The sequence below is a fragment of the Heterocephalus glaber genome, unplaced genomic scaffold (assembly GCF_053883595.1).
Source record: "Heterocephalus glaber isolate CG9 unplaced genomic scaffold, H.glaber_assembly_v1.0 deba00000331, whole genome shotgun sequence".
NCBI lineage: Eukaryota > Metazoa > Chordata > Mammalia > Rodentia > Bathyergidae > Heterocephalus > Heterocephalus glaber.
The window spans coordinates 54,284,313-54,356,401 of NW_028258142.1; the positions used below are offsets into that span (position 1 = coordinate 54,284,313).

General features: G+C 38.1%; 2 long non-coding RNA genes across 3 annotated transcripts; both read left to right on the plus strand.

Annotated features, from left to right (window-relative positions):
* Positions 1 to 3,253: 3,253 nt before the first annotated feature.
* LOC101705417 (uncharacterized) lies at positions 3,254 to 35,044 on the plus strand. Of its 2 annotated transcripts, XR_205611.3 has the most exons (9): positions 3,254 to 3,456; positions 5,744 to 5,814; positions 14,564 to 14,766; positions 21,142 to 21,217; positions 23,611 to 23,847; positions 31,128 to 31,270; positions 31,372 to 31,450; positions 33,239 to 33,367; positions 34,429 to 35,044. It is a non-coding gene; the product is annotated as an uncharacterized LOC101705417 (long non-coding RNA). The 2 variants fall into 2 exon arrangements; XR_001184008.3 differs by lacking the exon at positions 23,611 to 23,847 and having other exon boundaries at positions 3,255 to 3,456.
* Positions 35,045 to 42,789: 7,745 nt separating this feature from the next.
* On the plus strand, positions 42,790 to 55,595 carry LOC147830138 (uncharacterized). The gene is made up of 3 exons (XR_015444255.1): positions 42,790 to 43,241; positions 49,705 to 49,816; positions 51,136 to 55,595. It is a non-coding gene; the product is annotated as an uncharacterized LOC147830138 (long non-coding RNA).
* The last annotated feature ends 16,494 nt before the right edge of the window (positions 55,596 to 72,089 follow it).

The following is a 72,089-nucleotide window of genomic DNA, read 5'->3' on the forward strand; positions in this document are numbered from 1 at the left end:
AGGCCAAGGAAGAAGAGCTGGTGGCTGCCCAGAGTGGATGAACAGCACATTTCAGCGGAAGGATATCGGCATCTGTTCAGCCATTGTGTCTCGTGGGTCAGGTGACTGCGCCACTCCACATACTTCATCCTAACTGGGAGAAGGAAGTTCTGAGGCAACAGGTTGTTGATCCAGGAAGCACATCTCACATTTTGTCATTAGAGGCAGTCGGCCCTTTAGCACCTTTCCTGTCAGCATACGGTCACTGTGTTTAGTTTTTATGACACATTTCCTTCCCTATATACCTTGAGTCCACTGGTAGAGACAGGTAAATGGTCTTAGCTGGCCACATAACTTTTCCTTCTTCTGTTTTTTTTTCAGTATTGTTTCTATTTCTGACAGTTCTGACAGCCCTTCACATAAATCAGTGGTAAAAATCTCCCATGTTAGTGGGCAGAGAAAGGTTTAAATCATATTTGCTGAAGTCAGTTATGTTTCTCTGTCTCTGATGTTTTATCACTTTTTTTTAGCTCTTTCTATGGCAAGGCAATGATATCTATATTAGGCAAATGAAAAATGAACTGTACCCTAATCCTCTTGTTAATACAGCTGGTACTCTTCCAAAAATCATACACTACTGCTGACAAATCACTGTAATAATCACAAGCCTAAGCTTTAATTTCTTGGATGATATTTACAAAGCATTCATTTTTCAACTATGAAAATGGACAAAATTGAATATTTTGAAAAAATGTTTAGAGCTCGTAATGTTTCCTTACTTGGGGTCTGAAATCCAATTAGGAGCCTCAGATCTATTGCTTCCACTAATGCATAACCCTAAAGAAAAGTCTCTCTCTGGCCTTCTGCCTCAGTTTCCTCATCTGTGATGTTCCTCATCCTCAGGTTCGAGGACTGAGACTATGTGACAAAGATCTACAGCCAGTCTCTTAAAGGAGGAACTTTATTTTGCAGTATTTTTGACACTCAGATATTTACTTTTAAATGGAGGACTTATACTCTTTCTCTTCAGAAGACATTTCTGAGAATTTGAGAATTCAGAAATTGTATCTCAAAATAAAACAGAGAGTATTTCCCTGGAGGATCTCCCTGCAAGAACCACTTTGGCTCCACCATGAACTGAGTACTTCTAGAAGCATGTATCTAAGCAGGAGAATGAACTAGAAAAACTAGAAGAAGAAACAGGTCTCAGATGGGTGAGGTGGGCCCAAGATCCCTTCTTCTATGTCCCAAAGAAATCACTTAGTTATTGTCATCCAGCTGAATCTGAGGGAGAGACCAGAGTTGTTTTTGGAGATGCCCTATGTTCCTTTCTTCCTCTTTCTGTAAGCTTGTCCTCTTGGACTCTCCACCACTGGGCAGCTGATGTCCCCCTGTGGCTCCCAGCTTTGCCTGGGTATCCTTCCCAACACCTCTTAACGCCACGGAGGGCCTGGAGCTCTGGCTTCTGTCTAACCATCTTTCCCACTAAAATTAACCCTCTCCTTTTTGGACTGTCCTTTATAACCTTTTCAAATACAAGTAGCTGTGCTAGTAATAGCAGAAAGTGTTTCTCTTTGATGAGATTAATGTCTTAATTGATTGGAGGAAGGATTGCAGGGCATAATCAATGCTGTGGCAGGGAGCTCTTTGGGACCAGATCACTTTAGGTCCAATTCCCTGTTGTTATTCCCAACAGACAGGAAGGCCCACTCATGGAAAGCCAACTGCTAGGTCCTGGGAGGACATGAGACTCTTAATTCATCCCAATATCTCAAAAAGAAGAAAGCAACCAGAGCCTGTGGAACTGATCTGCAGTATCTGTTCTTCTCTTTCCCATGTCTCTGAAGAAAGAAGATGGGTCAAGGGTGTTCAAGCCCAGCTCACCATGACTTTTCAGGAAATGAGTGACCCAGAAGCCACAAATGCTTTCAGAAGCTTTGGAATTAGAGATGGTAATGAACTCATAAATGGTGAGGGGAAGGATTAGTCTGTGAGCTGCCCATTTCCATGGATACAGGCTCCTTTCATTTATTTTTACTGGGCTTTTACGGGGACTTAGAGCTCCAAATCTGATAGGACATCTGTGCTTCATTAGCTGTGTTTCATTAGGTTTATAATGTGATTTAAACAGACCCCTCTAAACTGCAGCGAGGGAGGCTCCAGAGAGTCCCAAGTTCCTGGCCTTCCCTTGCAGGGGCCACAGAATGGCTATGGGGTGGAGATGAGTGTTTGGAGGTCATGGGACCCCTGGAAGATGGATTTCAGGCTGGGATGAAGCCAGACACATCTTTCTGCAGTTAAGACCTTAAAAAGAGGACCTGTAAATCTGAGAGCATCTCTACAGGGAAAAAGAAGAACCTAGCTGTGGGGCCTGGGAGGTTCTGCTTTTCTAGTGGTTTGAGTATGCTCACTCACCCTGCAGCCTTCCTTCTCCTCTGCTTTGGAAGTCAGCACAATTAACATGTTTTTGAGGTCGAGGGAGGAAATGTAAAACATGAGGGCAGTTTGGTGGACTGCAACAGGAAGCAGGAAGCAGCCACTTTTTGAGTGCTCCCTCCAGCAATGATTAAAGTAAAAGCAGGTAGTCAGTCATGTGACAGGGCTGAAATGTATAAACTGAGTATCACACTGCTCTGAGAATAGTTGCTATGGTAACCCAGACAGAGATGGAACAGCAGTAAAGGAGAGCTGCCCTGAAAGCAAATGTTATTGATTAAATGAGAGTTTTTGAGGGTGGGGGGGTTGGTGGCAGTAGTGAGAATGGGAGTAGGAGGCAGGTGAACTCTCTGTAATGACCACACAGAGAGTGTGGTTTGGTTGTGTATTGACAAATCTTGTCAGGAGTGCTCATAGAAACAGGAAGTGAAATGATTATCTGCACAAGCTACTGTTCCCATGGCTGAACTTTTTGTTTGCAACATTACATAGTAAGTGCATTGTTTCTTAAGAAAATCTAAGGTGCTGGAGACAGGTATTACTGGCCTTGAGTTCAAATACTAGATCACCCGAACCAGGATCATTTTTCTGCAGGGTTGACAACTGTATCCACTCAGCAACCTGATTATTTTTAACTCGGCCCCGCATTCTGCCATCAGTTGTTCACATGACCATTGCAGAGGTCACTACTTGCTTGAGGAGCTAGGCTGGTCCTCTCAAAGTGTCTTTATTCCAATTTTGAAATGCACACTCCCTGTGAACTTTGCACATTGCAACCTATCTGTACTTCTCTTCCCTTAGTTATAACATGGAGAAAAGAACCCTGCCCTACTTTTCAGGATGATTGTGAGAATTTCCTTGTTAATGATTACAAAGCAGCTGGAAAATTCAGGCTCTTCACAAAGGAAAGTCAATAAAAAATGCATATGGGCACCAATAACAACAATCACATAAGGTCACTGAGAAGCAGCCAGTGTGTGGTCCAAGGTCTGAAGGAAGCATAATGACCAAGAATGGGAAATCTTCCCTGATGTGAACCAGGTAAGACAGAAGACGGCCAGTTAATAGGGACTTTCTGAACTGTGCCTGTGTGTGTAGCTCATTTTCATCATTGGGGATGAGTTGCAGGTTAGGCAAATGCTTCTCGTTTTTTAAAAAAGCTATTGTTAGTCTAATATTCATTATCTTCTTCAAGCCCTGGCTTTTACCACGAGCTGGTGGATTGACTTTCTGAAACAACCAATACTCTCACTCTGGAGGCTGATGACCTTCCTTTTGTACCATAGCCTTCCCTTTTTGCCGCAAAGCTGTACAATACAATACAGCCCTCTGCCAGCAGATCTGTTACTAAAGGAATTCATGCATCTTGCATCTTGAAGATGCATTATTAATGCCTGGACAAATCGCATCAGGTGAAACCCAGCAAGTCCCTGGCACTGAAAAAAAGGAACAAAGGCTAGTTCTACAAGAGAGCGATGGATGAGACAAATTATAACAGCTGGGAGTTTCTTGTAAGTAAGATGGCACAAAACCCAGAAATGCTAAAATTGTGTGCATGGACAGCAACTTTGTATTTCCGTGGTAAAATAGATTACACACAGTGCTGGAAGAAAGCCACTCTAATTGTGGCTCTGTTAAAGACATGGTGATGCAACTCTTTGAATTTCCCAACAAAAGGGGCCAGCTTGCTGGTGACTGAATTATTTCCAAGCACAATTTCAGGCTTTTTACATGATTTCCGAGATGGGCTAGGAAGGATGGGTTTTTCTAATAGGACCAGTAGTCAACTGGCTGCAGAGGGGGAACAATAAAGTGTGCTTGGGGAGGTTGAGCAGGGAATTGGGGAACAGAGGCTTGCTTCAGAGCCCCTTTTTTCATCTTTCCTGGCCGAGGCCAGGGATGCCTGGGTAGCTTGGCATGAGACAGCGGTTTTTGGTGTGATTCATCCTCCTGTGTGAGAGCGTACAGACTGGGTGATTGGAGACAGATAAATATCAGGTTTATTTCAAATGGATTAGAAAAGGCCACGAGTGCACGATCATTTAGCTGTGCAGATCCATGGCTGTGCCGACTCCCAGGGGTTGCTAATGACACACAACCGGCTCATGTGCCTGTGAGCCTCTCTGCTCCTTTCTGCTGGGCCCTCGACAGGGAAGATGTGTTAGAAACTGCAGGCAACAGCTGAAGTTTATGGTGACATTGAAGGGGGGCGATTTTCAAACCTACTTGTAAATAATCAGTTTATTAAATAAGATTTCTCTTGACATCTTGAGAAAAATGGTGTTTTTAAAAATGTGGGAGCTGCTGGTGTGCTGAAGAAAATGGCCAGTGGTTTGTGTGTGTGTGTGTGTCTGTGTGTGCACACTTGCATCTCATGTGCGCAGTTCTCTTGTGGTTTCCATGTAATATTACCCCCATTTTCTATCTGGAGAATCATTTTCCCTTACATATACTCAACAACAAACATGAAACCACCTAATTACGCTTTCATAATCGTGATTAAAAACCATCTAAATTATCCTACTAGATGTGCTCAAAGAGTTTGTTGATTGCTTTTTGATGTGTATTAGAGATTTATGCAGAGCCACATCAAATGATTTGCTTCACAATGAAATAAAGAGAAAAAAATCCTTTAATATGCGTACATACTTACTTAAAACATACATATATAATTCATATTTAGCTAATTAACCAGCATCAACCGGGAAATCAATGACCATGAAACAGTTGTGAAAAGACTGATTACTTTCAAATAGTACATTAATTTCCACTTCACACACACACACACAATTTATTTTTTCCCCAATATTGAATCTACCTTTTGTACAAACTTTGGTAGTTTGAAATTTCAGTGTCTCAAAGAGTCTTTTCATATCCTGGGAATGAACTTTTTGAGATTAGGATTTAAATTTTAGAATTAAATTTTGAGACAAGAACTGCACATAGATGATCCTCTTCTCTCCCAGTGGAGGGTTTTGGGCCAGTTCACGTGACAGAAGAGGAATAAACTGCAGCCCAGAGTGGTGTCGCCCTGCTGCTTCCCTTTGAAATGAACAGACATCCAGTCCCTTCCCTCCCTCCCACAAATGACCGTGCATGGAGTCTTCATGGTTTTCCTGTTTACACACATTGGCTTATTTTCAGACTCGAAGACTTTACCTCCAGGTCCTTTTCTAAAAGCATTGTTTTTGTATGTTTGTGGAATCATTGTAAAACACGCTTTCCAATTAATAACCTTCATTTTCACACATAAATTTCATCAGATGTATGAAACATGCATAGGTTATTTCTAACAAAGATGTCTGTAACTGTTTACCTACCATTCTAGGTTCTCACAGGAGTGGAAGCCTGTCTGTTGCTTTGGAGACCATTATCTGGAAAAAAACAGGATGTTGACAGGTGAGGCAGGGCCTACAAGAGGTGTAAAATCAAAGGGGAGTGATGAAATATGTTTTCAATGTTCAGACATAAGGTGATGATAGGCCTAAAAGAAAGGCCAAATTAACAAGGGTTTTCAATTTTAGTATGAGGAAGTGGTGGTTTATTCATTCAGTAACCTCCAGAACATGTTTTTTTTTCTTTTTGTTTTGTCAGGCATTGAATAATTGTGAAAGGTAATAGTAAATCAAAGAATATTGAGATATATTTACTCTCCTGGGTGAGGAAGTTACATAGAGAGGCAATAGAATGTGCAAATTGGTATAGTGGAGATCTGTGCTATGGATTATGGGAAGATGGAGGAATAACTTTGTTGATGTGTGATAAAAGGCTTAACCAAAGATTGGCTCAAAGGGTGAGTTGGATCTCTGTCCAGGAACAGGTATTCCAGGCAAAAGCAAGGCTAGGTACAAAGATGTCAGGGGCCAGGGCGTGTTAGGACATGCTGGGTAATGATTTTACTCCATTGAAGTTGTGAGAAGATGAAGTTAGAAAGGCAAGGCACGAGAATGTAAAATGTTTATGCATTGCACTAAGAAATCTGGATTTTGTCTCACAGGCAAACATGAAATTGGAGAAGGATATAAGCAGGTCTGTGTTTTGGAAAGCTAAATCCCTTGAAATGTGGAGGATGAACAGAAAAGAATGGCAGGAAAGAATGGCAGAAGGGGGACAGAAAGTTATTGTACTATTGGGGAGTTAATGAGAGCCCAGCGGAGGCAGGGACCACAATGATGGGGAGGGGGGAGACACCCTTGTCTTCTGCCCCAGTCTATCAAAAAGAGCAGAGGGCCGGGGATTTAGCTCAGTGGTTTCGCCGCCTGCTGCACAAGTGCAAGGACATGCGTTCAATAGCTGGTACCAAAAAAAAAAAAAAAAAAAAAAAAAAAAGAGCAGAGTGGGGAAAGCCCCCTCTTCACATGGACTGCAAACTACAGGCCACCAGGCTGTAAGCCCTTCTACCTGGCTGCGCCCTGTACCTGCTGCTCCCCTCGTCTGAATGCCACTCACCCTAACCAGTTGGCTGCCTTCATTTTTACCTAAAGGACTCATGTCCAGCGCCCTCTCATCTCACTGGGACTCCTGTAGGACCACACGTACTTCTAATGGAGTAAGTAGCAGAGTATTTGGTACTTGGCTATGGCCTCCTTGTGGACAGAGGATATGCACTGCAGTGCATATGTCATCAAAGTGGCCACTGTGCAATGGGCACCCTCTGAGTAATACAGCATGTTAATTGCCATTTCATCAAATAGGTCAACAAAATGAAGAGCCTGTTATCCTAGAATCACTGCTGGGAAAAAATTTTCTGTTGATTCTAGATCTATGAATTATTGCTGTAGAATGTAGTCTCATGATGTTTGGTGATTTCAAGGTGATTTAGATTAATATAGGCCACCAATATAAATAAGATAGGCCCCTGAAATGTCATTTTGGATTTATTTTACACACACACACACACACACGTGTGCTCTATCATCTATTTCTCTCTCTCCATCATCATCATCATCATCATCATCATCATCATCATCATCATCATCATCATCTATTTTCTCTCCTCCCTCTCTGTCTCTCTTCCTCACCCTTCTCTCTCTATCTCTAAAATAAATGCAGAAAACTAGGCCCCCAAACTTCCATTACTAACATCTACATTTGTATCCTACTTTACTAAGGCAACCAAGTGACAGCAACCTGTCCACTTTCCCTTACGTTGTAGAGTCACAGAGTAAATTTTAATGAGTTAGCTCAGTCCTTTAAGCAGAATTAGGGCTATATCCTTGGATTACATGCTGCCACAGAGCCTTAAAATATGATGTTATTATAATTTTGTCTTTGTATAGTTTTCTTTAGGAAACGCAATGAGTGATGTACAGTGAGTAGGATGAAAACAACTTCCCTTTCCTCTGGCTCTGTGTCCAGTCTCTTCTGGTTCTGCCTGACATCCCTCTCGGATTTACCACAGTGACGACTCTTTGGTTTTTGACTGTAAAGATGCTTACAGTGTTCCTAAATGTTCTAGCTGTCCTGAGACTTAGGATTTCTTGTCATCAGATGTTTCTGTGGAGTCCTCAAGGCAACTGAGAATGACAGAAATGGCTTTAAACTGAATAAAGTCTTGGCTCTGTCCCTAAATATTTTGGTATCTTTTGAGAAATCATCTTAACCTTTGGGACTGTGTTTCTTCCTGTGAAACAAGAGAGTTGAACTAAATATCCTAGGTTTTTTTTTTAAATTTCAGAAACAGTCTATATTTATTGTAGCCATTTATTTATCAACATTTATTAATTATCAGCTTGGGAAAGCCCTCTTTTGGGCAAGACAGGGCACACACATGCCCCCCCCCCCGCCCCGAAGCACATGCACAAGAGTAAAGTTAGCCTTTATAGATCATTGTTTAACATAACTATTTTGCATTTGGAATTTTGAGGCCTTGGTTCTTGGTTTTTCCTGAGGACTGACCCTATCTGACAACAAACGGTGGTACGGATTTGTGGTTAGAGTTAGGAGGGAGTCTAGAGGTCATCTACTTGACTTTCTCCCCTACTGTACAAAACACTATGTGGATGGTCATGTTTTTTTTGTATACTTCTAAAATGAGGAATTTATGATTTTTGAAGGAATTTTAAAAATTCCTAATTCTAAAAATGTTCTCCTGTATACTGAGGTGAAAAACTACATTTCAATGACAATTTTTAAAATTTTATATTTAATCATTCATCCCACTGGCAAATACTAATAGAGCACCCTCCATATATATGGGGTGTGATATTAGACCCTTAACTTGGTTCTGGTCCTGTGATCTTACAGTCCATTGTGGAGTTGGATATTAAATGAGCAATTGTAATGCATTCTGACACACACCACAATAGTGGAAGGGTGGATGCTATATCAACATCAAGTCTGCATTTAAGAGATCAGAGAGAGCTCTTCAAGGTCCTCTGAGCTGAGATTTGGAGAGTGCATAAATGCTCAATGGTTTTAACCTCTTACAATTGTCTTGGAAACACTTGAAGATAGTATTTCCCCCAAGCCTTTTTTTAGACTAAATATAAAATAATTCTTTTAATCTTTATTGCCAGATCTTATAAGTATGCCTCCAGAACTTTCTAATTAACCATGAAGTCACTTTGTTAGGAAATAAATGAGATTTATTTGGCCTAATGTTTTCTTAGTGATCCCATTTTGGCTCCTAGTGATAAATGTTTTTCTCTCAAAGTGCCTACTGACCATCTATTTAATAACCGTTAGAAAATTTAGTTGCTATCAGTGTTAAGATATACCTCGAAGTTTTTGCTATTTAACAAGTAAAATTTTGCCTATTTGTAGCTTTATGATTTCTCTGGTTCTATGGGATTTTTCAAAAATTATTGACAGTGGTTTTCCAGTTGTATTTGCAAATTCTCCTGAGTGTAATTATTGAGCCAAGATACAATTTACCTATAATCACCACAATTGTACTCTTTGGTTGTCCCTTAATTATGTTTGTTCTTCCTCTTCCTGTTTGATGATTAGCTCTTTGGTGAAAATAATTTCAAAATAAAGGCAATTTGTTTTATGTCACCAGAAGAAATTGTACCATCTTCCCCAAACCCAGACATTATCCCTTTTATTTTCATCTCTCTTTTTTTTTTTTTTTGTCTCTGTAGTTTTCCTCAGGTTCAGTTCACTTCTGTCCTGTGCAAGACCTTTCTGGTTCTTTTTGCATGGTTTTATTGTCCCTCTTCCATTTTTCTCTTCCTCTCCTGAGTCTTCAGAAAGGTAGCCATCCTATATTTTTCATTGACATGCTGCAAAAAAATGAGCTTATGGAAGACATTCTAAGCAGTTACTGTGATTTCTTGGAGCATTTCCTCTTTGTTAATAATATTCATAATTATATAACCACTTTTATTTTTAGGCCCACTAGTATTTCATGAGTCCCATTTCCTTTTAGTGCTGTATTTCCTCTGATCAAAAAAACCCCCAGAAAACAAAAACCTCTTTTAAAATCTAATATACACTAATCTAAAGGTTTATCAATTTTATTTAATCTTTCAAAGAACCAACGCTCTGATTCATTGCTTCTTTGTATTGTTTTCTTAGTCTCAATTGCGTTAATTTCTACTCTGATCTTTATAATTTCCTCCCTTGTACAAGTGTTGGGCTTGAGTTGTTCTTCTTTTTCTAGACGTTTGAGGTTCAACATTAGGTTGCTTATTTGAGCTCATTCTTTTTTCCTGATATGAGGATTTACTGCTATAAATTTTCCTCTTAGGACTGCTTTCATTGCGTCACATAGGTTTCATATGTTGTATCAGCATTATCATTTAATTGCATATACTGCTTATTTTCTTCTTTAATTTTATCTGTGAACGATTGGTTGTTCAGGAGGGTGTTATTTAATTTTCATGTGTTTCTACAGTTTTTGTGGTTTTGTTTGCCATTGATTTCCAATTTCATTCCACTATGGTCAGATAATATGCATGGGATGATTTCAATTCCTTTGCATTTACTTAAGTATGTTCTATGGGCTAGTATATGGTCTATTTTGGAGAACATCTATGTGCAGCTGAGAAGAATGTGTATTTTGATGTTGTGGGATGGAGCACTCTGTAGACAACCACTAGGTCCATTTGTTTACAGGTTTGCCTCGGTTCTGATACTTCTTTGTTGATTTTTTTATCTAGTTGATCTGTCTCTTTGTGACAGTGGGGTATTGGAGTTTCTCATTACAATTGTATTAGTTCTTATTTGATTTTCAAGTCTGTTAATATTTGTTTTACGTAGTTAGGTACACTGCTATTTGGTGCATATATATTTATGATTGTTATCTCTTCCCCTTGGATTGTTCTCTTTACAAGGATGTAGTGACCATCTGTGTCTGTCTTCATCAGTCTTGGTTTGAAATCTACTTTGTCTGCAAATACTAAAGCTACCCCTGCTTTTTCCAGCTTGCTGTCACATGGAATATTGTTTTTCCATCCTTTGACTTCCAGTCTATGAATTTCTTTTTGAGTTAAATGTATTTCCTGTATACAGCAAATTATTGGATCTTGTTTCTTGATCCATTCTGCCAGTCTGTTTCTTTTGATTGGTGAGTTGATCCCATTTATGTTGATGGTTGTAACTGAAATGCATTGGCTTCTCCTTGTCATGTTATTTTCCTGGTGTTGGTTCCCTGTCTTTGCCCTCTGTTTAATTGCTTGCCCTCCCTGGTGGCTTCTTTCTATTGGTGTTTTTGGAGTTGTGGTCTTCATTATCTCTTTCTAAAGTATCCTTCAGGACATTTTGTAGAGCTAGTTTAGTGTCACGAATTTCTTCAGTTGTTCTTTGTCATGGAAGCATCTTATTTCTCCATTGAATTTGAAAGATAATTTTGCAGGGTTCATCAATCTGGGTTGGACCTTGTTTTCTTTCAGAACCCGGAATACTTCACTCCAAGCTCTCCTTGACTTAAGGGTTTGCATTGAGAAGTCTCCTGTGATTCTGATGGGCTTTCCTTTGTGGGTGATTTGTTTCTTTTCTCTAATAGCTTTTAATATTCTGCTGTTGTGCTGAATTTCTGGGATTTTGATAATTATATGCATTGGTGTAGATTTATTTTGGTCATGGATCATTGGAGTTTTATGTGTCTCACTTATTTGCATGTCAAATTCTTTTTCCATGTTTGGGAAGTTTTCTGGCAATACTTCTTTGAACAGGCTTTGAATGGCATTTGCACTGTCTCCAACTCTCTCATTGACCTGAATCAGTCTATTATTATTCTTTGCATCATCTTGCAATTGTTAGATTGATTTTTCATGGTCCCTTGGCACTTTTAAGATATCTTTCTTTTCATGGTCATTAACTGCATTCCTGTCTTCTAGTTCAGAAATTCTGTCACTACATTCAGTTAATCTATTGTATATACTTTCAATGGAATTTTTAATCTCCTGGAAATCTGTTTGAATCTGTTTCATGAATCCCATTTCTTTCCTATGTTGGGCATTCATGGTTTCCATAATTTTCCTAAGCTCTCCTATTTTTTAAACCTGTATTTACTCTAGATTCATTGAGCATATCTTTCATTTTGATCATCATTTCTTTTTTTACCTGAGAGATTATTTTCTCTATAACCTCATGTATCTATTTTCTTACTTCTGCTTCTAACATCTCAGAAAAATCAGGTGGGTGACTTCTAATTTCCTCTATCTCATTGTCTTCTGGAGTTGTCCTAGGTGGGCTGGAGGTCTGGGATTGCATTTTGCTTCTGTGTCTTGTCATTTTCTATTTTTTAAATTTTATTTTGTTTTCTGTGTTGATGCTTGTAAATTTCTTATGGTAGAAAGCTTTATCACTAGTAACAAAGCTTCTCTCAGAAATGTCTATTTCTCAGGGATGTCTTCTGGGCATATGTGATTCTTGGTCTTTTTGTTTGTCCCAAGCCCCTACCTTCCCAATTTATTAAGGATCAGAAGTTGCTATTTATTTGACTCAGCACCCAGTCCTTTGATACTTGACTATATTGGTGGTTATAGGCACAGTCAATCTCAGTGTTGTCATATAGAGGAGAACAATTAATTACAACAGGTAGGGCATCCTGGCTAGGTACAATTAGCAATATCAATAGCCTCAAGTACAGTCTAGAAACTGGCAAATTGTGGTAACTGTTAACCACAGAAGCAAGATCTACAGTTATATAACACAACCCAACATAAACCAGGAGCTTTTATGCAATGAGTTTCCCCTTAGTGTGGTTATCTTACCCTTGGGGAAGGGGAAATTTAAGAAAGATAGTGGGCAACCTTATCAAAAAAAGGAAAGAAGAGACTCAAAAAAACTAGGAATGAAAAGGGGAAAATCACAATGGATCCTGTAGAAATCCAGAAAATCATCATTATTTACTTTGAGAAACTGTACTCTAATAAGATGGACAACACAGGAGAAATGGACAGATTTCTAGACACATATGAGTGACTAAACCTGAATCGTGACAGTATAAAAATTCTAAATACCCAATATCAGTCAATGAAATTGAAAATGTAATTAAAACCTACTAACAAAGAAAAGCCCAGGCCCTGACAGTTTCACTGCTGAATTCTACAAGAAATTTAGAGAAGGGCTGGGTATTTAGCTCAGTGGTTTCAGTGCCTGCCTTGCAAGCACAAGGTCCTGAGTTCGATCCCTGGTACCAAAAAAAAAAAAAAAAAGAAAAGAAAGAAATTTAGAGAAGATCTAATGCCACTACTCTTCAAACTCTTCCATGATTGAAAGGCAAGCAATACTCCCAAAATCATTCCTGGAAGCACATATTACCTGGACACCAAAACCAGCGAAAGACCCAACCAAAAAAAAGAACTATAGGCCAATTTCCCTAGTGAACATAGATGCAAAAATCCTCAACAAGATACTGGAAAACAGAATGCAGCAAATCATCAAAAAGATTATACACCATGACCAAGTAGGAGTCATCCCAGGGATGAAGGGATAGTTCAACATATGGAAATCAATAAATGTAATACACTGTATCAACAGAGCCAAAGACAAAAATCACATCATCTCAATAGATGCAGAAAAAGCATTTGACAAAGTCTAACACCAAATCATGATAAAATACACTAATCTTTTGGCATAAAGAGAAGAAAATTAATATTAATTGAGTGCCTACTGTCTGGCCAGTGTTATGATATTGTTCTTTCTCTTGGCATAGTTCAGGGTTGGGTTGATTGTCTCAGTGGTTCAAATGAGTCATTGAGGCTCAGTATGTTGTCTCAGCTATGGAAGAGCAAAGGTGGAACTTGAGCCTGGATCTCACTCCAAGGGTCCTTCTAAGCCCTCACAGGCTAATTACTTGCATTCACTGGCCCATATCAATTATCTTTCATGTTCCACAGAATATTGATTGCTACTAAATTTGATTCTTAGAATTTCCTTTAGATCTGTTTTTTAGTACATGTACTTGGTGAGTATGCAGTGTAAAGAAGCAGCCTTTAGGAATGAAAGAACCTCATCAAAGCCCTTGGCCTCTATATTAGTTATTCACTGTTATGTAATAATACCACAAAGTTGGCCACTCACAACAACATAGATTTGTTATGTTACAGTTTCTATGGGTCGAGTCTGGCACAGCTTGCCTGGATCCCCTGGTTCAGGGTCTCACCAGTTGCTCTCAAGTTAGAGAGGTGATACAGGGCTCCAACACCAGGAGATTGTTCATGGAGTCCATTGTAGGATCCACCTTGTGTAGCATCCATATCTTTGAGTATCATGATGAATTTTACAGTTATCTGAGGATTTTTCTTCTCAGTGTTCCCTTAAACTGCCACTGGCATATGTGCTGAATTTTAACATTTTTGGTCCTATCTTCCTCCAGTGTTAAAGCCTCTATATTTCTGTGAACTTTCATAACATAACAAGTTCTTTAATTATAATGCTTTAACACCATTGTTTCAGCAGATGCACATACATGTTCACATGTGTACACAAACATGCATATACACAGAGCATGGCATGTATAGCATCTCCCCACAGTCCTTCCCAATACTTGGTCATCTGCCTGGTCCCTATGGTCACAAAGTGACCTCTGTGGCTGACCTATTGCTGCTATTCCTATTTCACTTCCCAGATATGAATTATTTTCTTCCCATAAACATTAAGGAAAGGAAATTTGCTTCTTTTGCCTGACCTTTCTAGTCTTCAAGACTTGTTTATGTGTTTTAAAGAATTCATGTCAATGTTATATCTCTTGCAGGAACTTTGGCCAATTTCTTCATTATGCCCTACAAGAAATAGCCTGTGGTCAAGTTAATTCAAGGGAGAATGCATGAAGTCGAAGGCGCTGGCAGGCGGAATGACAGTATTGACCCAAGTCTCCGCTGCTATCCGCCAAGCAGAGCACTTATGTCATAAAGAAAATCAGCGCAGCTGGAATCTCAGCCGTTAGGGCTCAACTTGGTATGTGCCTCTTTGGATTCTTGTTTCCAGCCTAATACATTTTATTTTATTACAGGAAAAATAATTTAAGACTTTGGCAAAAACAATTAAATAATTCAGAGACTGGTGATTTTTTCTTTCAAATTTGTAGCTACATCAAATATTCATAAGATGTAGATCCGTAGGTAGATTTCTTAGGTGTAGGACAATCAGTACTTCATTACAGTGTTGTTGACAGAGCTTCAAATCAGTCAGCCCTGGCCTTGGTATTCATGTGGGAAAAAAAAAAACAACAAACCTGTCTGAACTATTGCCTTCAAATCCATTCTCTCCTGTGTAGACCCCTGGTGCTTGTCACTTGGTGTGGCACCACTCACAATGGTTGGAGCTTTAAACATACCTTTTGTCCTTTTTGGTGTTTCTAGTATCCCTTTCAATAAATTTTTAATGCCTGTTTCAATTATGGGCCAAATAACATTTGACAGAATGCACCCTTGTCTGATACTAGCACTTAGACTGGAGTGGTGTTTTTAGATAGCAATTAGTATCCACAACGCTGTCATGATACTTGTGAATATACTTTAGGATTGATCTTAATGATCCCATTACAATAGACTCTTTTTTTTCACAAATGCAATGGTCTTGCTTTTACAATATTGTGGAGAAGCTCTGGATTTTGGTTTTGATTCAAAAGGCTGGTGTGCTTCTCTCTTCTGGGCCTGTGACTCAATGGAACCAGATCTGTTGGAAACTCTTAGTGGACCTTAGTGGGTCAGTGTAATCAGACTGTGCTGTGTGGGACAGAGCTGGAGCCATTATGTGTGAAATCATGGGGAGGCAGAGATGCTAAAGCAATGTTCTTTGTGAACCACTAGGTGAAACAAAAGGTCTCATGAAATTTCCAGAAACCGTAGTGCAAGACACATTTTCTCAGAGAACATTTTGGCTCATCCATAAAACAATTTTGAATGCCCTCAACAGTGTGTAAGCTTCTACTAGATGTGTAACTGCCATCCCTTTTGGCTAGAGTGGGTTAAAAGTACATAGGTCAGCTGACACTTGAGCAATTATTCAGGAAGAAAGCCCAAAATACTCTGGAAGTGAGAGAGATGGACATGTTTGTTGCTGTTATTCATAATTATCCTAGTTGGCATTATGTAATTCTTACCTTGGGACTTGATTTAGATGGGAGTAAAGTGACTCTAGGCCACAGCTTATGTATGGCATAACCAGGGCCCACTAGAAGTTGGGTATTGATAGCAAAGGGGAATGAGGAGGCCAGAGGCTTGGAGTGAATACATACCTTTCTGCTGGATCTGAATAGGAAAATATTGTTCATCTTTTCCATTTTTAAACCATGAGTGCTTTGAGGACATTTTGTAATTAAGTGCTTATAAAATAACATTTTTCGGTAGTAAATTATATTGTCATCTAGCTATGATGTTGAAGTCTATCTCACTGGTTGATTCCCAACTTTTCTATGAAGAATGGGTTTTTACAGAGCTGGAGGGGATTCAGTGATATTCTCTGAACTTATTCTTGTATTAAGTTTTTCTGTGTCCAGACTGTATTTGTGTTTTTTGTTTTTTCCCCACCAATACTACATAAGATGCCTAAAAGTCTCATATGGTATGGATTCTGTATTTCTATATTGTCATCATACTACTTAATAATTGCTCAAAGAGAGTATTTAATAACTTGGTTTACTTACACATCTTTCTGCTTATCCTACTGGCAGAATATTTTGGAGTATTTTATCATCCTTTCTGCTTCTGACTCTTTGCACATGTTATTTCTTCTATCTGGAACGTTCTTTTCCTCTCCTTGCCTCTTTAATTCATCTTTAAAATTTAGCTCATAGTTTTCCAGAGATTCTTACATGAAACCCTCTAATTTGTTTTTGAACTATTTTTGTTTGGGCAGTAAAACTTCTATACCTCTTGTTGGTGGTCCTAATCCTGAATATAATTAAATAATATATCATGCAACCAATTTGATGACAGAATCCCCAAGTGTGACATCCATGTCTCCAGACTGAATAATGTCTTATTGGCAGTTCTCCTTCAAGCTTCTCTCTCATGGTATGCTCCATGTTGGGAGGTTCTCAGTTACTCTTTGAGTGAATGAATATGTTTGAGGAATTTGATTTAGATCAAACAGGATATACTACTAGTCTATATCAATGAGTACTTTTGGCCTAGTTTGTGGCTTTTCTGATGTCTCACCAAGTCTTACCCTCTAATTTTCCCCCTAGGCCTAGATTTCTTTCTTTCTTTTTTTTTGGTACAGGGAATTGAACTCTGGTCCTTGCACTTGCAAGGCAAGCAGCGGAACCACTGAGCTAAATCCCTGGCCCTTGGCCTAGATTTCTTTAACCAGCTTCTTGTAGAACATAGAAGACTCATCATTCTCAATTTATCCAAACTGGAATTCATGACAGCCAGTGCTCTTTCTCTTCCAAGTCTCCTCCTTCTCTTAATGCATTATGTTAATTAATGGCACGATTAACTACCCTGTTGAGGGTGAGAGTGATGCACTTGGCTTGATGGTTGGACATCCTCTGTCCAGTGTTCTTTCATTTCTTTTTCTGTTCCCCAAGTGGATTGGCTTAAAAGATGAGCTTCCTGGGTTGACAGGGATATTTTCCCATCAAGAATCATAAGTGACAGCATTTCCTGGACAGAACCTCCAAACAACAGCTCAAGCTCCATCAAGAAATCTGGGAGTCACCTCCATTCCTTTCCTCTCTCCTTCTGTCCTTCTCGAAGCCAGTGAACCTTGCCCTTTCTATCTTCTCAAGTCTGTTGGGAGCCTTGCCTGCTCTGCAATGCTTGGCTGAGACATATTCTCATTAACTCAGTCAGAACTGCTGCAGAGATGCCCAATTGCGCTCTCTCTCTGCCACCAGCCTTGTTCCCCTTCAGTGGAGTCCAGCCCAGCCCCAGTTGCCTTAGGAATTCGTTTATCAATATGTAAATCAGATCTTCACAGGTGCCCTACTTAAAACCTTTAGAGGCTGCTCTGGGAGTCTGTTGTGGTTTAGGTCTAGAATGTTCTCCAGAGTTCCATGTGTTCAGAGGTCAGGCTTTTTGGAAGGTGATTGGATTGTAAGGGTCTTATACTCCTCCATGGATTGACCCATTGATGAATTCATGGCTAAATGTGCTCTTAGGAGGTGAGGCCTGTTTGGGAAAAGTGTGTTACTGTTACTGTGCCTTTGGAGGGTTTTTTTTTTTCCTCCGGGTCCTCCCTTCTCCCTTTGCTTCCTGGCTGCTATGAACCGGTTGGGTACTGTCCTCTACCAGGCCTTTCCGCAGTGCTGTTTTTGCCTTGGAGCCAGTGAGTCTTCTGAAACCTGCGAGCTGAAATAAACCTCTCTTCCTTTAAATTGCAGATGTCCTTTATCTTGCCACAGTAGTGGGTAAATGACTAATACAGAGTCACTCCTCTGGATCCCTCATGATCTGTGCTTTGCCTGTGTTTGTGACCACAGTTCCCAGCCCTTCCTTTCATGAACCTGAGGCTCCAGCACTCGGAACCACTTAACTTTCCCAAACACGATATGTTCTTTCCAGATTTTTAACATATACACATGGAGACTTCTGCCAGAAAGCCCTTTCTCAATAACCCCTCACATTTTTAACGTAGTTTTAATATCAAATTTAATATTCTCTATGAAACACTTCACGACACCTCACACATTCTAGGCACCCTCTCTTCTCACCTCTGTTAGTCCCCGTACAAACAGTAGTCTTGCTGTTTTATAATTGATTATTTACTTCTCTCCCTTCTGCAATAGACAAGCATTTCTTGAGGTCAGTGGCTGTGTCTTATTCATCCCCAGTGCCTAGCACGGTGCTGGAAAACAGTAGGGATTCGACAAACATCTGTTGATAAATAGAGTGAATGAGAGTACAGCCAAACCAGACTTTGCACTTGGGCATATCTGTTAGGGTTGTTAATAGAATTTAATAACACTCTCTGGAGGTACCAGGGCAGGGAATGCTACAAACTGGGGGTTTTATAGTCATGGATCCATTAAAATTTGTGGTCTGAAGGGGCTTATGTAAAATAAAATTAAAATACACATTTGATTGCATATCGTTGATGCATAATAATGGAAGTATGATTCTAATTTGAATTAAAATAATGCTGAGAACAGCTATTGGGGAAGAAGAAGAGGTATTTATGTATTTTGACTCAGAAAAGAAGAAAATGTGCTTGAATGTTTCCTTGTATCTGAGGAGTAAATAGTAGTTAGAAGACATTACGACATGCCAAGAAAGCCATGTCTAATCTGGTAGAAGGAAGGCACTGTGCATTCTGAGACAGATTTTGAAATTGACTGAGGAGTTAAGGTTGGATAATGATCTTCGTAGCTGCGGTTGTGGGACATTGTTATTGATGAAAGTTTTATTCCTGTTTATCTTGATGGAAAAACTTGCTGAATAAGAACCCATGTAATTCCATTTTAATGGGGCTGATTCCAGAAGTGAATCCAGTTTCATGTGATTTAACTTATATCATAATACTTCATTCTCTGGAGCTTTTCCACATAACAAGTCTCAAATCAAGCTCTATAACTTATACTTTTCTCAACATCTGTGCCAAAGAATATTCTCTTGAGAAGAAAAACAACTTATGATATATTAAGTCTTGTAGGACATATGCTAGAGTTTAGTTTTTGCTAAAAATATATAAAAGTGAAGTATATCTGGAACCGTTATCATAATCCTGGGGCAATATTAGAGGATGAGATAACCAATGATGTAAGAGTTGAAGGTGCCATCTTGGGTCTATCCACTACCCCCAAATGGTCCTATTGTACTTGGATTTTTAAACACCAAACTGTCTTTAATAAAAGAATCATTTTCTGGTGGAAGTCTGTGGCAGAGTTCCCCTCTGATGACTTGATTATACTTCGATGTTAAATGAGCTTCTCAACTCCCTCAGCTGCTTAGCCAAGAGCATGGCCTACACAATCCTCAGTAAATGAGAGACTGTAGGGCTTAGAAGGAGTCCACAGCATCTTCCAAAGTTCATGCATTGGTGTGATTAGGTGGCAAGAGTACTTGTCTGAAGCATGTAGTCACAGGGATCCATGTGTCTAGTGATCATCATGTATGAGGTGTGATTGAAAAATGCAGTCAATGTTTAAATTTTAAAAATTTACTACGGTATAAGTCACCATGCCATTAATTTTCCTCAAAATCCTCCCCTTTGCATTGAACACATTTATTCTACTCTTCTTGCCACTTTGTGAAGAAGTTCTGAAAGTCCTCTTTAGTGAGTGTCTTTAGTCGTGCTGTTGAGGCTACCTTGATGACCTGAAATGATTTAAAACATTAACTTTTCGTGGCCAGTTTGATTTTGGGGAAGAGGCAGAAGTCTCACGGTGTCAAATCCAGTGAATAAGGTGGATGAGGACACACTGTAATGTTTTTATGAGCCTGCTTTTTCTTTGGACAGCACTAAGCAGAAGCGTTCACAGTATTTTTTTTTTATTATCACACTTCATAAAGGCAAGAAAGAGGATTTCCAGAACTGCTTCAGAAAGTAGCAAGAATGAGGGGATAGTGTGTTTGAACTGAGGTGAACTATTTTGAAGGGGATTAATGGCAATGTGTCTTTTACTGTATACATTTTTAAAAATTTAAACATCTGCCATATATTTTGATCATGCCTTGTAAATCTCCCTTTCAGTCATGAGCATTTATTTTTGCTTTTCCTTGACTATGAGAAGATGCAAGTGCTAAGGGTTGCAAATGTCACAGGGGAAGAGCATTTCTATCCAAGAGGAAAGCCAGGGATAAGTGAGCCAGGGCTTACAGATTTTAGAAGCCCAGTTTGGGAGTTCCTAACAATCAGTGCTTGTGCATGAAAGACATGTTTAAATCTGAAGACTTTTTAAAGTAAGAAAAATGTATTTTTATACCATAGAAGCAGTATATGGTCATGTAGAAAGCAATAAACAACATTATGTGCATTGTTCTCTAAAAGCATTTAACTATTATATGATCACTTTGGGTTTTGTGCTGTCTCCTCTAGGACAGTAAGGTATTTTAAAGAAACTTTATATTAATTAATTATAATATAAATATAATTATAAATTAATTATATTAATTACTTTTTAGAAACTTTATATTAATTACCTCTCTACCTTAAATGTCTTTATATCACATCCATAGATGATTGTGCACTAAATGAGCTAGTAGAGATACTGTAAACATCATATTGGGGGTATAGTTACATAGCCAACATTGACTCATCATACAGAAGGCTTTGGATGATTCTTTAGAACAACTTTTGCTATGAGAAGGGACAGTTTTATGTTTCTCTTCTTTTAGAACCAGAGCAAATGAATATGCAGCTGAAAGCTTTCTGTCTTGATTTTAGGTTGATCACTGGTTTACTGATAGAGAAAAGAACAATGCAGAATAGCGTCAAGAAACTCAACATGCTTCTGGAATGGGTAAGAGGATGTGGCCCTTCTATGAGTACACATTCTAGAGCAAGCTGCTAAGGTGGAGAATAAAAGTTCAGCTATAGATCCCACTTTGAGTAGCTTGATCATTTTTACTAGCGTTATCTAGATGCCATAATTCATATCAAATTGAAAGACAGGAGGCCCAGCAATAGAACTTTGCAACTTAGCTCTATCAAGAGGAAGACGGACGATGATGGTCTGGCTGGGCATCCAAAAGCCATTGCTTAGTGATATAAATAGCTGAAAGGCTGAGCAGTGTAATATCTGTTATTAGATACTGAAGAGATTCAGGCTATACACTCTCTATAGCAACGATAAACTGGCAAGAATATGAGAACATATATACACAGAGCTGTTCACTGCTTGCAATTTCAAAAGATAAAAAGACCCACTAGATACCAACAAGAGTGTAGATGAATGAACTGTGGTGCAAAGATAAAATGGAGTACTGTGCAACTGCAAAAAAGACATGTAGACTCTGTATAGTGCTCTGGAGGAGCTTTCTGGGTAGAAGGGAAGAACAGTGTGAAGAAGAGTATAACTGATAACCTATGTTCTGTCTAAGCAGGTGTGAGACAGAAATATATAAATATATTGTGCTTAAAAATAATAAATAACTAATAAAAATAGTTACCCTGTCGGGAGAGTAAAGGACACAGTAGCAGGAGCAATATTTTGATTTTTAATTATGTACATGCTTTCTATAATTATAAAACAAGATTAATGAAAATGAGTAAGCCTTCCAAGTCAAAACCAAAGTAAATAAATAAATTTTTTTTGAAAAAAATGCATGCTTTACAATGCAGCTGCACCTAAGCCAAGATGGTATTGTAAACCCAATTTTTTTCAGACCTAGAAATTAATGCACAAGAGTTGAATTCTGGCTGAGGAGAAAAAGCACCATGGAATGCTGGCTCACTTGTCCAACTTGGCTGGCTGACCAGCTTTCTTTCGTTCTTGCAAAATGGGCATCTCACAGACATAACATGAATCCCTAATAAAGCCAATGCTGGGCTGGGGATTTAGCTCAGTGGTTTTGCCGCCTGCTGTGCAAGCACAAGGACCAGAGTTCGATCCCAGGGACCAAAAAAAAAAACAAAACAACAAAAAAACCAGCCAATGCTAATGCAGTCTGAAAAAGCCATACTGTGAATCAGGTACAGCGGCACACACCTATAATTCCACCACTTGAGAGGCTGAGGCAAGAGGATCTCAAGTTGGAACTCAGCCTGGCAAATTTGTGAATTAGTAAGACTCTTTCTCAAAATACAAAATAAAAAAGGGCTGGTGATATAGCTTAATGCAAAGGCCCTGGGTTCATTCCCCAGTTAAAAAAAGAGATGGACACCATAACTGTCTCCCTATAGCAGCTTGGGAATTCTGAGCCTGATCACTGTTCCGAGGAAGATGGATTTGGACTCAGAGGGCTGAAGCTCTGTGCTTGGGGAAGCTGTCAGCACATCTGAACCACCATTCCTTGGACATTGTCTTTGGAGCCATATTCCCCATATGCCCTGGCCGTGCAGAGCAGGGCAGCTGGCTCCTTGGCCCAGCTCGCCAGAGAAGACAACCGCAGTGTTCTGAGCAGCTCTCCTCCAAGTTGCTCTGGATGGAGATTTCAAACCAGTGCTCCCAGCACTTTTCAAAAGTTTCTTCAGCCCCGGGGAGAGAGTAGATGGTGCTGAGAGCTGCCAAAACAGGATTCATGTTTCCCTCCCAGAACGGCTGGATGAGCCAGCTTCTTAGGAAGCAGCCTGCTGGCGCGGGGTGATGCAGGGCCCAGCAGTACTGAAAAGTCTCCCACTGCCCTGAAGTTGGAGGCCATCCCAGGGAATCTATGCAGCAGAAGCTGGGGTGGGCCAAATGGCCACTTGGCCCTGCCAAAGGGCTGCCTGGATCACTGATTCACACAAGCTTGGGCTCAGCAGGCTATGCTGCTGGCATTTGTTCAGTGGGGGAAAAGGAAAATAAACTTTGTGTGGCAAGTGATAACCCTGACATTTCAATGTATTTACCACAATGCTGTTTCCTAGAGTCACAGAGTCAAACAAATTAGAATTATAAATACCATCCAATTTTCCTAACAGCTCTTGTGAGTTATTAGTGGAAATCAAATCACCTTAGTCAATCAATAGGAGCTTAAATGCCTCTACATTGCTGTCCCCAAAAATGAGAAAGCACCTATATCTCCAATGGAGTGGCTCAGCTCCCTTGGTTTGGTAGAGATTAAACACATGTGAATAAATATGAAAATCAAGTCAATGATTTGTACTTCTACTAAGCACTGTACTTACACTTGGTGACTAAAATCTGATGTAATGCTTAAGTTTTCTCTTGAATTCTGGGAGTGAATAAAAACACAATCATCCTCTTTGCAGGGGAATTTTTGCCTTAGTGGTGAACAATCTGCATGAGTAGAGGAATTTAAAATCAATGATAGCTCTTGAGGATTTTACATGAGACACTGAATTCCGAGTCTATGACAGTTTTACAAGGAGACAACGCTTCATATTGCAGAGCCTGATGCTCAGAAGCCTATTTGAAGGAAAATCTCTCATTCCAGTTTGCCTTCACCTGAGAAGGAAACAGACCCACGTGCCTGGCCACGGGTGCCGGTAATTGTTGAACACTTGGATGAGCTGTCAACTTGATAACTGTTTGTCATGTCCTACTTAATTGGAGCCCCATAGAACAATAATGAAGTATCCGCTCCATGCAGATGACTTTGTGATTGATGACCCAGCTAAGGAAATCATTTACAAATACAGGCCAAAATTCACCCTGGTGATAAATCTCATCTGATATTCTCATAGTCCTCTGAGTACGGCTCTGTGATTGACACCCACTGTATTGTGATAACCCAAGAGAAAAACCTTGCCTCTAGTCACAACAAAGGCCCCTAAATTGACTCACTCTTATTGAAATAGAGTGAAACTTTGTTAGCTTCTTTTCAAGCTGACTGAAGGTTTAGTGCATATATATTTTTAATGCTGTGTGAGTAAAAATATTACATTGAAAGTAATATCGGTTGATTGACGTTTTTAAAAATTGAGTTCCATTTGCGCGGGGTCATTTTCTCAGCATGTGGGCAGAAACAAGCTGCTGGAGGCCCCAGGAGTCCAGCACAATGACACCTCCTTTGGGACCAGGTGTTGTAAAGGGCACCGAGGATGTGCCGTTTCCTGATCAATTTCCTCCAGTGTAAGATTTCCCAACTCTTCAATAACAAATTAAGAAACAGCAACACATTATTACTTTTTTTTGCTGTTCAAGATACTTAGTTCACAGTCAGAAATAATTGGATTAATTTAAAAATTATAAGTAAAAGAATATTTCAAGAAATTGTGACCTAATAACTTGTGGCCATCATGGGTAGAGAAAGACAGTATTAGTCTTAAGAAAGGTGATTGAATGATATTTTTAAAAAAATCAAATGGCTACTATTCATTAGGGGCTGTTGTCAGTAAACCAACTCATGTACAGGTAAGGGGGTTCAGTGAAGAAGAATGTCAAGGGCTGGGGATTTAGCTCAGTGGTTCTGCTGCCTGCCTTGCAAGCACAAGGACCCAAGTTCAATCCCTGATACCAAGAAAAAAAAAAAAAAGAATGTCAATTGTGTGATTAGCTTTATCAGTTACAACAGAAGGTGCAATGCATTTTTATACAGAATCTTCCTGCAATTCTATTTTCCACTTTAGGTTCATTATCTAAATAAAATTAAAGTTTACCTGTTACTTTCAGAATCTAGAAATATACCCCAGGATCTTGAGGAAAGATACTTGTATGAATGTAGGGCAACTGATGATGATGGGTAGTGACCTTTGGTATCTCATTCAATTATAAAGCGAGTATTGGGAAATCCATCCATTCACTTACTAATTCATCCATTAATTCACACAATACCACACTGAGGGACTACTTAGGTGAGAGAAGTTCACTGTTAAAGTAGGATCTATATTAAATTTTTGATTATAAAAGTACATGTGGTTAGAGGTAGTGTACAATACAAATGAGTGTTTATATGCATTCCTTTGAGTATTGTTGAGCATCTATTATGTGTAATGTACTGTGCTAGGCATGGCTGGAATGCAGTAAAGAATTGTGGTCCATAGTCTAGCAGGGTAGCAAGGTGGCGTGCCAGTCTTTTTTTTTGCATGCCAGTCCTGAGGTGAGAGGGGCTTGCCTTAGAGAAGGTCCCAAGGTGTGGGGGACAGTATTGAAGCTAAATGTTGAAGGATGGATTGGATATCCCAGGCAAGCATGAGGATAGAGAAAGTAGAGGGAATTTTGTAAGTAAATGTTCAAAGAAGGAAAATAGCAGGAGATGTCTAAGAATGACAGGGTGGCACAGTGTGGGTGTGTAATGTCGCATAAACTGAGCAGAACAGCAAGGGATCTGACTGTAGCAGGCTTTAACTGAAGGCCAGAGTGGAGAGTCTGAGCTCTGTCTTTACACATGGGTATACTAGTGTATCAGTACTTCCTAGGGAGTAAGAACTCTTTCCAGGTGGTGGTGTCTTTAGGGGCGAAGCCCCACATATAAGAGATCCATTAGGCTGTTACACAAGAGGCAGAGACATATGTGAGAGAGAACTTGGTAACTGACAGAACATGAAAGATGAGGAAGAAAAGGCCAAGATAGCACTACGCTTTCTGTGGCCGAGTGGGGAGAGGGAAAACAGACATACGAGGAGGGAAAAATGGCCTTACTTCTAAGAATTAACCAGTCAATAGCTTCCCAAAGTTGATATTGCTCAGAGAGCAATTTACTAAGCCAGGGAAAAATAGTCTTAGGAGTGCTAGCCTATCTTTCTCATGATTTAAATTTCAGAATCATGGACAAGACTGCTCCTAAGTGGAGATAAGTAAACAAAGTTTACCCTCCCTGGCTCCCTGCCATGGCCACTTAATAGAGATCCAGCTGCTGGGAGCAAGGAGGGCAGAGGTGATGTAACTGGGATCCATGTAGTCCTGCATTCTCCTGAGCCAGCCCTGTCCCCAGGGAGCCACTGAATTGATGGAGCAGCCTTGGAGGACCAGTGAAATGGCATCCATGTGGCTTTGTCTCCAATGTGGGCCAGCGGCTGTTTCCTTTGTCCATTTCCCCATCACCTGGAGAGCACATCAATCTGTGTTTTTCCTCTTCCTTTTGGTTTTACCTTCTTGGATTCGTTTTCCTCCCCTCCATTGCTTAGTATTGTTTAGTCATTCTAGCTTCATCGGCCTTCCCCACTTCTGTCCTTTCAGTTCTTTATCTTACCATTTTCCTGCCAATTACTTTCTTTGTGTTTTTTTTAATTCTGAAATACTTCAGACTCCTGCACACAAAATCACTGATAATAAGTGATATAAAAAACACCCATCTTTATAGCACAAAACTGACAAATGTTAACACTTTGTCTAGAGCTGGGGATTTAGTTCAGTGCTTTCGTCGCCTGCTGTGCAAACCCAAGGACCTGAGTTCGATCCCCGGGACCAAAAAAAAAAAAAAAAAAAAAATTTTTGTCTCATTCATTTTAGATCTTACTTTTAGGAAATAAATATTCACTATCTATCTATGCATCTATGTATCTATGTATCTATCTATCATCTATCCATCCGTCATCTATCTGACGTACAGAGTTAAAGCCTATTGAATCCACTCTCTTTCACTTGATGCAATAAAACTATTTCCTTTCTCAGGTGTTAGCTCTATCTTAAATGTGTCTTTTTGATTCCTACAAGTGTTTTTACATTATTAATAGAATCACTGTATATACATACCACAAAAAACCATTAAATAATGTTATTTTGCATGTTTTCAATTTTTATGTTGATGAAATATTTTATATATTTTGCAAGGAGCCTCTTTTTTCTTAAACTATTTTTTACATTAATCTATATTGATAATTGCAACTCTAATTCATTTATTTTGGTTGCTGTAGAAAGCCCTTTCTATGAATATACTACAATTGATATCCAATTTTCTCTTAATGCACATTTAATTGTTTCTATTTTTTTTCCTGCTCCAACAAAAAACCACGGCAATGATCCTTCTTGAGCATGTCATGTGGCTCTAGAGAATTTATTTGGATTATATGCCAAGAACTGGAGGTTTTAGTTGTCAGCCACATCATACTTCCTAAGTATTGCCATATTGATCTCCAGCATTGGGAACCAGTATGTGCTCATCAATGGTGCAAGAAAACTTGGGCTTTCTCGTCCTTTCTTCAATATGAGCTATTGGAAAGTTTTTAGGTTTGCTAATATGCAGAAAATGAAATCTTGTTATTTCACTCTGCATTTTAAAAATCATTAATGAGACTGAACATTTCTTCATGAATTTGTCAGTTCTGGTTTCCTCTTTTGTGAATTATTTGGGTACTAAGTTTACCCATTTTCCTATGCTTGTCCTTTGTGATTTTCTAAGTTTTCATATAAGTATTCTATTGTTTATATAGATATGCAAATAACTTCTTCAAAAGGTTATTTTTCTGGGATATTTTTCTTCATTTTGTTTATGGTAGCTTTGATGTAGAAAAGCTTTTAATTTTAATGAGCCTATATGGTTTTGTTTTGCTTTGTTTTGTTTTTCTACCCTTTCTTCTACTGTCTTTGTTCTCTTTGGATGTATGGTACAGTAATCTCACAAATTTAATTGGTTTGTATTCCCACTTTTTTCCTGAAATAGTTTTTACTGAAATAGTTTTTTTTTCTGAAATAGTTTTTACTGAAGATGAGAATTATAAATTTCTTGAAGGTTTATTAAATCTCATCTATAAAACTATATGCTCTTTCCAGGTAGGGAGAACTTGTGGACAGAAGAGATTTGGCTGCTACTTTTTGATGTGTACTTTGTTAATTTTCTATTTATCCACTGTGGTAAATTATATTTTTATAGAAAATTATTCATTATTGTAGTATAAAGTTATTCAAAGTATTTTAAATGATTTTGACCTTTTCTTTTTGAAGTTATATCTTTTTTATTTGTAACTTACTAAGTTTTCATTTTTTCAAAGGCCAACTTTTACAGAGCCTCCTTATTACATATTTCTGTTTCATCAATATCTTTTTTTGCATTTTCTCCTTCCTCATGAAATTTTAGATTATAACTCTCTGGGTATTTTTCTAACTTCTTGATTTGTATACTTAATTATTTGTTGAAAATATTAGTTGTTTCATAACAAATTCATTGATGGCCATACTTTGAACTTTAATACTTTATATGCATAGCATAAGTTTTTTGCATCATTCATTAATTTCTGCTCTAATTTTTTAAAATCCATGCATATTGACAGATTCAATTTTTGGTTTCCAAACAAATATTTCTTAACTTATTATGATTTTATTGTTGAATTTGATTTTAATTATGTTGTGGTCAGAAAATATGGTCCCCATATTCATTGAAATTTTTTTTAGGTCATTGTTCCTGATTTAGGATATCATTAGTTTTTACCAGTGTATACATATAAAGGATATATATTTTCTCTCTGGAGGATATAGAGTTTGTATATATCTTAGGTCAAACATAATTATATTGATGTTTAAATCTACATTCATACTATTTTAAGATCTGACTTATTCATTACATTTGATATAACTGAGGGCAAAACTTGAAGATCATCAGTTTCTTTTTAAATCTCTCACATTTTGCTTAACTATTTCAAGGTCTTACTTGCTAGAGGGGCGTCAAGACTTATGTCATGCCTCCTTGATCTTAGGTACATGTGGATGGTTTTGGGATTAACTGCCTGACTTGTGCTAGATATTTTGTGAGTGTTTATGATATGCCCAACACTAGTGTAAATACTGTGAACAAAAGGTGAAAAGACTGAGAAGTCCTTACTTCAGGGAGCTCTTGTCCCAGTGATTATAAACAGACAGCATCTACTGTCAGGTGTCCCAGCTGGTGGTGGTGGGGATCAAGCCGGGTGAACAAGGGAGGACAAGTGGGGTGGGGAACTGTGCCACAGGTGTGGTCAGAGAGGGTAGCCTCCTGGTGTGACCCCCAGGGGACTGGAACAAAGTGAGGCAGTAAGTCCTGTGTGGGGGGTGGTGGGAAGGGGAGGTCATTCCAGGAAGGGACTATGGAAAAGGTCTCATGGAGGGAGCATGGGTGTGTTTGGAAAAGGGCAAAGTCGTGATGACAGGGGATGACTTTCATTTGGGAAAGTTCAAATTGGTTGCATGGAGGACTAACTCTAGTGAGACCATTAGGGACAGAGAAGACCAGTGAGGAGGCTAACAAGAGTCCAAGCAAAGGGGTGGAGGTGGTTTGAAGCAATGATGTGATGCTCAGGAAGTGAGAGGAACTGGGCTATGCCACGGTCTCTCTTCATCCAACATTTCCTGTTGGTGGTATCAGTTATCCGCAGTCAACCATGGTTGAAAACCATGAAATGGAAATTCTAGAAATAAACAGTTCCTAGGTTTTAAATTGCCTGCTGTTCTGAGTAGCGTGATAAAAATCTCAGTCTGTCCTGCTGCATCCTGCTGGGAGTGTGCCTCATCCCTTGGCCCAGTGTCACCATGCTGTACATGTCTGCCTATTGCCCACTTAGCAAATTGACTGCCACAGCACCATAGTGCTTGTGTCCAAGTAACACTTATTTTACTTATTAATAGTTCCAAACTACAAGTATAGAGATGCAAAGAAGTACCAGGGCATAGAACATGGAAGGACAGATGAACTCTGGTGCTATGTGGCTAAGCTGCAGGGCATGCAGGAAAAATAGTACATATAAGATTTGGTACAAACCACATTTTAGGCCACTGGATTTGCTGAGAAATTGGATGTCAGGTAGAAGAGCAACAGTGGAGCCAAGATTGGTTCCTAAGTTTTTTGTCTGAGCAACTGGATGAGTGGGGTCACCATTTGGAGAGATGAGAATGGCTTGGAAGAGTTGAGGGTAGAGGTAAATTGAAGAAGTTCCTCGAGAATATGAACCCCATGATGTCTATGAATTGTTGTTGTATTGGTTTTGTGGATTTCCAGACCTCTTGCTCTGCCTTGCATCACAGGGAACTAAAGTGATTTCCACACACCTCTCCTCTCCCTCTCCTCCCCTTCACCACTCCAGCTGTTCTGAGGAAGCAAGGGAAGTCTTCTGAAGCGTGATCTCCCACTGAGGCTGGGGACAGGTGGGACAGCCAGTGAGAGAGAGAAGGAGAGCAAAGGGGCCATGTCAGGGGAAGAAGGTGCAGAAAGGCTTTCTAGAGAGAGGGCATTGTCACTTCTGTCAGATGTTGACAGAAGCTGCACAGGAATAAGATTGAAAAATGACTTTGAGCTTTTGAAAATGTGAAGGTCTTCGGTGATATTGACAAAAATGATTGTTTTTGGAGAGGTAGTAACTAATTCTTGGCTGGAGAGGATTGAGGAGAGATGGGTTTTATGTTGCAGTAAATTGGTTCTTATTGATGTTCCAATTCAATACTGTTAATGCTTTTTTACTTTAATTCTATTATGTCTGATATTAATATTGCCACCAGCTAGCTAGCTTCTCTCTCGCCCTTCCCTTCCCTCCTTCTCTTCTTCTCTCCCTCCCTCTCTCCTTTTGTTCTTCTCCCTTTGTCCTGATTTTACCTGAATTGGGCAAGTTTTCACTATTTTCCTTTCGCTACCTTTGTTTTGAAAGCTTTAGGTTGTTTTTCTATTCTACTGGTGCATATCTTAAGTTTTAAACATATATACATCCCTATACACTTTAAACAAAGTTCAAGATTATATGGAATTCTGTCTGCCTTTCAGAATATGCTTTAATTCTCCTTGGGAAATATTCCATGTTATTGTTGCCTAGAGATTTATATGTTTATTAAAATTAGCATGTTTCTAATTGATTTTTAATTTAATTTCCTAGCATTTTAAAAATCATTTTCTGTAGTTTCCCTAATTTTGTGCTATTGTTCTTTATAGCCAGAACACTGTGGTAACAAACAAGTTTAAAAGCAGTGGCTCCTGCAAGAAAGTTATGTTTGTTGCTTCTTCTTCGGATTGGCCTGGGTTTAACTCCTGCCACCTGAAGATCACTGGAAGGAGCAGCCTCCCTCTGGAAGAGGGTAGGTACCTGGAACAGAGAGGACAGGGTACAGGAGGATGTGACGGTGCTTAAAGCTGCCAAGGAAAATAATTATACATCACTTTTATTCCCATTGCCCAGGCCAAAGTTACAGGCCAAGCTTAACTCCAGAAGGGTCAGGAAAATAGAGATCTTGCTTCGAGAGAGGCACTGGATATTGGTGAGCTGTGCAAGACATCTCCATCCACCTTCATTCTGGCCCCCTTTTCTTCCTGCTGACACATATTCTTGAATAATTCTGTCAATTAGCATCTTGGTGTGGTAAACTCTTATTTTTAGCTGTGTAACAAAGCCTTTCTCCCCCTCCCTTAATTAAAAGTTTAGTGCTATAGAAAATTTGAGATTTACTGTTTTTCACTCTGAGCACTTTGAAATATTTTTCCACTGTCTTTTGGCTTGTTTTGTTGCTAATGAAAGTTGTGTTGCCAGATTAATTGCCATTATTTTGCAATTCATCTGTCATTTTTGGCAGGTTTTGGATTTTGCTTTTTCAAATGGACTGTGGACTTATTCTTTTTATCTTGCTCAGGACTTGAATCACACATTTAATGTAAGGAAGCATGTCTGTCTTCAACTCAAAAATCCTCAGCATTTATTCCTTCAACTTTCTTTCACTAGAACTCCTTTTGGATACGTATTAGATCTGGTCAAATGTACTAATTCTCTTCAGTCTAGTTGAGACTCTATCCCATTAATTTTTTATATAACACTTGTTTTTCATTTCCACAATTACTATTTAATTATTTTAAATAAGCAACTAAGTTTTATTTTTGTGATTTCCTTTCATTATTTATTATTATATTTTTGTAGATGTTGTGGCTTCCTTTATATTAACCTTTTTAACCTATGTCAGCCTTTACGTCAACCTTTTTTAAACTCGTATTAGCCTATTTTAACCATGGTTATTTTATCTTATTTTAATTAATTAATTAATTAATTAATTAATTTTTGCGGTGCCGAGGACCGAATTCATGACCTTGCGCTTTCGAGGCAGGCGCGGCACCACTGAGCTAAATCCCCGGCCCAAGTGTATTTTAAAGTCTTTGTTAGATTTGATTTCTTTTGGAGTGCATTTAATTAGTTACATATTTATGACTCTTTGTTAGCATTAGTTTTCCTCGTGTTTTGGAATTTCGGAATACGAGATCGTCTTAAGTGGGGAGATTTTTTCCCCCACATTCTCTCCTTGTGTGGGGCCGTCTTCCTACCTAGAGGTTATACTGTTGCGTCCACTCAGGGCCTGGTGCCGAAGTTAAGAACAAGATTTTATAATTATAGAGTATTTCTGGTGGTACTGAGCCTAGATGCTGACATTTACACAGCCGGAGGGAATCATGGTTTCTCCTAATCCGCTGGACCCTGGTTTTCTAACAGCTGAATGCTCAGGCCTCATTCAGCAGCATTTTAAAAGCTTCTTTTCAGGAGCAGTGGTGAGCATCTTCCAGCTGTGTCTTCAGGCATTGAACTTAGCTCTAGATACCCATCTGGCACGGAACGTGGTTAGTCCCCGTTACCTGCTTAGAGCAGGCTTTATGACCCCACCAGAGTGTGTGAGGTTACAAGGTCAGCCTTGCACTTTCCTCATTACTGTTCTGAACTTCTGTTTACTTTTTGATACACAAGAATGCCTGACTTGCTTTTGAGCCTTGCTATTGTTTTTCCTTTTGCTATGTTTGCTTTCTCATTTATTATTTCTAAGTGTTTGAAGCAAAAATAGATCAACTTTGGATTTTAAACTTACTTAAACCATTCGGATACTTTCCTCCACGTTCTCCCTTTTATCATAAACACCATCAAAAAATTAAAGACATCACAAAGTAAAAAGGAATAAGCCTCTTAAAAATCCACTGTGGTGCTTTACTTCCCCTAGTTTCTGAGAATGAAAAGTGTATCGGTGCCATTGTCGTACCGTGTAAGTTTTAAGGACATGGTATCTGCCCCTCTGCAGCCATATGAACCAGAAAAGCAATGTACTCATCTATCATATGGGAATAAAAGGTCACACCCGTTGTACAGAGCAACTGAGATTACATGGAATAATCCATCTGAAGAGTCTTGTGTGATACCTGCAAGTGAGGTAAGTAGCTGTAAGAGTACGTGGCTCAAACTGCAGCTTGAGTATCATCACTACGATTCATGTATTGAAATTTTTTCTCCCAACTGTGGCAGGTAGACGTATTTGGTGAGTACACAAAGCAATGTCGGAAGTGCTGGAATACCCTTCCTCTTCCTCTGAAAACTTTCTTGCAGTCTTGTTATCAGAGAATCTTTTCTTCAGATTAACACACCTCTCTTTAAATCAGAGCAAAGTTGCACCTCACTCTGGACAGTAAAGGTTTCTGCAGTGTTTCAAATAGCTGTTATTGATTGCTTATTGAAGAAAAAAAAAGGAATTAGTATTTGATTTAGTCAAGGAGATCTTGCATTGTTGGTCAGGATGAGCAGATGGATGTATGTGGGCCATGCTAGTGGGGTTTCGAGTAATTGCTGAGTAGGTCAACGATACAGATGGGTAGGAGGCTCAGGAATAGGATGCATTGTTCAGCTGCAGCTAAACTGGACTATGGTAACAACTCCAAAATCTTGGCGGCGTATAACAGCAAAGGCTGACTGGGCACAAGTTATGTAGAAAAGGGGAACATGATGGAACCATGTGGGGAATCTCAGTGGCTTACTTGGAACTGGTGCATCTCACTTCCATTTGCATTTTATCCACTAAAGCCAGGCACATCACCAAGTTCAACCATAAGAAAATTCTCCACAGCTTATAATATAAGGTAGCTGAAAACTGCATAAGTGAAACCAACAGGGCCATTTTAGGACCAAGATGTGTTACATCTTGTATTGGCTTCATTAACATGTTCTTCCCAAATCAAGAACGGATAATTTCTAACGTGACAAAATACTTAAGGAAATATTGCAAAAGGACAAGGAAGATCAGGAAAGATGAAACATAATTAAATCAACATTTAGATTCACTGTGAGATGAACAATGTTCTCTTCCAAATTCATATGTTTAAGTCCTTACTCCTGAGGCATCAGAATATGACAGTATGTGGGATAGGGTCTTTCCAGAGGTATTTGAGTTAAAAAGAGGTCATCAGGGCAAGTCCTAATACAATGTAACTGGTATTACAGGACCGGGAGACGAGGACCCATTTGGACAAAGAAGGACGACCATGTGAAGACAGGAGAAAATGACCAGCTGCAAGGCAAAGAGAGAGGGCTTACAAGAAACTAACCCTACTGACAACTTGTTCTGGGACTTCAAGCTTCCCCAGTTGTGAAAGAATAGATTTCTGTTGTTAGAGTCACCTGGTCTATGGTACTTTGCTGCGGACACCATAGCTCACTAATACAAGGTTTTAGCTTACAACATGAGGAATATCCACTGTCCTCCTCCCCATCCATACCATGATGAAGAGGAGCAGATCATCCTATCCTGCCCTACCCCTGATCTAGAGACCGGGATTGAGCAGTTCTCTTGGGTCTTTCAATGGGCAAGAACCAGGTTTAATGCCACAAAAAAGTCTGTTTTCTTGTTCCCAGCCACCCATGCCTTTTCACTGGCCATCTTGTTTAGGTAATAATGGCTCAAGGCAAGCCCATTGAGAATGTTCCTTTTCACTGCTGGTGACAGTATACTGATTAGTTAAGCTAGCTGTACCCATCAGCTCTTCTTTTCTTCCCTCAAGTTAGATACAGGCACTTGAACTTGAGATTTGTTAACAATAAATTTATTCTCAAATTCCAAGCAAGTAATGCATTATAGATGTGTTGGATTCTAAACAAGTAATCAAAATATGTTATAACTCTGTTGGTTTAATAGCCATAGTGCACACTTATTTTCACTCTGGCATTTTTTAGGCTATTGTAGAAATAGCTGCCAATGGATTTGTGTGTGTGTGTGTGTGTGTGTGTGTGTGTGTGTGATAGCATAGCACATACTAGGTGTTCTTATTCAATAAAGACATTGTGGAAAAAATGATGAGCTACATACCATTTTCTCTTCATGTACAAAAATGCCTAACATGTACAGATCGTTTAAAGTTGTGCTCAACTGACAGTCCCAATTGTATTTACCAGGAATGGAATTTTTCTCAGAGCCACCCTATCTGCAGAGTTTTACAGGGTCTTGTTGCTTAAAGCAAAGATGGTTCTATTTTGAACCCTTGGGATTTCAAAAATCTAATTTACCCTGAAATCCCTTCTGCATTTTAAAAATTGTGTCTGAATTCTCAATGTAGTCAGAATGTCTGTTTGGTAGACAAAATGTATCCCCAAACCATCAAGGGATTTTCATAAGCAATTGGGATTACTCCAAAATACATTGCAGATTGGTATCAACTATCATATTTGAATTTGTATTCTACTGCTGAGAGCAATTTGTAGCACATTATAAATCATGGCTCCTCCCTCACAATTTCAGAATGCTCCTGTCTGTGACAAGCACTAAATATACTGTCGCTAAAGTAGCAACATCAGAAATGGCCCAGAGACTCCACACAAAAGTAAATGACAGGAGAAAATTTCATAATCACTTCATAAATGCAACCCTTCAGTATAGCCAAATCTCCTTCCACCCAAGAAAAATTAAGATGAGTTTGGAGTGAGAATGCTAATTGGAATGTGATACACTTGGCTTTCTGGCACAGTATTTAAATGTTATCAGAGGTGTCTTCCTATGCAAGGCAGCTAAGGAAAGTTAACTTATTTTTTCCCCCAAAATGAAAGCTTAGATTCCAGAGTACAAGCCAAATCCATGGAGAAAATCCTAAAATTGCAAACTCTATAGCTATGAATTGACCCTAATAAAAGGCTTTTATTATTTAGATGTAATAAGAATTCTAATGATCTGCAGAACAGTAAAACCTCTAGTTTAGCAGGAGATTGAAGTGTTTTTTGGACTGTGCTGTATGAAAGCCATCAGAGACAATAGAGTCTTGATAGATATCCATTCTAACATTTGCAAAAAAGCATTAACAATATATCACACTTGACTGCCAGCTGCAAACCCATAATATTATTCACAAATTATGTATTTAAGATCAGGGAGCTAGAGACATTTTTGTAATGCTAATATTAAGACATCCCCTCTAGAGGTTCTAAGGAACCTCTGCCTGCATTTTTTATATTCACCTTACTGCGTGACCATGTGATGATTTTGCAGTTGTTGCCCGGCTACAACAATCCCTGTTTCCTACAGCGTTATCTGCTCATGTTCAAAAAGGTTATGTGCAGAAGTGTTATTTCCAAAAGCTGGACTATATTTTGCCATCATTCATCTAAGAAACTTTCTAAAATCATTAAAGGCACTTTCAACTCCAAGCTAGTTCAATCTGAGCAAAGAGGAAAGAGTTACTTTGAATAATGAACTGGTAATAAGATGAGAAAAATTAAAATTGAATGCCATGCAAATAACATGGGCACAGGGAGTATTCCTTAAGATATAGTTTTATTCTTATTGTTTTGATTAGAAAATGATATAAAAGCTGCAGAATTGAAAAAGAAGTAAATTTATAGCAGATGCTTTTATAGAGACCTAAAACTTTTAAGTATCCCAGAGGAAGTGGAATTAATTTATGATGAGACTGGAGTCTTTGATATCTCTATTAAGATTAACAAGAAAGAGGCATATGGTGGGGAAATAACAATAAGGTAGACATGTCTGTCTAAATGGTGCAAAATGAAAGGATTAATTAAGACACATGAACAATAATAATACACTTGTGTGAAGCAGCAACAGCAGCAACAAAGATGGTAATAATAATTAAAAGCAAAGGTGAAGGAAAAAAAGAAGTGAGAAAGTGTTGATAAGTTATGACTTTATCCAAAGAGTAATCAATCACTAAATGCAGCCCAACAGACCTAGTCTTAACCACTGATTGGATTAACACAGTTTCTTTCATTAGAATCTAGGTTATTGGACAGTAAAGGATCTGGTTAGGCCACCAGGTACAGTAAGAAAGTAAGGACAGAAGGGCTATCTTTAAAGAAAAAGCAGGGATGGGGAGAACTCATAAGGGTTTTAAAGTTTGTGGTAGACAGAGAGAGATGACATGGGAAATTGTGATCTTCGAATCAGACAGACCTGGATATAAACCTATCCTCAGTTTCCTCATCTGTAATATTAGGTCCAGGACGCCCACTCTCAGAGCTGTTGTGATGATTCAACAAGATGGGACATTAAGTAGTAAGTACTGGATCTTTCAGAAGATTGTCAAGCATTTAACAATACTTAGTATTATACTGACATTAATCATATATTATTATTGATTATATATGAAAATAAAACATGGCTGTATTTATTTATATTAGGAACAATTTAATACATCATTCTAAAGTTCATTGCACATCTTTAAATATTTGAAGGAAAGGGTTAGTTTCCCATTTAAAATGTGATAAATAATTTCAAAATAACATCCTGAGAGAGATAATATTCATAGGAAGTATTTTACTCTATGTAATTTTCATATCCTAATGAAATTCAGATCAGAATGAATGTATGATGAGAAAGTAGTTTTTATGAATAACTTTCTCTTGTAGAAAAAGTGGGCAAATGATGGGTGTAGTATATTTAAGAAGCCCATTGTGTTCTCAACCACTCCATTTGACATTTAGTTAATGCGACTGACGGTTTCTGTTTGACATTGAAAGTGAACATTACACAAGTCACCGTGTTCTGCAGATTTCTTGCCTGCTTGCTTTATGTTCATTTGACTTGCTCCTTTTTATATTTATCCTGTGCTTGGCTAGGTTTCAAACCGTAAAAGGGCTTTCAACTTTGCCACTTCATGTTGGCCTTGGCTTTTAAACAAACAGGATTAAAAGAAAATGAGTATTAGCCCTGACATACTTCTTCCTCCATAAAACCACCAAAGAAGAAACAAAAACTCTTCAGATGGAATTTAGAGATTCAAAATCCTTGCCAAGGAGTAAAGTAATTAAGAGTGCAGCTTTCTCTACTTTCTCAACAGAGACTAAGGACTTCTACACTACAGGGTAGAAGGGATAGTTTGGATCTACCTTGTGTTATTGTTGAAAGCAATCAGAAAAGACTGATATCACACACACACGCGCGCACACACGCGCACGCACACACACCATCCATGTACTTTAAAAAGAAATGAAGAATAAGACTACTAAATTCTGGACAAGAGAGACCCTCTTACTGATGTGCTGACTACCTTTACTCTTTCTCTCTCTCTCTCTTTTTAAAGAATTTTGTCCATTCCGGGCCTTCACTGAAAATGTTGGTTGGCTGAAGTAGAAAGTTACTGCTGAAATTCAAATAAAAGTCAAATAAAAATTTTGGAGTTGCACAAGGCTGGATACAAATATTAAATACTTGAAAGGCCACAAACATATTATTTTTTTTAATTCTTCAAGATATTTGCCAAATTCTGCAGCTAAGTATGAGACTAATGAATCTAAGCTTAAAAACAGAAGGGCTGTCCCAAAGTTCCTTGGTTCTCATGATCAAAGACTCATCAGATTCAGCTAAAAGCCCTTGAGTACTGGGCTGGGTACTTAGCTCAGTGGTGCCGCCACCTGCCTCGCAAGCACAAGGTCCTGAATTCAACCCCCATACCAAAAAAAAAAAAGATCCAGTGAGTTGAGTTAAAGATAGATTAAATCTTAGCAGAACTGCAACTTAGCCATTATAGCTCAGTCCCAGTTGGATAACGAAGCTCACCCTTCACTTTGACTTATTGTATCTAGCAAAAAATTGTTGAACTTTCTATGGTGAAAGACACAATATTTGGGAGTCATAATGTCTGTTATGCAAATGAAAATTGTTGAGTATGCCAAGAAGCATGATCTGATAACCAAACTCCAAGAGAAATATCAGAGAATAGAAGTAGACTCACAGGTGGTCTAGTATTGTAATTAAGAGATATAGTCTTTCATATTTAGGATAATAGAATAAAATGAAGAAGTAGAGAGTAATAGAAAAATTTACCACAGGCCTAGAATCTAGAAAAACAAAAACAGAAATTTCAGAAATAAAAATTAGAATATAAATCAAGTACCTAATGGATGGATTTTAACATAGATTAGACACATAACAAGACAGGATTAAAGAATTAGAAGACAAGTTAATACAAATTATCTATTTTAATTAATCTATTCTAATAATAAAAATAAAGCATAGAAAGAAGAGTGAAATATAGGGATGAATTACATAGATATGTAGGGCACAGTAAAAATAGCCAACATGCATATAAGATTCCAAAAGAAGGAAAGAAATGAAGAAAGACATAAATCAGATAAGTCAACTAGAAAACAAAGAGTAAGATGGTACATATAAACCCAATTATATCATTAATTAAATTAAATGTAAATGGACTAAATATTATCAGTAAAAAGCTATGACAGTGAGACTAGAAAACAAAAATCTAAATATATGCTGACTACAAGGGGTACACTTTAAATATAAGGACACAAATTCATTTAGAGTAGAAAAAAAGAGAGCTAGTATAGCCGTGTTACTATCACATAAAATAGTTTTTAAGGCACAATTTCATTGTCAGAGATTGAGAGTCATTTTATGATGATAAATGAGTAAGTTCAGGAGGTTATTGCAATCCTAAACTTGCATGGACCCAATAATATAGTTTAAAAATAAAGCAGACATTGAAAGAGCTAACCAGAGAAATAGAAATCTGTTATTATCATTAAGAACTTAGCATATCTGTACAACTTAAGTGACGTATATAAAACATCATATCAAACAACATTCAAATTCATATTCTTTTCAAGTGCAAGGTAAACCTTTACCATAATTGATGATGCATTGAGTCATAAAAAAGCTTCACTGAATGTCAAAAGACAGAAGTCATTAAGAGCATATTTTCTGTTCAGAGTGCAAATAAGATACAAATGAATCACAAACAGCTAATTAGAAAATGCCCAACTACTTCAAAGTTAGACAGTATTCTCCTAAATAACCAATTTGTGAAGAATTATAATAGAAATTAGAAAATTCAAATGGAATTGTAATGATATTATGCATCAAAAAGTGAGGCATGCAGCCAATACAGTGCTGAGATGGAATTTATAACTTAGAATCCATACATTAAAATATACTAAAAAATTGAAGATCAATGACCTAAGCTTTCTTCTAAAGAAGATGAAAATCCAAAGAGTAAGAGGAAGAAAACAATAAAAATGAGGCCAGAAATTAATGAAAGAAAACAAATGTATAATGGAATAAATTAACTAAATCATAGTTCTTTGAAATCATTAATAAAATAGATTAATTTTTAGAAAGACTAACCACAAAAAATAGAAAAAACAAATTATCAACATCAAGAAGGGCCAACTGATATTAAGGAGATATAGATAATTTCATGTCAGTACATTTAATAATTCAACAAAAAGGGCCAATTCTTAAAAAAACCTTACATTATAGGTGGAGATATTTGAATATATCAATATTGATTAAAGAAATTGATTTTGTTATTAAAAACTTTACTATGAAAACTGGTATAGTTTCATAAATAGATTTTTAGAAATATAAAAGAAATAACATGAATATTTTTCTGTACAAACCCTTTCAGAAGGTAACAATCAAAAATACTTCCCAAATCATTTTTTGTAGTGAAAACTTGATCTCTTACAAGATTACTAAAAGATAGAAAGTTATAATCCTATGTTTTCATCAGTTTAGAAATAGAAATCCTAAATAAAATAGTTTATTGAATCCAGCAATATGACAGTAGGCTAACACACTGGAATTTTATTTCAGGATTGCAAGGGTTTTTAGTATTAACCAAATAAATAAATGTACTATCATATTAGTAGATACAGGAAAATGTATGGTAAAATTCAGCACTGATTTTTGATAAAATAGTTCCCTTATATAGCTAACAAAGATTATCTACAAAAATTTCAAACTGCTATAGTAAACAGCACACATCTGGTGAAATAATGAAAAGTTTTCAGTGAGACTGAAAATATGACATGTAAGCTATCATTTCCATACCTCATTGAGTTGAAAGTGCTAGCATATCAATGAAAAGAAAAATAGACAAAAGGCATATATATATGCTAAAGGAAGAAATAAAAAAGCTACATTATTTGTAGATGATATGATTTTTTAAAAAAGTTTAAAAGAATTTAGAGAAAATTATTATAATTAGTAAGTGAATTTATCAAGGTTGAAATATATAAAAAATGATCCAGATTAAGTAAATATGACATAATATCTGGAAAAAAGATTACACTGACATGGATTTTTATTTGTATATCCCAGTAACAAATAAAAATTGATGTTTTAAAATGATACAATATAAATAATAGCATCAAATATTTTGAAATTAAATATAAAGTGTGACATTAAAATTTACTATTCAAACTGAGAACCCACAATTTATTACTGGGAAAAATTACAGATCTAAATAAATGCAGCAACATATCATGTCACAGTTTGGAAATTACAAAAGTATAAAGAGGTCAATTCTTCACAAATTGAGCTATACTTTTCAATGCAAATACACTGTTTTGGAAATACACAAACTGATTTTAAATTTATGTGTAAATTCGAAGGACCTAACCCATTCAAACAGTCCAAACAAAGTAGATGCTCTATCAGACTGAAGATCTATTTTAAAGCTAAAATGACTGAGAACGTGCCATAATACAAAGATAGCTACTAGAGCAATGGAATGATAAATTCAGAAACATTCCCAAACTTAAAGAGTCACAGTTTTATATTAAAACAGTTGATTACGAGGAGTTGGGAAAAGGATTATATTTTGAAATAAATGCTGCTGGTTAATTGGGATAGCTACAAAAATATGACTTATCTACTACCTCATACTATACCAAAAATCAGTTAGAGATAGAAAATGGATTGCAGATCTAAATTTAGAGGCAAAACCATACAACTATTAAAATAAAACAAACAATTCTTCACAAATTTAGACTAAGGAATGATTTCTTAAATAGGACAAAAACATTAAGTATAAAAGAGCATTTTGATAAATCGAACTATTTTAAAATTAAGAGCTCCTATTCATCTGAAGACTTTATTAAGAGAATAAAAAGCCAATCTATAGAGCTAGAAAGGATATTTTTTCAATACATATGTATTTTCAATACAAAGGACTTGTATCCAGAAACAGGATAGTTTTCCCCTTGGCTGGGCTGGTGACTGACAGAGGAGCTCCTGCCATTCTGGTGTTACTCTACTTTCTTGTCTGGGTATTGGATATATGAATGGATTTACTTTGAAAGAAGTCATTGTGCCTTGTGCAACTTCTGAATATATGTTAAACTTCAGTAAAAACAAAACAAAACAGTGCTACAAAATGCAGATCTTCTTCTGTGTACCTGAAATCTCTAGAAGAAATGGCAGCTCCTTATGGGACCACACCTTTTCTACCATTTCATAGTTCTGAATGTGGTGGTCAGTGGTCCCCAAACTTTGTAGATTATACATCAAAAACAGTAGCTTGTCCAGGGATTCAAAATATGTGTATGCTTACTTACATGTGTACTCATGAACAAATGACACATGTATTTGATACGTTATAACATCCTATGTACATGTTTTTCATGATGAAGACATGATAAACAGATAAAGATAAAAGCAATATTTTAAAATAAGTTTTTTCTATCAATTTTGTATGATCCCATGAGTTTTTTCCCACTTTAAAAGAGCATTAAAGAATGAGCTGATGAGGATCCCCGGGCATACCCACCAGCCTCCAGTTTGGCCAGGCGGGTGCCTGCAACAACAGCCACCCCCTCCTCCTGGCCTCTTGGCTGTACAGCTACTTGGATCCACACTACACAGGCACGGGAGAGGCTAAAGGCCATTGTCCTGAGCTGCAGAAGTGAACAACAGAGAGAGGGCCTCTCTCAGGCTCCTTGATGAAAACTGAAGCCTACTGGAAAAGTGAAGAGAATCTCTTCAATAAAGGCACACCAGACCACTGTGCTTGGTAAGTTGGAGGGATCATCACCTCCCATTGGAACCTGGACTATCTTCTGGGGAAAGGCAGCTGGAACCTGCAGTAGAATCTTGCAAAGTTTAACCCTGGAGGAGGTCAGGGAGCTCAACTTGGGACTTGCAGCCAGAGATCTGCCTGGATCTCATGGGTCAGTGACTGGCTTGCTGAGACTCATTGACTTATAACTGCACACTGCTGCCCATGTAGTCTATTGTGACAGCAGAGACATACCCTGAAGGAGGCCCTTCATTTTTATCTTTTATTTGTTATTTTCAAAATTACCACTATTTTTTTTGCTCTTATCTTTAATTTTTCTTGTTACTCTTTAAAAATTTTTATTTTTCTCTTTTTTCTTTCTTTTCTCTTTTCTTTCTCTCTCTTTTTGCCTTGCTCCTTTGCTGTCCCACATTATTCTTCTTCTCCCTTTGTGTTCCTGTTCTGCTCCTAGCTCATATTTCTCCTTTATATTTCTTTTCTTCTCTTTCCTTCTCTTGCCTGTGCCCTCTGGCCTCACTGCTAACCTTCCCCTATCCTTCTACTTAACTATTCCTCTCTCTCCAACTCCTTCTAACTCCCCATCCCAAAGGGTAAAGTTGCTATATTGAAGAGTTTATTCACTATAAATATATGTTGGGTTGGTCCTTGATTTTGATTTAATTCACACAGTTAAAGGTGATAGATTAATAACTACCACAAATGTCATTTTCTAAGAGGTACTTGATGCTATTGTGTTGCTGATTGTATCACTTGGGCCAAGGTGTTGTGATTGATCTAATCAGTTGTCCTTCCTGATATAATGAAAATGAGACAGCCTCAGAGCCATTAGAGACTCAAAACCTAAAGACCAGCTATATCTGGAAGACACTTGAGAAGCAATCATTCCATAAGTGTTCTAAATACATCAACAAAGATATTTACAATAAGCAACTTCAAAGTATCAAACCAGGAATTAAACCAAGGACAGTACCAAAAACAAAAATGAGAAGACATTTAAGTAAGGCACAAACTCAGACTTCCACCCCACAAAAGGCAAATTCTGAGGGAAATGAGGTGGAAAAGTCTGATAATGAACCACCTGGACACCCTGAACTGATAGCACAGGAAGTAACAAAACAGATGAATGAGGCTGTAAAAAAATTCAAAACAGAAATAATTTCCCAGATAATTACAGAGATGGTGAGCAGAGTGAAAGATATGATTAGGGGCTCTAGAACAGAAACAGAAAAAAAAAAAAAAAAAAAGGATGAGCTCAGAAACATGCTAGAAGCCACGAATGCCCAGCATAAGAAAGAAATGGAAACCATGATCACCCAACATAAGAGAGAAATGAAATCCATGGAACAGATTCAAACAGATATTCAGGACATTAAAAACTCCATTGAAAGCATGCAGAGCAGATTAAGGGAATCCGAATATAGAATATCAGATATAGAAGACAGGATTTTGGTTAAGGACCATGAAAACAGAGATCTCTTCAAAATAGTAAGGAACCACTAGAAATCAATCTAGCAGCTGCTAGATGATGCAAAGAAGAATAACATAAGACTGAGGAGTCCATGAAAAAACAGGAGAAAGTACAATTGACATAAAAAAACTGTTCACAGAAGTAATAGAAAACTTCCCAGATAGGGGTGGAGAATTGGACATACAGATAAGTGAGGCATATAGAACTCCAACTAGCCATGATCAAAAAAAATCTACACCTAGACATATAATAGTCAAGATCCCAGAAACCCAATAGAAGAAGAAAATCTTACAGGCAGTTAGAGAAAAGAAACAAATCACCTACAAAGGAAAGCCTATCAGAATCACGGCAGACGTCTCAACACAAACCTTCAAATCAAGGAGAGCCTGGAGTGAAGTATTTCAAGCCCTAAAAGAAAATAACTTCCAACCTAGACTGTGGTATCCTGCAAAGAACACCTGACAGTTTCTACAAGTAAATGATAATCCACTACAACATACAGGAATCTATGGGACACAGTGAAAGCACTTTTACATGGGAAATTCATAACAGTAAATACCCATATTATTAAAACAGAGAGAACTCAGATAAATAACCTAATGCAGAACCTCAATCTCCTAGAAAAAGAAGAGCATAACAAACCCAAAGCTCACATAAGAAAGGAAATTATAAAGATCAGAGCAGAAATCAATGCAATGGAGACTAAGAGAATGATACAAAAAGTCAGTGAATCAAAGAGTTGCTTTTCTGAAAGAATACATAAAATCAAAAAACCTTTAGCCAACCTTATCAAAAAAAAGGAAAGAAAAGGCTCAAATCCATGCAAGTAAGAATGAAAAAGGTGAAGTCACAACAGACCGAGCAGAAATCCAGAGGATCATCAATATCTACTTTAAGAACACGTACTTTAATAAAATGGAAAACACAGAAGAAATGGACAGATTCCTAGATACATATGAATTGTCAAAGTTAAATGAAAAAGATATAGAAATTCTAAACACCCCAGTCACAATGAGTGAAACTGAAAATGTAATAAAAAATTTACCAACAAAGAAAAGCCCAGGTCCTGATGGCTTCACTGCTGAATTCTACAAGACATTTAAAGAAGAACTAATGTCATTACTCTTTAAACTCATCAAGGAAATTGAAAGGGAAGCAAGGCTTCCAAATTCTTTCCTGGAAGCAAGTGTTACTTTGATTCCAAAACCAGGGAAAGACTCAAACAAAAAAGAGAACTACAGGCCAATCTCCCTAATGAACATATATGCAAAAATCCTCAACAAGATATTGGCAAACAGAATACAGAGGATCATCAAGAAGATCATACACCCTGACCAAGTTGGATTTATCCCAGGGATGCAAGGATGGTTCAACATTCATAAATCAATAAGTGTAATACACTATATTAACAGAGTCAAGGACAAAAACCATATGATCATCTCAATAGATGCAGCAAAGGCATTTGACAAAATCCAACACCCGTTCATGATAAAAAATGCTTCAGAAACTTGGAATAGAAGGTCTTTATTTCAACCTGATTAAGGCTATTTATGAAAAACCAACAGCCAACATCATACTAAATGGTCAAAAACTGAGAACTTTCACGCTAAAATCAGGAGCAAGACAAAGATGCCCACTATCACCACTCTTGTTCAATATAGTTCTGGAAACATTAGCCACAGCAATTAGAAAGGCAAAAGAAATAAAGGGATAAAGATAGGAAAGGAAGAAGTTAAACTGTCATTATTTGCTGATGATGTGATACTTTACATAGAAGACCCAAAAAAACTCAGCCAAAAGACATCTAGACCTAATTGACAGATTTAGTAGTGTAGCTGGATATAAGATCAACACTCAAAAAGCAATAGCCTTCTTATACACAAATAGCAGACTCACTGAGAGAGAAATTAGGGAAACAATTCCTTTTACAATAGCATCCAAAAAAATGAAATATCTAGGAATCAACCTCACAAAGGAAGCAAAAAACCTCTACACTGAAAACTACAGCACTTTGAAATAGGAGATTGAGGAGGATATAAGAAAATGGAAAGACATCCCTTGTTCCTGGGTAGGAAGAATGAATGTAGTGAAAATGGCCATACTTCCCAAACTACTATATAGATTTAATGCAATGCTGATTGAAATTCCAACAATGTACTTCACAGAACTAGAGAAAACAATCCAAAAACTTATTTGGAACCAGAAAAGACCTAGAATAGCAAAAGTAATTCTGGGCAACAGAGATATGGGGGCAGGGGGTATCACAATCCCCAACTTGAAACTATACTACAAAGCTACTGTGATAAAACAGCATGGAACTGGCAAAGAAACTGACCTGAAGACCAGTGGAATAGATTAGAGGATTCAGAAACAACTCCAGACATACTCATCCACCTCATCTTTGACAAAGGAGCCAACCACCATCATCGGAGGAAAGAGAGCCTATTTAATAAATGGTGTTGGATAAACTGGATTTCAACCTGCCAATGATTAAAACTAGACCCATACCTGTGAACATGCACTAAACTAAAATCAAAGTGGATTAAAGATCTAAATATTAAGTTAGAAACACTAAACTTGCTGGAAGATAAGTTAGGTAGAGCTCTTGAAGACATTGGCATAGGAAAAGACATTATGAACAAAACCTCAGTAGCACGGGAACTAGCACAAAAAATCAACAACTGGGATCTCATCTTATTAAAAAGGTTCTGCACTGCAAGAGAAACCACCAACAGAGCTAAGAGACAACCTACAATATGGGAGAAAAAATTTTTAGCAGCTATACCTCAGACAAAAGTCTACTATCTAGAATATATAAAAAACTGAAAAAAATCAGACCCCCCAAATTTAAAGACCCAATTCAAAAATGGAGATATGAAATGAACAGACATTTCTCAAAGAAGTAAAATAAGCAAATAAATATATGAAAAAATGTTCAACATCACTGGTCATTAGAGAGATGCAGATGAAAACAACACTGAGATTCTACCTCACCCCACAAAGAATGGCTGCTGTTAAGAAATCAACCAACAACAAATGCTGGCAGGGGTGTGGGGAGAAAGGAACCCTTCTTCATTGTTCATGGGAGTGCAGACTGGTGCTACCACTGTGGAAATCAGTATGGAGATACCTCAAGAAGTAGGGCTAGAGGTCTCATTTGACCCAGCTATTCCCCTGCTGGGTGTCTTCCGCAAAGAATTAAAAGAATCATACCACAGAGATATACGTGCACCCATGTTTATAGTGGCACAGTTTGTAATAGCTAAAGCTTGGAAACAGCCCAAGTGCCCATCAATTAGAAACTGGATAAAGAAGATGTGTTTGGTTTTGTTTTTTTTTTTATAAAATGGAGTACTTCTCAGCCATAAAGAACGAGAAGCTAGACATGTATAGCTAAATGGATGCATATTGAGGCCATACTCTTAAGTGAAATAAATAGGATACACATGTGTAAATACTGAATAGTTTCTTTAGTGTGAGAAACTGAAAGTGTAAATAAGGATTAAAATGATTAAAATGAATAATTGATAATTTAAAATAGGAAAAGGTCCAAAGGTGTAGGGGTGGTGGGGGGGGGAAGGGGAAAGGAAAGAAAGATAAGGAAAAATTATGAGAAAAGAAAAAAGATGGAAATGAAATCTATGTAAATAGGGAAGGGTGGAGGGGGGTGAAGGGCACACAGGTAATGGGGGAAAAATAAGAACCGAGATACATCATGTACAGGTACAAGCACTCAATGATAAATGTAAACGTATTCTATACTTAACATGTACCAATAAAAGAATTTTTAAAAAATAAAAAAAAATTTTAAAAAGAACATGAAAGAAATGTGATTCAGTATGTCTGATATAATTATGTCATTATTGCTTTTACCTTACATTGTTTGACATGATGAACTTACACTAGGAATTAATGTTTGTCTCAGCAGTTTTTTTATTTACCTATGCTTGTATTATTTATGCTATCTCCAATCTGTAGTTTCTTTGAAAGAATCTTTTCTAGGCATTTGTTCATTCTGTGAGAGGTAATTTAGTTCAGACTGGATCATCTAAACCATAAATTCATTTAGGCAGGCACATGATATAAACCGTAATTCATGGCAACACCTTAAAGCATCTTCTTAGAAAACACCCAGTCCTCCCTCAATGTCACATGACAGCTGACTAGTGTCAATTCATACATTTAGTGCATGCAAAGTAATTTGTATCTTACTTTAAGATGAAAAGGTAACAGAGATTCTGATATTTGCTTCCCATTCCTTGTGGATTGTCTTGAGGGTGCTGGTAATGTATATACTTCTGGAGAGGTAAGTGAAGTCACACAATTTTGCCTACAAATCTGAAACCAGAAGTCAGTGCATCTATAACTGAGACTAAGAGGAAGAAGACAGCTCTGATGTGAACATCCCTGTGCCCCAACCATAAATCAACAATGATCAACGAGTGACTGCAGTCCAGTCTATGGCACTTTGTAACTAGAACACTGGAAAATGGAAACAGTAAGTAAAAATGGAAGCATCAAGAGTGCTCTGTGCTGATAGTTGAGCTTCACTATAAAAACAACATTCTGAGCCTAAGTCTTTGCCACCAAATTACTGAGCCTAGAAGGGACTACATTTATTTTCAGCATTTAAAATAAATATTTGAACATTAAAAATTGCTTGACAAGAACCACGGTTCTCTCTCCTACTAAGGGCAGAATTAGACTCTCAATTTATAGGTTTTCCCCTTTTAAACATGAAGCCATTAGTGTTCATGAGAAACCAAGGGGATCTCAAAATGCTGCGGGCCACCACCATGGTGGTTTTATTTAGTATTTATGGAGTGCCCAAAGCAACGTGGAAAGATTCACAGAGCTTTCTCGTGTACTACCTGTTCCATCAGATGAAAATACTCTTTTGCTTTCTCATTCACCGAAGATTTTCTCAAACAACCTACCTTATTTGAATTTATAACAACCTGATTAGTTTTCATTCCATTTATATTCTAGTAACTGTTTTCAAATAAAACATCTGGTGTCCAGATAGGATGGCACTAAATCTGAGAAACTGAAAGAATGTGAAACACCAACAAGGTTGTTTGATCAAGGAGAATGGACTAAGGTAACTAATTACACTCTCTCCCCTCTTTCTAATGGCCAAAGGCTATTTATTTTGGGAAGTGAACAAAAGTCATATGTGAGGAAAGCTGTCGGTAATGTTAAAGCTTTTTGCATAATCCATTTAACAAATCACCTTGTCTAAATGAAGGTATACTGTCAAATGAAGGGAATGAACTTAGCCAAATGTTAAAAGAATAATTTAATCTCTGGCTTTATTTCAAAGACTAGCAGACAGGTAAAATAAGTGACATGGAGAGGGAGGTAGTTTGGGTTCTAGGCTCTGGTTGATGTATTAAGCTTCCTATTTGGGGCTAACCTAGTATTTCTGCTGCCAGGAAATGAGTATAAAAAGGAATACATCCTTAGTCTATGGATTCATTTAAAGTCAGAGCAAGGAAATAGTCCAGTGATGTTTTCAGACTGTGCTGTCTTCACCCAGGACAATGTGAGGCTCCAAGAAGATGGATGGTGGAGAACAGATGATCTTTGGGTCTCTCTCCTGCCTTATTGTGGTGGTTAATTTTGCCATTTTATTGGCTTGGGAATCATTGAGGGAATTAGCATTATACACTTCTGAGTGTACCTATGGATCATCGAGTCATGACCTTGGGAACTATATCTAGTCCCTGGCTTCTTATTTTCTGACATTATTCTTTGCTTTGCTTCCTAGCTTCCATGAATTAACCATCTTTCTCCATTATGCCCATCTACCATGATGTTTCTGCCTTGGAGCCAGCTGACCATGGATTAAATCCCCTGAAACCATGAGCCAACTTAAACCTCTCTTTCTTTAAGTTGTGGTTGTCAGGTATTGTGTCTCAGTGACAGGAAAGCTCACGAATACACTCCTAAATAAGGAAAGTTCCACTTTTGTGGTTTTACATATTGCATTTGGCTTCAAGTATTTCAAGACCAAAACTACTTTTGAAACTAGTTGTCGCATTGCTCTTTATAATCTGAGCCAAATTTTGTGGTGGGACACAATACATGGGCATAATTATAACATTTCTCATAGAAATTGTGAAGATTCCTCAAATGTTTCATGCCTAACTATGCTACTATGTTTTCTTTCTGATGTAAAAGCTTCCTTCTACTGTGTGACTGCCTAGTTACCCTGCCAGCCACTTACTTCTCCTACCTTTGCATCTAGGCATAGATAACTCTCCTGCATCAAATAGGGAAACAAAGGTTTTGTAATTAAGGGATGTGAAAATGATTAACCAGTAGTGCAGTCAGCATCTTTTCCATGTGAATTGTCTTCCCTAAATGTGGAGGGAAAGATTTTCCTCCTCCCATTCAAATTTTATTCAATTCTTTCAGCAGACAGAAAAATGAACTAAGTGGCTCTGCTGGAAGTTTGGATGTGTCAGATGCTAGCCAATGGCACCCCCTCCAGTTCACACATCAGAGCTCAGGATCTGAAGAGCCCACAAGAACTTCAGAGGCCGGATGTTCATTCACTCACTCAGCTTCTCTCTATGGAGTGCCTAGAACGTGGGGACACAGTGATTAATATGATCGCTTCAGCCCTTAAGGAATTCACAATCTGCAGGGAAAAACAGACTTATGAACAGTTACTTTAATGGGAAAAACAATGGTAGCAATATTCGTAGGAACTAATCTCATATTCCCCCTGGAGCAACATATATTTGGAGTTGCAGGTGCTCAGAGCTGCACGGGGTCTTGGTTTCTCTGCTTGGTGGAGAGCTATTTGGTTTGTATAACCATTACAAAGAAGGCCTGGAAACATCCCTTGGGGCTTTGATGCCACACAGAGCTTCCAAGAGTAGCTGGTCATTTTTCAACCTGAGACTTGAAAATTTAACTTGGCAAGTGAAGGCAGCAAAATGTTTACCTTGTCCCACAAGACTTCTAAAGTAATGCTGGCTTGAGATTGTCTTTCTGTTAAGGTAGGATATGTTCTACCACGAAGGAATTGTTCTTGTCAGCTAGCATCAGCAATCTGATCACAATGGCTTACAGAGATGGTTTGTTTTCCTGCACTGAAAGGAAGTAGTTGATCCTGGAGAATGTTGAGGGACTTAGTGGTAACGCCATTGAAGGGGCCAGGGATCCAGGATCCTTCTAATTTATTTCTATGGTATCCTTAATACTGGCTTCCATCTGCAAAGTCTCAAAATGATTGCTGATGATTGAGCCATCATGACCACATTCCAGCTAGAGGGAAAAAGGAAAAGGTACAGGAGAACATGGAGGTTAGAGTTGTCTATCATCTTCTGAAAGATGTTAGCATAACTAACAACTTTTGTTGTCATTTTATTGGCCAAAATTTTATGTCAGGGCCACACCTAGCTTCAAGAGAGGCTGGAGATATCTTTTGAAAAATAACCTGAGACTCTTGCTGCTCATAATTAACATGGAGCTTGGTATTTTGGAGGAAAGGGTGGTTATTGGTTGGGTTACTAATGGTCTTGGTTATGAATCCTTGGCCATTTTAGTAGTATCTCTTTTCTTCATAATCCATTATTCTCTGCATACACTATAGAAACAGCCATGTGCTAATGTGAAATTCTCCAGTTACTAGGAATGAAGGATCTATGCTTTTCTATGATGATAGTGAATCAGACTTTCTTTCTTAAAATACCCGTTCAACAGATAAACAATTATGTTTTAATGTTAATATTTCTCTCTCAGGAATCACTAAATATAATACCCCGATTTTGTCTTTATTTATTAATTTAATCAAAATATAAAAATAATTACTTCCATTGAACAGGAGCAATTTTATGAACTCCTATTCTTTCAATATTAAGAACTCTTTTATAGCAAAAAAGTTAAAAATATATCTCTTGGCATTAAATGCACTGGCTTTTTAGTAAATTTCCAATGTTCCTCTGTGGTCTAAAATTATAGCTAAATATGCAACACTGAAAATATAGGTTTTATATGTAAAGTGTTAATTATTAGGGGATATAAGCACACTTAATGCCTCCATTTTATAGATATGGAACCAAGGCACCAATTGTTCAAGTGATTTCTTCAAAGGCAAAGATAGGTCAGTAGTATTGCCAAAAATAAAATGCAGAATTCTGTATTCCTAGTTTCACAGTGTACTAATTAAAGAACTGCATAAATTAATATATTACCATTGGAACTTGTAGACTATAAGTTAAAGTCAGTATATATTAAAACTCAACTGAGATACATGTTTTTGTCTCAGGCCTAGAAGTTTTTAATTCTATCATTAAAGATAACTAAGGTCTTAAAATGAACTACTACTCAGAATTAATAACTATCTATTGAAAATACTAAGTATTTATTCATTCATTAATTTCCTTTTGCAGCACTAGAGACTGAACCCAGGGATGTTCTACCAATGAGCTACATTCTCGGCCATTTTTGTTTTTTATTTTGAGACAGGGTCTTGCTAAGTTGCTCTGGTAGGAGTTGACTTTGTAATTCTCTTGCCTCAGTCTCTCTCAGTGCTGGTATTGCAGGCATTTACCACTGCACCCAGCTCATTCATTCATTCTTTTATAGAACATTCTGAGTACACTTAACTAAGACTAGGCATTATGCTAGTGTTAGATGAATGACTAGATGAAAGACTGTCTTGGTTTTAGAAGGTACCATCTAGTTGGCAAGACAGATGTCTAATCAGATACTGGCAACATGATTCTATAGATGATACACTGTTGGCATAAACTGAGTTGAGAGAGAGAGAGTGTAGTAACTCAATCTGTGGAGTAACTTGGAAACACTTCTCAGGAAGGTTGGTCAACAAAGACAACAGGAAAGGAGTGGAAAGGAACTGATGTTTAGCACCCTCGTTAGGTGTAGAATTCTGAATCCTTTGAGAAAAGCAAAGAACTCAGGTAGATTGGCATAAAACTATCAGCTTCATAAATCCTGGATTTAGTTGACAAGGCTTGGATGGAAGTAACAATAGACTTTCTAATGTAGGTATTTCACCCAGAAATACTTACCAGGCTGCCCCGTCTAACTTACAGTATGGAAGGTAGACAAAGTGTGTGCTTTCTGCAGCCAGGTGGCTCCCAAAAGGAGAGAGGGAAAGGGGAAGAGCTATGCATACTCACTTCCCTATCCCAAAGTCACCCACGAAAAGTTTCTCTACTTCCCCAGTGGAAGTTGGAACCTGGGGTCATAGTGCAAAGGATAATGTCCTAGTGGAGCTTTCTCCACGTGCAAAGGCACACTTATCAGAAAGGATAAAATGTTACTCCTGAGTATGGCGGGATATATTTGTAAGATACTTGATAGACAAAAGTAAGAACACTGTAGTATGAAAAATACACCCACATGAAAGTAGAGTGGTGTAATCAACCCCAACGATTGATTATTCCCATTGTCTAGTTTCAACAATTATCTGCATTTTGCTGTGGATGATACATTTTAATATTTTAATTATTGGAGGAGTCGAGAAAAGGCATCAGGATACATTTTTTTCCCTTAATACAAAATGTTGAGTGCAACAGGCAGTCAGTTTATAGAATATAGACTTCTCCTGCTCTGTGGAAAGAGCTGGGCTTCTAAAGCATCTGCCATGTCTTCCAATACAGAACACTGCTCTCTTTCCTGGCCCTGTCTCTTCCTCCCCATCCATCTCTACCTCAAGTTTCTCCCATGTGGCAATGCTTGATCACCTTCAGTAGCAAATATACTGATTTGTGGTAGAGGAACTAATGGTAAGGCTCTGCTTAGCTGTTGAGAGTCAAACAATGCTGATGAAGGATTTTCTGTCAAGACTCAGAGGAAGACAAATATTTACTCTGTTGCGTTGGCACCCAGGAACCAAGCATTTCCAAAGTTTGCAGGGAATAGAATTCTTACACCACCTTAAAATACCTCTTTGAAATATTTTAAATGGTGGATTTCCTGAATTGGCCACTGCTTGGGACCTCCTTCCCACAAAAGACGCTATTTTATTATTAGACTCCAACTCCTTTTCTGGTCACTTTCCCCCATAGTTGTAGTGTTCTCTATCTACTTGCGAGACATAGAGCAATTTCACTACCCCTTCAAATAGTCCTTCACAATCAGCCACCTCTTGGTATCTGCAAGAGATTGGCTCCAGGGCTCCTGAAGATACCTAAATCCATAGACGCTCCAGCCATTATAAAAGATGACATAGTAGTTGCATATAACCTATACACATCCTCCCATATGCTTTCCATCAGCTCTACATGACTTGTACACTAATATGATGTAAATGATAAATAGTTGCTTTACTTCATTGCTTAGGGAATAATAACAAGAAAAAAACCTATGCACATTCAGTACAGATGTAGGATTTTCCCCAAATATTTTAATCTGTGGTTGTTTGAATCAGCAGATGCAGAACTTAGAGATTCAGAGGGCTGAGTGTATTTTGAGGTAGACAATATTTTTTCCTTTTGATTTCTTTCCTTTGATTTGAACACAAAATGTTTTCAACTGCTGCTGTATTGGGATAGTCTCTAGAATTACGAGAATGCTGGGTTTCCAATTGAGATTGTCAGTGTGCCACTTAAAATATGATTTCTGGAACGGAATGCAATTTATTGTATGACAGCATCTTGAAATTTTTAAAGCTCTGTGAGGAGAATTCATTAGTAAATAAAACTAATTTCCTGACCTCAGAGATCTGAAATCCAGATTATTGCCGTCTGTCTAAAGTTTCTTTTCTTTTCTTTTCTTCCCCCCATTTCTTTCCTTGCTTTTTTTCTTTTTTTAAAAAAATCAATGTCAGCACAATTCATATTAAGCATGTGGGCAAATAAAATGCTAGACATTTCTCATGTAAATTGGATAAGACAGCAAATCTCCCTGTTTTGTATTTGAGTCCTTGGTCTTTTGAACTTAAAATTTTTTACATCTATTCCCATTAAATGTCAGCTTTTTCCACCTATTGAAAGCTTTCAGTATCCACTCAGATGATTAGGTAGCATTTTTAGTCTTACGTTTTTGCAAAAATTTGATGGGCTTCCTCAATCTAAATCAATGATAAAAATTTGAATAGGACAGGGGTCTGCAATTTTCCTTTGGAAATACCCCTCCAAACAAACAGTAAAAATTAGCTAATGATTTTTGGCAGCCATTTACTAAAACAAAGAAGACTACTGTCTATGATTTTGCATCATCACCATGCCTGCTTATGATGGATATTATTCACCCTAGAAAAAAAATCAGAGCTTATTTATTCAGTATCTCTATGACTGGGATCCTGCTTCTGGACATAAGGGAATAATAAGGACTGAAATTATGCCCCTATCCTAAATTAGAAAATTGTAAAAAATGCATATAAAACAATTCGTTATACACATCAGAAAACAGATAGGACTCTGATCTTGGAGAGATGGGAACCATTGACGGAAATTCTATAATTTCTCCATGTTGGGCCTGGAAATAGCTTACAGAAAATAGGCACAGAGGAAGGGGAGCCTGAACCAAGACCAATCCTCTTGCAGAGGTAAGCAGATGGTGGTCAGAGTTTGAGGAGGGTGTGATAGCTGGAATTTTCAAGGCAGCATTGTGGGAAGGAAGGAGTAATGGTGAACAAGAGCTCTGGAAATTTGCAAGGAAGTCCCCTCAGATATTTATATAACATCAAACTGTGCAGGTGTAGAGTATATCAGCACAATGCTTCGCAAAGAACAACCGAGGATCACTAGTTCAACATTAGCCAGAGATCACGCAGCAGCAGTGGAGTTGGATATCTGGATTAAAGGGTACCCAAGACCTACTTCAAAAACAGATTAAAAACAAGCCTTACAAAGACTCAATGTGTGCCAACATCTTCAAATAACATAACCATCAAAATAAAGCCTTATACTCATTCAAGGAACACAACAGTATCCAGCACTAAACAGTGTGAAAATTAATGTCCAGCATCCAATAAAATCTTTAAAATGTCAAGAAGCAAGAAAATGTGGCCTACATGATAAGAAAATAACAATGAAAAGTGACCCAAAATGGCAAAAATGATGGAACTGTCAGACCGGAATCTTAAAACAGTTATTAAAGGAAATGTCAGAGAACCTGAGAACATAACAATAGAATTATGAAGAACAAAGGAAGAAGAGAAAACTTACCTGATGAATGGAATTTCAATGATCTGTTTTCAAATTCCCATATACGTGATATATTCACATGATGGATTTATATTTAGCCCATAAAAGGAGATCCTGTGATTTGTGACAGCCAATTTAGAACTTTAGATCTAAAAAAAATAACCTTAAATTGTCTTACATGTTTTATACATTGTTTGGCCTATTACTCTGGGTTTTCAGCCTGTATATATATTATAATTAACTTTAGAAGGTCTTATAAGATAAATAAATGAATTTGATGCTGGAAAAATAAAAGAGGGTAGAGGGAAGGGGAAAAAAGAAGAGACACAAAAATCACAGAACTTGACCCAGCTGTTCCCCTTCTAGGTATCTTCCTGTGAAAGTTGAAGACATCCTGTTACAGTGACATATGCATACCCATGTTTATAGCAGCACAATTCACAATAGCTAAATCTTGGAAGCAGCCTATATGTCCATCAACAGATGAATGGATAAGGAACCTGGGGCATCTATACACAATAGAGTAGTACTCTGCCATTAAGAAGGATAAGCTTGAGTCATTTGTAGGCAGATGAATGTACCTAGAGATCATAATGTTATGTGAAATAAATCAGAGACACAGCTTAAATAGCCCATGGTTTCTCTTATATGGGAAATTCAAACTATAAAAAAAAGCAAAATTAAAGATAGATAATAGGAAATAGGGAGATGGATATTTTGCAACAGGGAAGGGGGCCAAGAAATGGAGGGGGGGAGAAGATGAAAAAAGAATTAAGATGTGTTGTGTGCATGAACCAACTCCCCGCGAGGAATGTAATCATTATGTACTGAGACATGGACTCGTGAAATAAATAGATAAATAAATAAAATAGTTTTTCCCCTACAAAAGAAATCACTACTCACATTTAAAAAAACTTATTCTTTTCCTGTGACTCTCTTAAACTTCAGGAATCTTTGTTATGAATGAGTGAATGCCCTAAATTCTGATTGGGTATTAAGTACTTGCTCCTATTCTGGAAATACTTGCTCAAATGTGACCTCTTCTCTCGAACTTCCTCTGACCCCTATTTCTGGAGGCTATTTTCTTTCCCTGAACTACTCTTTCTACTTTCTGTCATGGTTATATACACAGATAACTCAGTTCCCTATTTCACTTTAAATTCCTTAAGGGTAATATCTTTGGCTCATAATAAAATTAGCAAGAGCTCTAATTATTGAAATGTTAGTATGTGCCAATATTGTTCTAAATCCCTTTCATATATTTTCTTTGCTAATCATAATCGGACCCATCCAGTTTTGTACTCTATGACAGATAGTGTCACCTATAACCCCCATTTTACAGACCAAGAAACTGAGGCTAGGTTATTCATCACGGCCCCACAGTCAGGAAGGGGTAGTGATGAGATCAAAACAAAGAATTTTCTGTCTTTTTTTTTTTAACTTTCTGCAACTGTACAGCTCCTAGCTATCTGCATTCCTTGTCATATACAGAACATAGCAGGAATTTAGTAACTATTTGTTGAATAAATGTATTTAATCAGGAGTAGGATGCATTTTGACAGTGAAGTCTGACAGATGCAGCACAGACTGCAGGGATGCATCTTTTGTAAACAGAAAAACAAATACTCTTCAGGCCAGAGATGGAACAGAAGATATTTCCCAGTCCCCTCCAATCCCACATCTGGGGTCACAGCCTCCGCGACGCAGACCTGGTTCTGAGTCTGCTGATGATATGGGTGCAGACCATCTGTCCTGCAAGTTTAGATCTCTTCAGAAATCCTAGAAGTTCTTGCTTCTTAAATCTTATCAACCTCAGGCAGCATGTTAATTATTACACAGATTTGTGCTTTTTGAATTTAAATGTTTTAAAAATGTGCAAGTTTGGGAGAAATAAAAAACAAACAACCCTGTCTGTCAGGTAACAAAGATTATTTGTAATGCAATATAAATGTGATGTGGTATAAATGCAATGCAATGTATCATCATTAGCTGAATGTCAGAGTTGAAAGGAATGAGTCATCCTAAAAAAATTTTTGATTGCATGGAGTATATTTATTTATTTTGCTTAAGAACTCAACTTTGGTATTTAAATGGACATAGTTTATGGATGCATTATTAATGATACTATTAAACTGTTCAAGTCGACCAGATTTAACTTTCTTTTTTGATTTGGTTACTCTTATTTATACTTTATAGATATTATAGCAATGTTCTTTACTTATTTTTTAAAGCATCATAGGTGAGCATTTAGAAAATTGCACTGAAAGAGGGTCAGTAATTTTTTTTATTATGAAAGCAAAATTTCAACTCCTTGTTCCTTCTAAATGATGATGCTCTTTGGAAATATATTTATTCAGATTCTCATCATTATTGATTTTCAACCTTTGATTTCCAAACCAGCAAGAATTTTAAAAGAGTTAAACTATCAACTATAAATACATTATTCTAAAAATATCTCAGTGCTAAAAAACACCAATAACCCATTCTCATAAATAAATCACTGGAAGAATCCAAATTTCTTGTTCTAAAAATAGTTTTTCAGAGTTCAATAATCTGAACTGAAATCTTCCATGAATAAGAATTATAGGTGATCTTAATACGACTTCTTTCCTTAATTGGAAAATTTAATTTGATTAAAATGACAATTCTACACATATAGCCATATTTATTTCCATTTGAACCTATAAATGGTCTAGAAATGTTTTCAGAATGTTAAATGAGGCCATAATGAGTTTCTCTTGGTTGAGTAAGGATGCACATTAGTATTACAACATTGCAATTAACATCTATCTTGACTGGGTCAAACTTTGCCAAATTTTCCCTTTTTTGCTTCTGAACAATGAAAAAACCAAACTGAAGTAAAACAGCACTAGAAAAAGAAAGCGCTACTGCAACTAGAGAGATTGTGTTGCTTGAAGATTTTTGAAAAATTAAGTTAACATGTTCCCCTTAGGGAAATAAAATATATGAAAGAATCTCTTTGCATCTCTTTGACTCCAAATAGAAACAAGGTCAATGTTCTTGCTCATCATGCATTTCTTACCAGCCCTTCACATTTATACACACATGCTATACATGCATGGACACATTTCTTTGCAGCTCTGTGTGTGTGAAGTGAAGCAGTCAGGGTTCCCTGCATATTTGGGTATCTGGCTGTGTTGGCCAACATTTTAAAAATCCTATTGTGATTGTAATCTAGGTTGTTACTGGAAGAGAATCAAAGCCTTTCAAGTTCATCATCCAGTTTAAATCGGGCCACCTTACGCCTATTTAATAACATGTACTTGGTGAGGATAAGGACCATGAAGGAAAAGGACTAGAGCATATTGGTTGGCTTTATTAAATATATGATCAGATTTTACCATAAGTATAATCCCTAAGAAGGACAAAAGACTATAATTTCTTCTTGAAATCCCATCTCCCCTGCTAATTTACCCTGGATAAGGCACTTATTTGCCAGGATCTTGTCTCTTCATTTGTAAAATGAGGAGGTTCAGTTTCATGATTGCTTAGTAACTTCCATCCCAGGTGATCAAATTCATCTTGATATAAAGTAACTAAGATATATCTATAGAATATTTAGGCTTCATAAATCATACCTATTGGTCTTTTGGAGGTATGATAATGGAGGATCAAAATGGTTTCAATGATTCCTTTTAAGGATGTCATCTTAATATAGGTCTTCAACATACTTACTTTTCTTTTATTATTGATCTAGTGCTTTTACCATGCAATTTTGCTACCATAAGGACTATTATAACAGTGATTTGTAATATAGAGAGTGGCTATAGAGTCTCTAAATTTGAAATTGTGACTTCAGCTAATAATTAATAATGAAAGCTATCAGAGAGTGATTTAAGGTATTCAAACCACCTACACATAAGGAAAATTATTACCTGATTTTGTCCACTCTGGGTACCAGAATGCTGATGTTAATTATCATGTAGAGTTGCTTAGTCCAGACATTTATATTTCATTGTAGTAGTACAATGAAAATACTGTTAACAATGAAAATAGAATAATGATAATATTCTGATTTTGAAATTATACAACATTTTGCAAAGCACTTTTCACAGATAAAAGCATCATTGATCCTCACAGCTCTTTGGTGACATTTGAGTATGCTCAGTCTAAGCAGCATCTCTTAATTTAGAACTAATTCTTCCATTCAGAGGAATTTGACATCCTTTCCTTGCTTTTTTTGTGTCTTATAAGAATTTAGTGTTACTTCATAATTTTATAAAGACATTTTTAATATAGACAACTCTTAAGTTATGTATGACATATGGTAGAATGAATAATAATTACAGCTCTACATGAATATGCTGTTAGACACTTTATAAAGTACTTTTAGATATTTTCTTAATTGAACTAATATTTTAGTTCAATTTTAGATAGTTTATTAATTGAACTATTTAACAAGTTTAATTAGTTCCAATGCACTTGCTATTTTATTACATTTTTAAATAGTATCTACATTGTAAAATAATACAAAGAACTCCAAGGATGGTCCAAATAATTTTAATAGAAATTTGAACCATTTCTCTGAAGTAGATTTAATAATGATCAAGTAGTGATGTTTTAATTAATTTTTTTAAAATACCAAGTTTTGACTAATATATGAGGTTGCCAAGGTAAGTGAAGACATTTGCCCACTCTCAATTTCCTTGGTGTCTTGTATTACAAGATTTTCCAACATGGAGTTTACTTTCACATAACACTGGCTTCCTTCCAATTAACCCTAGTTGGAATTTCTCTCATCATATTCATGTAGCAGACCTAGAAGGCTTGAGTCTTTCCCTTACTACCAAACATATAAAAAGGATATGCATTTCCTGTTCACTTGTCCATAACGGAGACCTTAAAAGGTATTCATGAAACCACTGGATGATAGCTTTAAGAGCTGGGAGAGATGTCTTACGAGTTGACCAGTGACCAACACAATCTACAACATTCTTGATAATTACCTTTGAGAGAAGCTCACCTTATCTCAAAGGAATGAATTATTTTGAAGAACAATACTAGGTAAACCAACCCAAATCTAGTTCCATTTAACTTAATTGTAGGTATTGACACCTCCCATGGAAACAACACAGATGAAGTCAACCTTATGTCCACAATATTACTTTTCAAATATTGAAACAGGGCAATTTTGAGATCCTTTTCCCTGGATAGAAATTGCCAACTTCTTCAGTTCTTCCCCTTAAGTTGATTTTTAGCTCTGTATTGTACTTGGCCTTCTCCTGATGTACCGTACTTTATGAATGTCCTCAGATGAAACATTCATCTGTGGTCTGACCTATGAAGAAAACACTGGGATCATAACGTCCTATAATTGGGTTATGATTTTTCTATTAAGGCAAACTAAAATTGAATTAGTTCTTCCAGTTTCTGTAACACATTTTTGGTTCATAATGAGCTTATTGTCTAAAACAACCTCTAAATCTTTTTCAGATGAACTGTTTGTTGACAAATGTGGTCTATCCTCATCTTTAATTTATGAAATTGATTGTTTTAAATCAAGTTCAGGACTTTTATTATTTAATCTTGTTTTCCTAAGTGATTATTTTAGTCTATTATTTCTGGTCTAATTGTCTTCTATATTTTGCGTGCACAATATCTCTTTGGAGAACAATTTCCTTCTGGCTCTTAGTCCTTGGGCTCTGGGAGGACATATACGCACAAACTTGGGAAAGAATTAAGTCATTGTACTTGGTTCAGTAATGAGCACATATTCCAGTCAGGGAGTCAGGAAAATCAGCCTCAAACCTAGGACTTTGACTAGAACTCTTGGGCAAAAGGGACATTCCTTCCAGTATGGTTGTTGAGATAGAAACTATGTCTGGAGAGGCTACTGCTACATTTGACTTCATTGGAAGAAACTTCCTAAAAAATGAACCAGGCACACAGGAAAAGAGCAAAACTGTATTAAGAATCTCATGCTTGGTTGCATTTTGTAAGCAACTTGATCCAATTATGCCTGAAGTGATTTACTCTCTAGGCAATTTGTCTTTTGGGGGTATAATTTACACTGGGCTTCCATCACTTGTAGTCAAAAGGACCCAAGAATGACCTGGGACCTTTAACTCTCACAGCTTTGTTTCTTCCTTAAATTGAGCAATTTAATCTACTTTCCTAAATTTGCTAAAATCCAGAGACTTTATGCTTTGAACCCACTCACAATCTGTTATCTGTGCAAAACTATTAGCAAGATTAAAGTCAGATGGGCTCAACCCATTCTTGGTGACTTCCTTTGGGTTCCCAGTAAAACCACCACTCTTTCCTCAAAGTTTACAAACCAGAGATTTATTAACTCAGGCTACATTTCCTCAGAATCCATTTAGCATCCAGAGAATCCAGTGGAAAACAAGCACAAGATTTTCTCATCTTCTATCTTGAAGCTTTCTTCCTACGTTTCAGTAATTCCTCAAAGATGTTGGAGAGGTGACAGCTGCACATTCCTTGAGAATGCAGGATGGGACTCTCAGGAACCTGAAACTTGAACCTGTGTAATTTTTAACTATCTAAGCTTTTATGTTCCTTTTTATGGTGCTACCCTTTCCAGACTGAATATTATGTTCTTTCATGGAGAAGAAGAATCAAACCAAAACTTAATAACTCTGCCTTTCCACAAAGTGTGAACCTTACATCATCTTTCCTAAGTGGTCACTGCCCCTCCACTTGTTCTTCTTGCTTCAGACTCTGCTAAGAAACACTTTCGCTGCCTATCTTCAGACTATTCTGCAACCTCATCCCATGGGGACTGTGGCTTCCGTCACTGCCATGGAGTGCTTTAATATTTCACACCATCGGAGAATTTTCCTGCTATTTCTTTTGGTAATTCTGCTTTAGAAACTTCATTTAACTTGGGAATTCTTTGCATAGGTGTGCTGACTTTTTAGGTGTCTGTATAGCCCTTCTCTATATCTTTGTATCTCTTGTGATGCTATAGTCAGATTTCATTTTAAAATAAGAATAAGCTCTTGCTCCTGAGCAATGTAGAAGCCCTAATATGCTAGTCAGTTTTAAAAAATGAAGGCTATGAAATAATTAAAACAGCATTGAGTCAACCAAACTTGTCTATGAGTGTTTTTCAGTCATTTACTCAACTCATATTTTTAAGCTTCCATTAGGTACTTCTTCATACCAATACAGAGTTGAATTGATTCTAAAATTAGGCACAATAAAGCTTGAGATCTTAGCGCTATAATAAAATTAATGAGCATCTCCAAAACCTCATATTTTTAGCAGTTTGCATTCATTTTACAAGTCTGTAGTGGATCTGTTCAAATTGATTGTACTAATAGGACATTTATGCATAGAGTCAACGTATGGAATGGGTTTCTAAACATAAGTGATGAGGCTATATCTACATCTAGCATCTACCTGCCACATGCATTAGGTGACTGGTGCTCAAGTCATCATGTGAAGGATTATATCCCTGGAAGAAATCTTATAACCATCTTGTTCAATCCCTTCACTCTGAGGATGAACAAACTGAAGGTCTGAGAAGTTGGATAGTTTGTCCAAGCATGAACAGCTGTGAGCAAATGACTAGAAAGTTAATAGTTCCCCACCATGTAGCCAGGATGTTCAGGCCTCCCACAGATGCAGGCACAAAATGTGGCCTCAATTCTTTTCAATGTTTACCTCACAACAATTGAGCACTCATCCACTTGGAGTTTGCTTCCTTTAATGAGCTAATCCCCTGGCATTTGGGGCTCCCTGAGGATGCTGCAGCTTAGCTCAGCTTGCATTGCTGGGGCAGCCCCTTGGCCACCCATGCACTGTGCACTAAAAACTGCCACTTGCTGTTCCAGCTCTGGTCATTGTTCATGCTCAGTGCAGGGGGTCCATGCTGTCTCAGGCTCCTTCCTGTCCCGAGGGTGCCTCTCAGTCCCCAGTGCTACCCTGTATTGGGAATGGGTCCAATCCTTCCCTTTAACTTCCCATTGTGACTGCTGAGATCATTGTGTAATATTTAACTAGATTCTACTGAAGGTTGTGGATATTAGAAGGAAGTTATCAGGCAGATAATATAAACCCAATCACAGGTGAGACCCTTTCCAGGAGGCACTGTTGTAAATTGCTCCATGCACAGGCTCACTGGAGTCCTCCCTGTGCCTGGCCTTTGCCATGTCCCACTGGGAGTGATTCTTGTCAGCTCTCTCTTCTCTGGAGTACAGGTCTCCAAGTTCCTCAAGTCCCCAAGAAAGAAAGGGACATTCCCTCTCCTATGGTCATCTTTGTAAGGGTCGTGATCCAGCTTTCATCTATTGTCCCAGGAAATGTCTATTTTCCTCTGGGAAACCTCATCGTCCTCCCACAGGGGTGAGGTCCTCCCTCTGGCCCTAAGATGTCAATGTCTAAAGTAAGTCTTAGGGAGCGCCATGGGGGACAGCAAGGTGTGTGTGTGCTGAGCAGTGTCGAGTCCAGCGCCTGACATTTTGAAATGGTAACATTTTATTGTCTCTGTTCCTTAAGTGTTTAAAAGTCATGGGGTCCTATCTCCATCAATGTTACCTTACTAGTGTAAATATTTGACAACAAAAACAAGTGCAACCAGTAGTACTGAGAAATGCTAATTTGTTAAGAATACTCTTTACACAAAATTGCAAATAAAAGGATATTTTCTCCATGTTAAAAGACTCAAATCTATTTTGTGTCATTACTGTTTTATATATATATATATATACACACACACACACCATGATTGAGACTTAAAATCCTAAATGCCTGTTACTGAACCCCTACTGTGTGCTAGCTATTGTACTAAGCAATGTCCATAGTGCCTACATTTCATGTTAGATAATACTCTTGTGAGGTACAGGATTAATATACTTGCTTCAAAGATGAAGAGATTAAAGTTCAGAGATGCTAAGTGATTTGTGCAAGGCAACAGAGCCAGAGTAATGGAGCCAGGATTTGAAAATAGGTCTCCATGGACCAAAGCAATTTCTACTGCATCATTATCATCACAACTGAGGCTCCGATCATCATGACAATTGTGCAGCTAATCTTCATGCAGGACTGTGCTTTCCAGTGTGTGTTAAGCGCTTGAAATGTGGCTTGTCCAACAGAGATGTGTTATAAGTATAAAATATACATTGGATTTCTAAGCCTTTGTACAAGAATGCAGAATGCAAAACAAAAAACTCATTAAGATGTTTTATATCAATTCCACATTAAAATGACACTATTTAGGATATATTGGATTAAATATGTATTAATAAATAAACTTTAGGGCTGGGGATTTACCTCAGTGGTTTTGCCGCCTGCTGTGCAAGCACAAGGACCCAAGTTCAATCCCCGGTACCAAAAAAATAAAAATAAATAAACTTGAGCTGTGCCTTTTAAATATTTTTTGATGTGCTGCTAGACAATATAAAATTATATATAAATTTATATAAAATATGGCTCACATAATATTTTCCACTGACCGAATGTACAAGCCTGATGAAATATATAGAATAATGTGACTTAAATGTAATACATAATTGTTTTTAATTTTTAAAAATCTGGGGCTGGGATTAAACTCAGGACCTTGTACATACTAGCATTCTACCACTGAGCTACTTTCTCAGCCTTGTTTTTTTTTTTGAATTAACTTCTTTTAGGGACCGCTCTGGATGGAAATAACAATGTACCGATCATTGCCTGACCTTGTTTTTAAAGCAAGAACTTTTTATTTTAGGTTGGATTTCTTAGATTGCCTGGCACATGTTCACACTATCTTTTGCAAATAGCTACTTTAGTGAAATAAGCTTTCCTATGAATACAAAAATAAGATATATACAGTTAAAAAATCACCAGCCACTGTTTTTAGTGTAAATGTGGGGCTTTTACAAATGCATGGCTGGAATGACCTATTGCTAAAGTTTGCATGGTGGAGGAAGCCAGCTTGTTCATCTAATTTACTTTTGTTTGTCCTGACTGTCTCAAAAAAAAGAGAAGACATTCTTTTAGATATTGGTATATGACTACTATAAATAGATATTCATTTTTATTAAGGGTATTATCAAGAATTTGAAAAATGCTTAGGCCTCTATGTCGGAGTTCAAGAGCAAGAGTTGGAAATTGTCCTTGAAATCAGTATAGAGAGTCCTCAAAAACCTAGGACTAGAAATTCCATTTGACTCAACTATGCCTTTCCTGGGTATTTTCTTGAAGGAGTTAAAGACATCATATGGTAGTGATTCACGCAGACCTATGTTTTTAGCAGCACAATTTGCAATAGCTGAACTATGGAAGCAGTCTAGATGCCTATCAGCAGATGGGCAGACAAAGAAAATGTGATATATATGGCCAATGGAATATTATTTAGCCACAAAGAGGGTAAATTTGAAGAAATGGATTTATAGGAAAGTGGATGATCTTGAGAACATACTGTTAAGTAAAATAAATCAAATGCAGATGGTTAAATATCACATGGTCTCTCTCATATGAGAAAGTCAAGATATAAATAAAGAGTAAAATAAGGTATGGTAGGAAACAGAGAGACAGACTTTTGGAGATGGGGAAGGAAATCAGAGAAAGGGGAGACAAGGTGGAGAAAAGGGACTAGAAATGATTAAAAAATGTACATATATATCAATTCTCCAAAACCAATGTAATCATTATGGGTTACAGACATATACCAATAAGTAAACAAAGTAGAACAAGTAAATAAAAGGGCAGAACCCATTGGCCCTGGCTGCACAGGAGAATCTACCTCTGAAACACAGGGTACAGAGTACTCCCTCTTTCCCAGCCACTCCTCAGCCCCAGACTACCGTCCTCATCAGAGCTGGAGAACAAAGAATGTTCTTCCTAGTCGAAGATAAATGACCCTGCTTTCCCAAGATGCCCCTGACCCTAAGGAGAATGAATTGAGGTTCAGTGAAGATTTGCTTCAGTCAGCCTGGCTAGAGTGGGTCATTTCAGAAACAGGGTGGGACTGCCCAGCTGCAGTCATGGTCAAGCGGAGCACCCCACTCCCATGCTTTCTTTCCTGGGTGTCAGAAGGCATGCATGTGTCTGAATCTTCAGAGTATTTTCTGGATTTCAAATCCAGTGGGCATTTATTTGACAAGAGGTGCAGACACCCGATTAGTAACAGGATGCTGATCTAGACTTGTGATTGTGAGCAGTGGCTTCCCAAGGAGGAGGAGGACAGAGAGGGGAGGGAAGGGGGAGGGGAGGTGGAGGGAGGAAGGGAACCAGCACAGCTTGGCAGCCTCCCTGGAGTAAAGGTTAAAAGAATACCTCCTTTTTCTGTTGTTCTCACACCCCAGCCCACAAAACCTTGCATAGCTTTTTCTTGTTCCAGTAGCTGCTCAAGCATGTAATACGTTGAGTTCCAATGAATTGGAACCTCCTGTTTTAGGTGATGTTTCAGCAAGTTGCTCTTCAGCTGGAGCTAGGTCAGGCATATTTTTTCCTCAAACATTGACAGAACGGCTGAAGTGTTCAAATTTCCTGTGTCATCACGAAGATATTTGTAGGTGCTCCTGTTATGATGCAGAAAATCATTTTTGAGAGTGTTTAAGGTGTCAGTGAGGCCCAGCAGAAAATCGAATCTTCCAGCAGTGCAAGCTGCTTTCAAGGAAGACACCAAGGGTGTGGGGAGGAGAGAAGAGGGGTGCGGGCACGAGGGCACCCATTTCTCTGGGCAGGAAGGGTTACCTGTGGCTGATGCCCAAGCCATTACTGTAGGTAACAGGTCTACACTCCTGTCAGCACTACTGAGGAGAAACGGGTTTTTGTCCCATTTGGAAGAGGTTTTCTTTTCTGCATAGATGCCTCCATACTGACTGTTGCATTACTTGGTTATGGGGTACAATTTACCCAGTACACTGTCTGCTCATGAGAGCTCCCCGGATTCCGAAGAAGGTGTCACACTAACAAGAGCAGAGTGTTACACATAATCTGCTCACTGGGCGGTCCCCATGCTGCCTGCTGCCACTGGTCCTCAGCAGGAGTGGGTGCCCCGAGGCTCAGGTTGTGCGCCCTGTCTCTGGGATTTTAGAGAAGCTCTCTAGCCATCTTCCAGACACCACCTCCACTCATGCTGCCGAGGCCAGCAGAGCAAGAGGGGCCTCAGCCAGGCCCTGCCTGTGCGAGGAGTAGCACCAACCCCAGATGCTCTCCTGAATCTGAGACCGCAATGTGTCACTCACCTGGAAGGTGTCCTAGTGTGGCCTGACTAGGTGGTGACCTCATCTGCCTGGGGATAGCTGCCGCTTCTGGCACCAAGTGTGAAAGAAGCTGCTGTGGGCATTGTAGCCGCCCCGAAGGAGGCTGTGGTGGCCCCCACCCCAGGGGAGCACCCTTCCTTCCACATACCCCTAGCCCTAGAAAGCCACCCTGAGGAAACCGGCCCAGAGTCCTTGAGTGTCAGTAGACAGCTGGGCTGTTTGGCTGTGTGTGCACTAGCGTGCTTATGTTCCTTTCAGAGCAAATTTTTCCTCTGTGGTCCACACTGAGTCATGCTCAGGAGGCCATGGCTGTCGGCCAGTTGATTCTAATTAACCGGGTAGCAGTGTAGACACAAGGCACACACACAACTCTTCTCTCATGAGAAAGGGAGGGAGAACCCCATCTCCACACACATCTATGAGGAGCTTTGATTTCTCTCTGCTGCCTTTGTGCTGACCAGCTGCCTTAGCCAGGCCCTTCACGTCTGTGTTTCTTGGTGTCTAAGTGGTGTAGAAAGTAGGCAAATGGCAGAGCTTACTAACTTCCCTCCATCACCTCTCCAGGTCCGTTGGACAGATTCCGTTGGTACCAGTGACATCCGCAGGAGGCAGAATTCTACGATGCTTCAGTGTGGCCTGGCCCTTGAGCATGGGTGGGACCTGTAACTCACTTCTAATGAACAGAAGATGGCAAAGTGATGGGGTGGCCACTCTGCCGGGATGAGCTTGTCTTCTGTGGGAATGATTCAGAGGGTATAATTAAATTTCTTGTTCAATCAACTTTATGTTAACAAGGAGATTATCCTGGGTGGCCCTGGCCTAATCTGTTTCAAACTACAGGTAGAGGTCAGACATGGAAGAAGGCAGAAGTTTTTCCTCCTGGCCCTGAAGATGTAAGATGCCATGAATTCTTCAGACACAAGGGAATGAATGAGGAACAATTACGTAAACCAGGAAGGGGACCCTGACCCACAGCAAGCCCCATCCCTGGCTGAAACCCTCATTTATAGCCATGAGCAGAGCCTGGGAGTTCTATTCAGACTTCTCACTCAGGATCTGTGAGGTGATAGGCATCTGTTTTAAGCCACCAAGTATTAGGAAAAAACAGTAACAAAAGAACCGCACATCCACAGTGTCTCCTCAGGAGGGTAATGAAGCTCTTGGTCTAACACTTGGGACCAGTAACTCCCATTTGTGAATAGAAATAACTTACATTAAACTCTTACTGTGACTTGGTGTCTGCCTGGTGCCTTGTGTACATATGAAGTGTGATTGAAAAGGACTGTGAATGTTTAAATCTTGAAAAATTACAATAAAAGATACATTGACATTAATCCCCCTCAAAATACTCCCACTAACTTCAACCACATTTATCGTATTGTTCTTGCCACTTTCTGATGCCATTCTGGAAATCTTTCATAAATGTCTTTAATTGTGCTGTCGTGACTGCCTTGATATACTGAATCCATTCAAAACGTTTATCTTTCATGGTCACTTTGACTTTGGGGAAGAGCCAGAAGCCACTTGGGTGCCAGATTGGAGACTATGGTGAATGAGGACATGTAATGGATTTTGAAGCTTGCTGTTTCATTGGATGGCACTTGGAGGCAGCCTTCACCATATTTTTGATCACACCTCATAAAGACAAACAAAAGAGGACTTTCAGAAATGTTTCAGGAAGTGACAAGAACAATGAGACAAGTGTGTTCAAAGTGAAGAGGTGTATGGGGGGTGGTGCTAATGCCAATGTGTCTTTTACTGTAATACGTTTTAAAACTTCAACATTCACCATACATTTTGATTGCCCCTTGTTTGCTTTCCCTAATTGTCACAACACTGAACAAGGCAGATGTTCTTTTATAGGAGAGGAAGCTGAGGCTTAGCAATGTTCAAAGATTTTCCCAAAGTGTGGAGCCACGAACCATGAGCTCAGTTCTCTCTGACTAAGTAGCATAGGCTTTCCCTGCCGTCACACTAGATAGACCCTGCAGGTCTGCATTTGGCAGCTGATGAATGATTCTTTATTTTTAGACCCCGCTTACCATTATTTACCAGAAGGCCACAGAGATTCTTCCAAAAGCAATGCTTTCTTGGGAACTGTCCTTGGGGAGAGCCATTTCAGGTGGGACTGAGTCTCGGTTGTGCTTGTGCACAACAGTTAATAATTGTCTGAGCTTCCACATACCTCTGGCCACCCATGGAGGGTCATTCTTCATTCTTTCATTCATTTACATTCATTTACTTGCTAGCAAAGAAACACATCCCAATGAAGAAATTCAATGACTAGTTTATCCAAGGGAGAAAGGCAGAAGTGTTGGAGCATTTCTGCTTCGTTATGCTCATTAAGGAAAATTATCCCATTCAGCATAAGTTAAAATTCGTAAGTCTGTATAAAATTGGTTAAAACAGGACCCTGTGATAACCAGTCAGGAAAGATTTTCAGTTAAATGTGGTATGTGTATGAAGTACCGAGTCCTTCAAAGTTCATGTTCTCAGTAGTGGCTGTAAAACACAGTATCCCAGCCGAGTATGATGGCACACACTTGTAATTCCAGCACTCAGGGAGGCTGAGGCAGGAGGATTGCAAGTTTGAGGCCAGCCTGGACAACCTAGAAACCTAGTGAGATCATATCTTAAAATAAAAAATAAAAAAGGGGCTGGGGATGGAGCTCAGGGCTAATGCCCTGGGTTCAATCTCTACTACCCCAAAACAATCCAACAACAATCCCCAGAAAAACAGAGCATCCCATTTTTATTCTTCCTCGGCAAAGGCAAGTACAAGTAGAGAATTCCCCAGAGTACCACAAATATTTACTGGATGGGCCGCCACTGTTCCACACGCCCGTGACATAGAAAGGGACAAAAAATGCAAAGCCCCAGGCCATATGAGACTTTCATTCTAGGGGAGCCCAGGCAGAGCCAGACACACAGGATACCCCACTGTGGAGGGTGGCCTGGGGGTGGGGAGAGCCCCCCGGGAGGCTTTGCAGTAATCCTCTCCAGGTGAGAGATGGCGATGGCCTGGGCCAGGTGCATGGCGGTAGACGCAGAAAGAATTATTAGGGAA